Below are 72,089 nucleotides of genomic sequence, written 5' to 3'. Positions count from 1 at the left end.
CACTTTTAATAACACCTTGTCGCCTACTTCAAATTTTAGAGGCTTTCGCCTCATATCAGCATAGCTTTTCTGCCTATCGCTGGCAGCTTTTAGGCGATCTCGAATTTGGACAATCTTGTCCGTAGTCTCAAGGACTATATCAGGTCCAGATATCTGAGCTTCTCCCACTTCTGCCCAACAGACAGGCGTTCTACATTTCCGACCATATAGTGCCTCAAAAGGCGCAGCCTGAATGCTGGTATGATAACTATTGTTATAGGAGAACTCAATCAATGGCAGGTGGTCATCCCAGCTACCACCTAAATCAATAACACATGCACGAAGCATGTCTTCCAGAGTTTGAATAGTACGCTCACTCTGACCATCAGTCTGAGGATGGTAAGCAGTACTAAAATTCAAACGGGTGCCCAAAGATTGTTGGAAACTTTTCCAAAAGTGAGAGGTGTATCTAGTATCTCTATCCGAGATAATAGCCACCGGTACTCCATGAAGAGCTACAATCTTATCGACATATAACTGGGCTAACTTATCAGAGCTATGAGTCTCCTTGATGGGTAAGAAATGAGCTGACTTCGTCAGTCTATCGACTATAACCCATATAGTGTCATTTCCGTGCCTTGTTTTTGGTAACTTGGTTATAAAATCCATGGTTACCATTTCCCATTTCCAGGTGGGAAGTTCCGGCTGTTGTAGAAGGCCTGATGGCTTTTGATATTCAGCTTTAATCTGAGCACATGTCAGGCACTTAGCTACATGGGTGGCAATAGATTTCTTCAAACCTATCCACCAATAATTGGCCTTTAAGTCTTGATACATCTTGTCACCTCCCGGGTGAACTGAATACTTAGAATTGTGGGCTTCCTGAAGGATCACATCCCGAAGTCCTCCTTGAATGGGAACCCAAATTCTGCCGTTCATTCTAAGTATTCCATCTCTTCCAGGTGTTAACTGTTCCGCAGTTACACCTAACTTTTCATTTGGAAGATTATCTTCCAATACAGCGTCTTTTTGTGCCGCCAACAGCCTTTCATTCAAATTATTCTTTAACTCAATACTCTTTGCATTGATCCTAATCGGCTTAACTCTTTCTTTTCGGCTTAGAGCATCTGCGACCACATTCGCCTTACCGGGATGGTAGCAAATCTCGCAATCATAATCATTTAATGTTTCCATCCAACGACGTTGTCTCATATTGAGCTCTTTTTGATTGAACAAATGTTGGAGACTTTTGTGATCTGAATAGATCACACATTTAGTTCCATACAAATAGTGTCTCCACAGTTTTAGTGCGAATACCACAGCACCCAATTCCAAATCGTGAGTGGTGTAGTTCTTTTCATGCACCTTTAGCTGTCGCGATGCATAGGCAATTACATTACCCCTCTGCATAAGTACACACCCCATGCCAGTGTGTGAAGCATCGCAATAAACAACAAAGTCTTCAACTCCTTCTGGTAGTGACAGAATCGGAGCGTTGCTCAATCTTTGCTTTAAAGTCTTGAAGGATTCCTGCTGCTTGGGACCTCAGATGAATTTCACATTCTTACGGGTCAAGGAAGTCAATGGTGCAGCCATTCTTGAGAAGTTCTCAATGAATCTCCTATAATATCCTGCTAAACCTAGAAAGCTGCGAATTTCTGTAGGTGTCTTAGGCGCTTCCCAATTCATTACAGCCTCTACTTTGGCAGGATCTACTTGAATACCGTGTTCACTAACCACATGTCCAAGGAACTAAACTTCGCGAAGCCAAAACTCACACTTAGAGAATTTGGCATACAACTTCTCCTGTCGAAGCAGTTCTAAAATACATCGAAGGTGCTTTTCATGCTCCACTTGGCTACGCGAGTAGATAAGTATGTCATCTATAAAAACAATGACAAACTTATCTAAATATGGTTTGCAGACTCTATTCATGAGGTCCATGAATGCTGCAGGCGCATTAGTGAGCCCAAAAGGCATCACTAAGAACTCAAAGTGTCCATATCTTGTTCTGAATGCCGTCTTCGGAACGTCTTCGGTTCGAACCTTAAGTTGATGATACCCAGATCTCAAATCTATCTTTGAGAAGTAACTCGCTCCTTGGAGTTGATCGAACAAGTCATCGATCCTGGGTAAAGGATAACGATTCTTGATCGTTACCTTATTCAGTTCACGGTAATCAATGCATAAGCGCATTGATCCATCCTTCTTTTTCACAAACAGAATTGGAGCTCCCCAAGGCGAAGAGCTGGGTTGAATGAAACCTTTTTCCAATAACTCATCCAATTGAGTTCTGAGCTCTTTCATTTCTGTAGGCGCTAGGCGATACGGAGCTCGTGCGATAGGTGCAGATCCAGGGAGAATGTCGATCCTGAATTCTACCTGCCTCTCAGGAGGTAATCCAGGTAATTCGTCAGGAAAGACATCAGGATACTCTGAAATAATTGGGATGTCTTCAATCTTCGGTTTTGGATTATTCACCGACACTTGTGCCATGTAAATGACACGTCCACCCTTCAAACACTGTGATACTTTAAGAATAGACACGTTGCTTGGCAACCCGTATTGTGTGTCTCCTTGGATAGTGACGGACTCACCGGAAGGGGTTTTGATAATGATAAGCTTTTTATCATAGGCAATTTGGGCTTGGTTATGCGACAACCAATCCATGCCTAAAACTATATCAAAACCAGCCAATTTCATTGGTAGGAGAGACAGCGGGATAGAATGATTCTTGATGGATATTGAACATCCATCAAGAAGAGTTGAGGCGGATTCTAAGGTACCATCAGCGAGTTCTACCTCATATTTTATGTCTAGAGTCTTAATAGGCAAATTCAATAACTTACAGAACTTATGATCTACAAAGGACTTATCAGCACCGGAATCAAATAAGACTCTAGCATAAATATTATTGATGAGGAAGGTACCTGTTATGACGTTATCATCAGTCACCGCTTCCCTTGCCTGCATTTGGAACACTCGGGCATTGTTCTTCTTAGCCTCTTCAGGCTTCTTCGCATTCTTGGGGAAATTGGTCTTAATATGCCCCTTTTCATTGCAACCATAACAGGTTGCATCCTTGATGTTTCGGCACTCAACAGACTTGTGCCCTTTCTTCTTGCAAATCCCACATGGTTTGGCCTGTGGGTCCCGATTGCACTTGCCAAAGTGTCTCTTATGGCAAGTCTTGCATCTGGGCTTGTCATCAGTTTGCCCCTTCTTGGAACCAGAGTTCCCCTTTCCTTTCTTATTCGATTGAGAGGACTGATCATCCTCTCTCTTCCTCTTTCCCTCTTCAGAATTTTTCTTCGCCCTGCTCCTCACTACATCCAATGTGAGGGATAGTGATAGATCCACAACAGATCTATAGGTGGTTGGCTTAGAAGCCTTCACATTTCCCTTAATCTCAGGGGCCAAACCACCAATAAAACGCGCGATGCGCTTCGGCTCAGGGGTGACTAAATATGGTACCAACCTGGACATGGAATTGAAACTTGTCACATAGGATCTACAATCTAGATCCTTCATTACGAGAGTGAGAAAATCAGTCTCCACATGCTCTACTTCGTGTTGAGGACAATAAGTGTCCTTAACCAAATCGACAAACTTCTCCCAGGAAAGATTATACAAATGGACTTTCCCGGTGGACTGTACAAGTGCTTTCCACCACGTAAGGGCATCGCCCTTAAAAGATTGGGAGACGAACATAACTACATCTTCCTTAGCGCAGCCGCTAATGTCTATCACCGTCTCCATCTCATCTAACCACTTCATACAATCTATCGCCCCTTTTTCTCCTGTAAAATCCCTCGGCTTACAGGAAACAAAATACTTGTAGGTACAACCCTTGGTGTACCTAGGGGTCGGCTCAAGATCTATCTGTCTTTTGGGTATACTACCCTGGTTAGACGAATGCACTGACTCACTCTTCTTATGAGTGTGAGATTTAGAATGAGTTTTAGAGTGAGTTTGTGACCGAACGATACTTGGCTCCTTAAACTTAGCATCAACCGCTTGAGAGACTGCAGCGGTGATCATAGCTTGTAATTCTGCACCAGTAATGTTAATTCTGGTATTGCCCTGTGTTGGATGACTGTTTACTTCGTCGGAGCCAGCCATTTCTGAATGCTATAATATAGACAATAATAGTAATTTAAATTACATATAAGTTCATCGCATTGATGATTCATTGGTCATGGTATTATTAAACCATTTAGACCATTTCAAAACATAACTAAATGTTTACATAATGCGTTATTCTACACATTACTAGACAGGAGAAAGATAGAAATTTCACAACTGTCAATGTCATAGAAGACATTTTATCTATCATTAAACTCGTTTCAAAGGACATTAAAATAGCTTAAAAGCTTGTCACAAGAACGAGTTAAGATTCTAATTAATGATCTCAAAAATCAGTGATCTTTTAAGGTCTGAACCAAGTTCATTTCTTTTTTGACATGAAGTTTATGAATCGTACTTTCATTGTCATTTTACACCTTTGCTTAAAGCATGCATCTCAAATGGATGTCTTGGTGTATTCATCACACTGAAATTTTCTAGCCAGGATTCGTATTGATCATTTTGGCTTTATGTGACTTGGAAGGGTCCAAGTACCTTTTGGAAGCTTGTGTGGTTCCTCGCACCGCACAGCTAGGAATGTTAACATATTTTTCAGATGTTAACTGAGATTTGCTATCTTAAAAAGGTTGTACCATCATAGCCAATTAATACTTTGGCTAGGTTATACCTCTAAGAGTTTCTTTGGCAGATCAATTATAAATTGAAAGGAAATAACATGGTGTAATAAAATACACAATTAAAACCAAACTTCATTACGAAGAAAACGAATACAACCGCCCTAAACGGGACTTAAGAAAAGTCAAACTACCCGCGCAGGGGTATACAGGAATGAAAATAAGTCCACGCAGGGACTTGATACAGAAATCAAACAAATGTCCACGCAGGGACATTATTACAATAAACAAGAAACAAAACAACCCTCTATTTCTTCTTCCCCTTGATAAGGTTGGCGAGGCCTTTCATGAAGCTAATATGCCTCTCCTTGTTCTTCTTGGTCTTCTGCTCAACCTTATCCAACCTCTCCAAGATTTCCTGATTTTGTTGCTGTAGTTGCTGGGAAGGAGGTGGCTGATACGGAGGATACTGATAACCCTGAATTGGGTAGTCAGTTGGAGGCATATGAGGGTAAGTAGAAGGATAAAGGTGGTGATACTGCGCAGCCGTAAGATATGGGTCATGAGTTCCATAGCCCAATGGATATCCCGACGGGTCTCCATAAGGATTGTACCCGGAAGAACCTGGGTACGTCAGAATTGGGTTATCAAATCCCACAGGCGGCATAGGTGGTGCATAAGAAGCTTGCAGAGGATCAGCCTCCGGTGCCGCATTTGAGGGCCCACCCATCTGAGGGTCCTCTGGAATAGGGGGATAGGAACTCGACCCTCGAGGAGAACTAAAACGGGGTCCTCCTCTAACGGACATGCGAGCGTTCCTCCTTCGCCTCGGAGGCTCGGGAGGTGGTTGTGGTGGCTGCTGCGGTGGCTCCTCTACCGGGAGTGGTGGTGGTGAGACAGCTTGAAGTTGAGGATCATCTAAAGGTGGTTGAGCCGGAGAGCTATGATAAGATGGAGTAAAGAACCAGTCATAGGTAGCCATCCTCTCTTGGAAGGAGTCGGGTCCACGATAAGGAGATCCCTAGAACGGAGACCCACTAGATATGCTGATAGGGTGGCCCGGGGTTCCTGTTTGCATCTCCGGGTTGGGGTCATCATCCATCTCCATTTCCTGAGAGAAATGGTCCTCAGGGCCCAATGGGTTATAGCCAAGGAAGTCTTTCACATAGTCAGCTGGGTTGAATTGTCTTGGAGAGTAGGGGGATTCAGAATGATGAAATGAATGAGATTGCAAAGAGTTATGCGGTGGGTATGATTCATGCGAATGGTGAGATTGGTCCGAATGGTGAGAGTGTTCGGGCTCATTTGGAGCAAATGGTCCGCAAGACGGATGAAAAGATGGCGAAGAGCTGAGCGAGACTGAGTATCTTGCCGGCTCGAAGGGTTGACCCCACATATCGCGGGAGTCGGAGGTGGAAAAAGACGCCGATGGAGTGCGTCTGTGAGATGGTCCCGCAGATGACGATCCTCCACGCATGGGACCCTTGCCACGTCCTCTTAGTCTTGGAGGCATGATGGTAAGCTTCCTGTTGAAACAAGAACACAAAATAAAACAAAACAGAATAATAGCAAAGGAAAGATAAGGATGCACCCTAGGCCTTTTGCCTAGACTCGAGAGTCTAAGGAATGTGCTTATTGTGTCATTGAGATTAAACACAAAAGGTTAGTGTTTAATTCGCTCAATGTTGGCTCTGATACCAACCTGTCACACCCCAATAATTCCACGTATTACCGTTGGGCCCGGTAGGGAGTATCGTGACGTAGTTGATATCATCATTGTCAACATACACAAATATATAGCACAGCGGAAGGCTGGGTAAATAAACTATTACAAACCATACTGTCTGTCGATGTTCGAGTACAAGAATAATACAGACTGGAATGTAATAAGATCCACAGGCGGATCATAAAGTACAAAGAAACAAAAACTACAGACTCCGGGTATCTATGGGATTTGCAAGATCCTCTACAACACCCTATAGCTCCAGCCTATTTCGTTAAGTACCTGTCAATTCAATCTTTAGGAAAATACGTCAGTATACACTGGTAAATACAGTTTAACTGACTCGTTTTGAAAGCATTTAAGAAAATTGGTTTAGATGCACAAGGCACAAATCCTTTATAACTTGGGACAATCTTATTAAAATCTTGTATACAGTTTTACATGCTTGTCATACATGTGGGGCCGGTTTATAAGCCGGACATGATTAACTGACTCACCACATATAGAACCCACAGAGGAGTTATCCCCAACTTGTGGGTAAATTAATATTTAGCATTTGCATCTGTCAGGTGCATGCCTGCACCCCGTGCATAGGTCGTGGCCATTAATAACTTAAATGAGCCAAGGATATCCAGGACACGGTCGTTAACCCCCAAATGTTTATGTTATCAAACAATACAGATTAAAACAGGTTATGCGGATTTATTAAATCACAATCCGACATAATAATCCCATACCCGACCAAGCGGTATTAATATACCGTATCCCAAGCCCGTATAGGGAAAATAAGTTAAAAGTATTTACCTGATGTAGCAGTAAATTCCTAAAGTTCTTGAAAGATACTTTTTACCGGAAGCTATAAATCTGTATAGAAGGTTTAATTATCTATTAGGATGCTAACGGGTCTTTACTTAAGTCAAAGACTTAGACCGACTAGCTAGAAAGAAACCTTACGGACCTAACCGGTAGATTAAACGGAAACCGGGATAGAATGTGATTTAGACCCGAAAAGCTTGAATACTTGTATAATATGGGTAAACTAAACACATTCTGGAAAATGGGGTTTTAATGACAAGGTTAAGCCCGTTTCGGCTATTTTACGTAAACTAGTCACGTAAACCGATCCGAACGCGTACATGCGTAACGGGTAACCGGACAAGCTATAAACAGGTATTAATCATTATTATGCTCAAAATATGTTAATATAACAGTAGTATATCAACATTTATGCCCAAAAGCAAATTAGACCAAAATAAGTCCCATAAGGGCATTTTGGTAATTTTACATAGACTTTTAAAAGCTAAAAATTAGGTTCCTGAGTTTAAAACTTTAACTTACAGTAATATTATGTAAATTAACTTAAAACATCAGTAAGTTATGGGTTTTAAATGATAAATATAGTTTTGACCCATACTAGGTGCTAAAAACGCTAATTATGTGATTTAAAGGGCTATTATGGTAAAAATAAGAAATCTGATATTTTGGTCAGTTTATAAGGTTCAAAATAATACATTTATCATTTAGGATCAGTGGCAAAAAGTTTGGCTTCCAAAATATTATGTAAAACTCAATTTATGCATGAAAAGGGCAAAATCGGTAATTACCGGAATTAGGCTATAATCTTATGTTAAGTTCAGTTTAAAAATAAATAAAAATCTTCAAAAATCCCAAAATAATATTTAACATCAGTAGGTAAAAAGATTGGTGTCAAAAATTGGGTCTAGATGGACCTAATGCTAAATACGCTTTTTAATTACTAAGTAGTTCTTTAATTACGATATTTAGCATAACTCTCACTCTAGACCTCAAACTGATGTCAAACTTTCGGGGCATGTCTAAATATCAGTAGCAAAGGTTTTAGTTCATTCATATTGCTAAAAATCTCGGTTTTATGCAAAAAGGGCGTTTTAGGCAATAATGAGCATAATTACGATCAAGAGCATAAACTACAAACGATTAGGCACCATGCAATATAACTTCAGAGAGTTATACTACAATGTATTATGGTCCTAATGGAAGCTTAAAACATGGAAGAAATAAGCTTGAATGGGTCAGAATTGAAAGTCATAGCAAAAGTCAAGCTTTTGCGACTTTCGGTTATAATCTGCCCTTAGACGATTAATTGTCGGATTAGGACTGAGAAAACATGTTTATATAGTCATTACCGAGTCATTAGAATGTTATAATATAATTTAGAACCTCAGGTTTATTAATTTGAATCATTTTTGTCAATTCTGTCCAGTTTGACTTTTTGTCAAACTACTTTGACCCGTCAATTAATCAGTCAAACGAGATAATTAGGAGACACCCTTTCAGGGGTTAATCACCTATACTAATGTGGTTTCCTAACCACTTTCAATTTGATCAGTGGTTAAGCCACATGCAATTAAAATGAAAGTCAAACTGAAACTACTAAAAGTTTGACTTTAAGGCAATTAATCTAAATTAAACAACTAAATAAGTAATTAGAAGCTTACTTAAGGTCCTAGCAGTCTTTTCTACCCTTAAAAGTCTTCTGCAAGTCCTTGTGAGCTCCAGAGATCAGTTATTTTTGATTGTTGCAAATGTGAGTTTTTGAAACTCAACTTCAAGGCCTATTTATACTAGATCATGAACTCTTGGATCATGCCCAGCTGTTATGGAAGGCCCTAGGATCACCCCAGGTGTCCTAGTGGTTTATTTTTACCGTTCAACAATCCATGGTTTCGAAACAAGTCATTTGGAGTCGGTTAATCAGCTTAACATACATATGTCCAAAATTTCTGCCCAGCGACGATCTTACGGACCGTAAGCTGAAAGTCTTGCGGTCCGTATCCAGCTCTTACGGACCGTAAGTCAAAACGTATGTGGTCCGTAACCGAACTTAATTTACAACGCCCAGTTACCACCTTACGGACCGTAAGCCTAGGGCCATATGGTCCGTAACCGTTGACCAGAGGACAAAAAATTTTATAAGTTTTATACACTTCACCATGCATTTCTATTGTCTGAATTTTGACCCATAATTCAGTACAATAGTCCATATAACCAGTTCTGAATGCCCAATAATAATGCCATGCAATTGTGTTTCCTTGTACTTAAAGAAGTTGTCCAAACATGAAGGTTTGTCGGCTTTTCGTATGAACTTCAAATTCTTGAATTGAATTATGAACTATTATTAGTAGCCGAGGTTTAACCTCCCTAATAGCCATTTATCAACGTGTCAATATAATTTATAAAGCTTTCGGGAATTATTCATAAAGGTCATTCAGAGGTAAACTTAACATGTTGACATGTTTAATTCCCGTAGCCTTATTTTTCATATGTATACACGAAATGGCTTCTTGTATTCAATTAACCTTTCGATTAAGAACAAATCTCCCACGAAGTGTCAATCAGAGGCTCAGGTTTGGGCATGTTGACCTTTTAAGTCCTTCACGAGAATACACTCGTTTAAAGTTCGGGACACGTGTCTATATATAACTGGACACGTTTTTACGTGCTGTTACAAGAATACGGATTTTGGTCACATGCCATTCAGGTTCTACAATTATTGGTTGGAGTTACCAGGTTTTATTCCTTTTGTCAATTCTATTTTTGATCATTTTGTGTTTTCGGGGCCGCCTGACAAAGCGTTAGCTGCTAAGCTTAAGTGGCTCAAGGGGCGGATTCGTTTATGGGTGGAGGCGGAAAAAAAGAAATAAAGTGAAAGACTTGTGCAGAGTAAAAAGACTGTTCAGGAGCTGGATAATATTGCTGAATTACGAAGTTTGTCGGATACTGAGGTGGAAAATAGAGTAAATGCGAGAAAGGTTATGTTTGAAGAGGAGAGACTGAAGGCGTTGGAATTAAAACAAAAATCGCGTGTCAAATGGGCTGTAGACGGGGACGAGAATTCCAGGTATTTTCATAGTATCATTAAACTTAATTCGGCAAGTAGTCGGATCCATGGGGTGACAATTGATGGGGTATGGGTCTCTAATTCGATTCAAGTAAAGGACGTGGTGGCGAATTTTTTTGAAGACAAATTCAGTATTAAAAATATGTTGCGATCTTCTTTTAATTTCCCGGACTTGTATAGATTAACTGATGAAGAGGTGGCTGATCTGGAAGCTCCGTTTTCTATGGATGAAAATACGAAAGCTGTTTGGGATTGTGATGGGGATAAAGCGCCAGGACCCGATGGTTTTAACCTTACATTTATTAAAAAGTTTTGGGCTTTTCTGAAGCATGATTTTCTTAGTGTTTTTTCGGATTTCCATGAGAAGGGGTACATATCTGATGGGTGTTTTTCGGCTTTTATAGCCTTAATACCCAAAGGCCGGACTCAAGAATCGTTAGCGGAGTACCGGCCTACTAGTCTTGTGGGGATTTTGAATAAAGTGGTCTCCAAAGTGCTAGTTTTTAGACTAAAGAATGTTATGTCTAAACTAGTGTCGGAAGAGCAATCCGCATTTTTGAGTGATCGGAATATTCTCGACGGGCCACTAATTTTAAATGAAACAATATCTTGGCTGAAGAGGGCGAAATTGAAAGGTCTGTTCTTAAAAGTTGACATTCAAAAGGCGTATGACACCTTGAGTTGGGGTTACTTAGAGAGTATTATGTCCCAAATGAATTTTTCTCCGAAATGGCGAGGTTAGGTAATGTCGATTATTAGGAATGCGCGAGCGTCGGTTTTGGTAAATGGCTCACCGACTCGGGAATTTGCTTGTGAACGGGGTTTGCGCCAAGGTGATCCACTATCGCCATTTCTTTTTATTATTGCAATGGAGGGTCTCACTTGTTTTATGAGACGCGCGTGTTCTTTGGGGGCTTTTCGTGGTATACGAGTGGGGGGATCAGGACCAATTTTATCTCATTTTATGTTCGCGGATGACGTAGTCTTTTGTAGGGAGTGGTCGACTATGAATGAGATGAACTTACGGAGGATATTACGAGGTTTTTATTTAGTTTCTGGACTGAAGATTAGTTCAAAAAAAGTAGGCTTTATGGAGTGGGAGTGGAGGATTTTGAAGCGGCTGATATGGCCATCTCAATAAATGTTACAGCGGGTCGGTTTCCGTTTGTGCATCTAGGGGTACCTGTTGCTTCTAATATGAATTTAGTCCGGAGTTAGGACCCTGTAATTGAAAAGTTCCAGAAGCGTTTATCATCATGGAAGGCAAAAACGTTATCATACGGAGGGCGTGTTACTCTTTTGAAATCGGTCTTAAATGCTCTTCCACTTTATTATTTTTCGCTCTTCCGAGCCCCAATTCAAGTTGTTAACACATTGGAGAAAATTAGACGCACGTTCTTTTGGGGGGGGGGGTACAGATGCGGTTGACAAGACTCAGTCTTAAATGCTCTTCCATTTTGAGTTTACTTTCCAAATGGTGGTGGAGATTTAGAGTAAACCAAGACTCGTTGTGGCGTAAAGTCATATGGTCGATTCATGCTAATGGTCGCGGATGGAATCTGATTCCAGTTAAAGTTTCTATCAGTGGCACATGGAAGCAGGTGGCGAGCGTCCCGGGCATATTAGATCGTATGGGTATTGGTATGTCACTGTTAATAAAAGCAAACCTGCGAAATGGAAGAGGTATATTTTTCTGGCAGGATTGGTGGATCTCGGACGACATCTTATTAAAAAAATTTCCACTCCTGTTTGCACTGGAAAGGAAAAAGCAATCGCTGGTGGCTGATCGGGTGGGTTCGAGTCTGCAGACAGGTCAGTTCTCTTGGGAATGGCGTCGGGTTGTGTTCACAACTGAAGAGCAAACTGAGTTTGCAGCGTTGTTGCAGCTTCTGCAGGGAGCTGTCTGTGTCCTCGGCACTGATTCATGGACATGGGCAGCAGGTAGTGATGCTGAATTTTCTGTAAAGAGTATGAAACGGAGTATTTTCCAGGCGACTAATGTGCTACCGGAGTCGCAATTCGAATGGTGCAGCTGGCTTCCAAAAAAAATGGGTATCGTGGCGTGGAGGGCGTATTTGGATCGGCTACCAACAGCGGAAGCGCTGTCTAAACGGCAAATTCAGTTGGAAACGCAGCAGTGTAGACTATGCGACAGTGCAGTGGAATCTACTGAGCATTTGTTTACGGGGTGTCCAGTGTTCCTTGGTGTGTGGCAGGCGGTTTTTCGGTGGTGTAATGTACCAAACGCCTTCGCTTTTCATGTCCTGGATCTCCTAAATATGCACCGATTAGCCAAGACGGGTAAAAGACCACAGAAGGTTTTATGTGGTGTGATACAAATGACTTTTTGCAGTATGTGGCGTGCAAGGAACGATCTCATTTTTAACCAGAAACCGGTATCGGGGCGGAGTCTTTTGGAAGAAATCAAGGTAATGAGCTTCCTGTGGATTGTTAATCGTGGGAAATTATCGGACATGACGTGGGATTCTTGGTGTTTTTTTGATACGGCAAAGATGGGATAATCGTTGTTAGTGTGTTTTGTTTCGGATTGTTTGTTTTTCGGACTTTGTATCCCGGATTTCTTGCTAGCCTCTTGCTAGCCTTCTAATAAAGTTTATTTTGCCGTTCAAAAAAAAAATCAAAGATATTACCAAACAACCTCTAAGTATGTTTAGTTTATTAAAAGAATAATTTAAGTTTCAATATTGTTGGTGAAGTTTTTCGTAAATGGTTACTAAATGTGTTTTCAAAGTTTTCCTTAAATGGTTATTAAATAGTACCTAACTTACTATTGAAAATGATGATTAAATAGTACGTTTTTTAACTTTTATAATTGTTTTATTTAAGTATTTTAGAATTTTCACAACAATTAAAAGATTCAGAAAAAATCAAGTGTTTTTTATAGTTAAATTACACATCTTAATACTAAAACTTAGCATTTCTTCATTTTATCTTCTAAAAATTTATGTAAATGCAAGACGATTCACAATAAGAAGACCTAAAGATTAAAAAAAACATACTTAATTAGCTACCGCATCATACAAACACTCATTCTTCAAAACAATCAAGACTTAGCCAATAAGAAAACCTAAAACTACCAACAAACAATGACAAATCATCTCCACACTTTTATAACACTCATTTTTCCCTATATAATATATAGGGTAAATTACTTTTTGAGTCCCTGTGTTTTATGATTTTAACTAGTTGAGTCCAAAAGCAAAAAGTTTAACGACCTGAATCCCTATAAGCATTTTCTTTAACCATTTGAAATTCTTTAACCATTTGAAACACTGGAATTCTCTAAAAAAATTAACTTAATTTTTAAACACTACAATCATCATCGAGTGATCATAACAAATTTCACAACTTTTCACATCACAACATTCAAACATAACAAACAAGTATATAAAAACTTTCATATTCTAACAATTTTCGCCGCTTTAACCATTGGATTATCCTTCGCAATCGCTTCACGACCAGCGGTTTTATAATCATAACTACAATCATGCCGGTCAGAGTACCGGTGCTCCGAACAGAACAAATCACCACACCGGCATCGGAATCTGGTCAAACCGACTCTCTTCCGGCAACCAGAGCACCGATTAACCACCTTCTTCAATTCACCACCGTAACTTCGTTCCACTTCGAATCCTTCAATTGTTTATCTACAACAACAATCGATTCATCTAACACCAGATCTACGGTACGTGATGATGACGTCACGGAATTAGATCTGGTACGGTTGCGTTGCGACGTCGTTGTGGTGGCGTTGAAGCAGTTTTGACACATGTTGTTCGTGGCCGGAGCTCCGACGACGCCGCAGTTGTTGACGCAGAGAGTTAGGGTTTCCGGTAGCGATTTGAATTTGGTTTCTTCTTTTTCTGTTCTCTGAGCCATTTTTCCGATCAAAAAGAAGAAATAGAATGGTTTTTATTTTTTAATTATAAGGGTATTTTGGTTATTTAACAATACTTAACCAAAAAATTCTAACATTATTAGAAATTTGGACTCAAATGGTTAAAGAAAATGCTTATGAGGACTTAGGTCGTTAAACTTTTTGCTTTTGGACTCAACTAATTAAAACCCATAAAAATAGGGACTCAAAAAGTAATTTACCCTAATATATATTGATTAAAAAGGACAATGTCCCCACCCAGTCCGTTTTTCCTGTTCTAGGCCAAGAACTACGACGTAGCCAAAACGAGTTCCGTAATAGTAAAACCCGACGATGTCACGTTTTTAAAGGCTAAAAGCAAAAGGAAAAGAAAATCCTATTATGGATAGTTTTTCAATTAAAAGTTAACAAACCTATGTTAAAACTACTTATTAATATTTTTTATTACTAAAGACCTATATTATATTATAAAAAATACAATACATCTCTTAAAGTGGATTGATTTATAGTATAATAATAAAACTACATTTAAACTAGATATACATAAAATTCTATTTTCATACAACAACTATTAGGGTTATCATACAACAATTACGAGTTCAAAAACTAGCCATTGACCCGAAGGTCCACATGCGGTCTTGCCCATGCCGCTTTCCATCACGATCCATGCTTTAATTCCCACCATGTGGTACCGCCAGCCCCACCCTTTTCACATCTTCCGGGCCCACAACCTTACAACCGTCCGATCTCATCATGGTCAAACCTCAAGTCAAATACATTTTTCTTAATTTTTTTGAGTAAACTGCGAAAATGGTCACAGAGGTTTTATCACTTTTTTCATTTTAGTTCAAAACTCAAAACTTTTGAATTTGGTCTCTGTGGTTTTTTGTTGTCATTTTTATCCAAAATCAAAATCTGGTCAGATTTGTCAGTCAACATCCTGTGTTTTTGTTCTTTTCCACCCTTTTAATGAACGGCAAAATAGTCTTTTAACGTTTTATTTTAACAAATTAAAAAATCTAACCATTTTGCTCTCGTTAAAAGGGAAGAAAAAGACAAAAAAAAATATATGTTAGGTGAAAAATCCGACCAGATTTTGTTTTTTGATGAAAATGACAATAAAAATTGAAACCACATGGACCCACATTCATAAGGTTTGAGTTTTGGGATAAAGTAACAAAAATGATCAAACCTCAAGAACGATTTTGGCAATTTACTCTTTAATTGTTTACACCTAATAACCACACCTTTGTATATTTGAACCCGGGTCATTTTCAGCAATTATCATACCACTAGACCACTAGATCATGTGTCAAGTTAGATACACTTGACACTGTATAACGGTTCCACCCACCTTAAACCCTGGAACGACCGTAAAACCCACTTCCGGCGACGCATTCCCCGCCTCATCATTCACACTCTCCATAAACACTTCCGTAAACCGACTCCCTTCCCTCACCTGAAAAACCGACGGCACATTCGAATCAAACGCGTTCGCTAGACAATGCAGGAGCCAAACCCGCCTCGCCACGTCCGCAAACGCCGAAAAAAAGTTCGTTTCCGGAAACTTTCCATCGGACACAAGATTTCTTTGATTTAAATTGCCAAAAAGAGAGAATTCCATAACGGGATGAACAAGTTTCAAATACTTCAACCAACAAAATCTCGCAAACGTCGAATTCGGTTTCCACGTAATGTAGTCTTGAGCTTTTAGCGATTTCAATTCGATAAAACTATCGTAGAAAAACCGAGGAGACCATGAACCTGAACCGGACTCAAACCCATTGTTTGTGATCGAAAAACCCGAATCATTAAACCCGTCGAACATCACTCGACAAACAAACGACTCGAATGCGAAAAACTGTTGAGACACATCCCCAAAACACACATCCGGTTGGATCGAACTCACGGCCGCATTTAAATCCCAGTTGGCATCTTCCATTGCATCCATCAAAAACTTCACAAAACTCTTAACCGATTTAACTGTTTGGTGAAGTGCCAATAAGAAACTGTTTACAGTTATTGACGAGAAACTGATCTTCATCTTCTCGTTAAATGAGTTTGAGTTTAATCTCCGTTGGATCATCTTGTTATCTTTGTTTGTGTCGTTTAGTTTCTCCTTCAAGAAGATGATTTCAGAGTCTTTTAACTTGTTCTGGCTGTTAAGATTCTTGAGGGTTATGTCATACATTTGTACAAGATTCTTTTGCTCTTGAATTTCTGCTAACAGTTGAGTGGTTTCAGGGGAGTTGACGTCATCATCATCAAGATGGTTTTTGAGGAACAGTTGTTTGTATTCCGACAGTCTTTTGAGTTCAGAGACCAAGATCTGGTCAGCATGTTGTATTGCCTCAGGGTTGTACGGAGATTGAGCAACTTGTAGTTGTGCATATGCAGCTTTCACTGATGAAATAGTGGCAAACAGTTTGGCAATAAAAGCATCCATTGTTGGTTGATTGTTGTTGTTGTTGTTGTTGTTAAGATTATGAAGCTTTTGATCATGTTGGTGAATATGGGGTTTGACTTTTTGAGTTGACTTTGGTTTTTGAATGTGCAACACTTTGGCAAATGTTGTTGAGAATTTGGTTTTGGTTGGGGTGAGAGTGTGTTGAGTGAGTGAATCCATCTGAGATGAAAATAGAAATGGTTAAGTGTTATTGTTGAGAGAATAGAGATAGTGATGGGAAGTTAGATTGGCTTTGGCAATGGGAGTGTAATGATTTGTGTGATATGAATAACGTTTTAAAGAGAAAAAGGGGAAAATGGAGGTGTTGATAAAGACTACAACAATGATGATAAAGCCATAAAGGGGTCGAGGGTATTTAAGGAATTTGTTTTATATATAAAAAACAATTGTCATGAATTAAAAAGCAAATAAAAAAGTGATATGAATGCATAGAAAATTAAATAAAGTGATCGTATACTTGTTTTTTTTAAAGAAATTAAAGAAAAAGAGAGAATAAGAAGATAATCGATGTTTAAAATGTGTAGTTTAACATCATATATCATAACTAGGGGTGCAAATGAGCCGAGCGGCTCGCGAGCTACTCGAGATTGGCTCGAGTAAAAGCTCGAAACAAGCCGAGCCTTATCGAGCTTGAGCCTAAAATAAAGCTCGTTTGTTTATCGAGCCCAAGCTTATTTAAACTTGTTTACAAGCTGGCCTCGAACCTAAAAATAAGCTTATTTAGTAAACGAGCCCGAGCCCGAGCTTCACTTATCCAGCTCGCGAACCTAAAAGGTCTATTATTTATATTATTTTTATTTAATATATTAATTAATTGATAATAAACGAGCCGAGCTCGAGCTTGAGAAAATACCAACGAGCTCGAGCTTTGAAAACAAAGCTCGAATCGAGTCGAGCTCTCATAAGTTAATCGAGCTCGAGCTCGAGCCTGGTCAAGCTCGGGCTCAGCTCGGCTCGTTTACATCCCTAATCATAACTCTCATAGAAAATCGCGATTCCAAAAAAACCGATATCATTAGTTATACCCATTAGTGTTTTGTTTCCTGATAGAATTTTAGAAGATCACATGTTCTTGGATTCTCTATCAAACAATATACAGAACTGCTTTATACAAAAAGTTTTTTTTTACTGGTTTGTATAAAAAGTTTTTAGATGAAAGTGAGATATAGATATTTAAAATTATATAATAAGACCCTTTAGCGGGGCGTGAAAGACACACCACCTTATCGTTTTCAGGCCCTCCACACCACCATCGCCAAACCGGGGCGCCATACACCCTTTCGCCAACAAAGTAACAGTAGTGAGGAGTGTGAGATGCAGTCCAAACCCAATCAACCAATAACATATTTTTTTAATATAATTTTTAATTAAAATCACTACACCCTTGTAAAAATGTGACTTAACGTCTACACGACACCGATGTACTGTATCAATTTTAAAAATCATTTTAGTTAAAATCAGTATACATAATCCAATAAATATTACTCATGGTTGAATTACCACAATGAGTATTGAGCACCACTTAAATGCACTTAAAAAATAACCATTTTATTATTTTGATCATGGCATTGTAGTAAAAACAAATTCAGTCAAAACAACCAGAGGTTAAAAGAAAGGTAAAAACAGAAAGAAGACAAACGTGGTAGAGCCCACATGCGAATACAGTAATATTCATGATTCATGGCCCAGATTATACATGAACGGGGCCCTTTATTATCATGGATCCAGAAGGAGCCCCTCACTGCACTATCAATAAGTCCAAATTACAAAAAGGTAACAGTATAAAAAAACAGTCAGGTATGTCAGGCACGGATCACGTGACGAGTCATGACTCACTATTCACCATTTATTTTTTTATTTCTTTTAAGGCTGAACGGTATGGTGACGGAGGGATGGACGGCGACTGGGGTGGCGGGATGGGGTGACGGAGCGGCGCCGAGAAGAAAGAGGGGGGCCCACATGTTTTAGTCCGTCCTGGACGTCGAGAATCAGACGGAGAGGACGGGATGAAGACGCGGGGGGGGGGGGGGGGGGGGGGGGGGGGGCGGGATGGGGTGACGGCCGGCGCCGGGGCTGAGGACGGCCATACTGTCCAGCCTAAAAGATGTGAATTATTCGTGAATGTGTTTAGCATACGCTGTCTTAACCGGGTCCATACTAAAGAGTCCCCTCGCATAATATATCCCTAATTTATCACCCAGGCTCAAACTTAAGAGCCAGAGAAAAAAACACACCCCTACCCACCATAAATAAAACTTAAATACTTGTGAGCATTAGTGATGGTTACTATTCCTAACATGTGGTCACTTTGGCAAGCATAATAAACACGCACACCGACTTATTCAGAGTATTTAAGGTAGAAACCAGAATCGTCTACTTGCAGGTGCACATTAATTATATATGTTGTATAAATTTGTCTCCTCTATTGATAACCTAAATTCCGTCAATTGTAAAAATAAACAAACATTAGCTAAACAATTCCAGTTAAAACACCTTTTTGTGTGTAATTGTGAAATTGCTATATTGAATGTGATTATCGTTTTCTAACGAGGGCCGGAAACAAACCAAACGTTTGGTGAATAGTTCGTGAACTTTTTGACGGGAAGTTCGTTTGTATTCGTTCGTTTATTAAACAAACGAACACAAACAGGAAATTCCGTTCGTTTAGTTAAAGAAACAAACATGAACATAGGTCGTGTTCGTTCATTTATGTCTGTGAATATTCGGTGACGTGTTTATTTGTGTTTGATAGTTGATTAGTGTTTTTAGATTTTATATTTTATTTAAACATTTCAAAACTTCGACAAATAAAATATTTAATAAGTGATGGTGTATCATATATTCTGTTCATGAACACTTATTTGTGTTCATTTGTTTACTTTTGTGTTCATGAATAATAGTTTGTGCTCTTTTGTATTCATCAACATTTGTTTTCGTTCGTTCCAAAAAATTAACAAACTAACACGAACAAGTTCATTTTCTTAACAAACGAACACAAACATAAAATATTGTTCAGTAAGTGTTCATTAACAGTTTGTGAACACATGTATTTCTTAACAAACAAACATGAACAATGTCTTGTTCGTGTTCGTTCGGTTCATTATAGCCCTAATATTAACTATATTTACGCAATACTAACGCTAACTATATTTACCTAGTAGAGTTAAATGTCATTTTAGTCCCTGTGATTTGGGTCATTTTGGCAGTTTAGTTCAAATGTTTCATTTTTCGCCTGTGGATCCAAAAAAGTTTCACCGTTGCCATTTTAGTCCACCGGGTGACTTCATCCATTTTTTGTGATAATGAGAAGGGCTATTCAATCATTTTATATGGCCGAATTGCCCCTCTAGTTAACAAAATTACATATAAAATGACCAAATTGCCCTTCTCGTTAACAGAAAAAAATGGATGAAGTTAACCCAGTGCACTAAAATGGCAACGGTGAAACCTTTTTGGACCCACAGACAAAAAATAAAACCTTTAAACTAAACTGACAAAATAACACAAACCACACAGACTAAAATAGCATTTAACTCTACCTCATATCATCTCTAACTAACCATAATTTATTAATACATTGTGTCTAATAGTTGTTAAGTGAATACAGTATAATTAATTAGGTATGGAAGAATATAGTGTCTAAATTAAGTGAATAAACTATTAATAAGATTGGAGAGAAATCGACATGAAAAATCCGTATGAATCGAATATATACTTACCGAATCAGTAGAAGGAAGCTTCGAGCGTGTGTGAATGTTAGAGAGTTGATACCTAATTCAACATTTGTCTGATCTTCATGTTTACAGAGAGTTTCGAGGTCATTAATGGCGGAAAAATAGGAGGTAAATGGTAAAATATTGGGGTTTAGAAGACGAGTTGCTCAAAAAAGCGGAGACATTAGGTTTAGTGTGTGTTCTTTTTTATTTTACTGTTTTGCCCTTATTGGATATTGATTTTTTTTTTTGGGTAGTAAAATATTTTGTGTGGTAATTTACCAGCTTTTGCGCCAAAATATCAGGATATTGTGATTCGAAGTATGATAAGAAAAGTGTGTGAATTAGCCGGTAAACAAGAATATGTAAGTATGCCATTTATGATATTAACAGTAGATATTTTTGTATAAAAGGTTAAAAGCATGGTTAATGTGGTGCTACTCAATAATTATAAATCACATAGAGTGGATCCAATAAACCCACAAAGATTCTTTATGGATAAGAACATATTTTAAGCTTTATGCAACAATCCATTTAGTTAGACTCTTCACTCCCATGCCCCCTTCGTTAAACATACAACATCCCATGAGACATTTGCTTTACATGTTTCATTTCGCTTTGACACCTAAGATCACACTTGTAATCTTTTCAATATCTTGCTATAGAAGTTGGAATGACAATATTTAATCCAATAGACATGCACACAAGAGATGTCGTTCTTTGACCGGCGCAGCTTGTTGCCCGTTTACCAACTATCTCGATGTAATTTCGTCTTATATATTGAGTCGTTTACACTTTCCAAAAGTTTATTAGGATCTTTGTGGTTAACGATTTCAAATGTGTTGTCATCAATATGAGCCAACGGTTTCGAATGAGTCCACCATGGATGATATAACCATAAAAATCAAAGAAAAAAACTAAAACAATAATTGTTTTTGCTATATTGCACATCTATGGTCGTGAAATATTCAAACAAAACTCGTTTTATGCTTTAGTTATCATATTCACTTGGAACTTACAACATTTGAGATATTTTTGGGTATCGAGTTTATATTTCTTGTAAAAGTATTTGTATTATGGATTCTAAAACATTTTTTATTACACCTAAGAAAATAAAAACCCAAAATAATTTGGTGTTTGTCATAGCTTTTTTTAAAGGCTAACTTCATAAAAAAAACCAAGCCCAAAACCGGGCAAAAACAGAAGGGAGAATTGCGTATATCCCCTCCTGAAACATGCTTAATTGCATATTTACCCAAGCTAAAAGTAAAATTGCATATATCCCCTCCATTATATTAAGAGTAAATTACGTTTTTGGCCCCTGTGGTTATATCAGTTTTACTATATTGGCCCAAAATAAGAATTTTTAACAGATCTACTCCCATGGTTTCTATAACTAACTGTTTTGGCCCCTAAATCTAACCAAACCCCAACACAAGTTAATTTCTTGGTCACATGGGTAGCACATGATGTCTAAATTAGTCATTTCACCTATATATTGTAGGAAATGGGTCACAGTTTTTTATTAATAAAACTAATAAAAAATGAAGATACTCTCTTTAAACATTTGGGAAATTGTAGCACATGAACCGTGTACAAATTCAAATGAAAATAAATATGAACTACAACATATTTAATAAAACAATCGATTCAAACCAATATCTTCAAAAGATAAAGTCTTCAACTTGATCTTTAACCGCGTCTATTTGTATGGTTCGTTGTGTTTTCAGTCCGTTGTGTATGATTCAACGAGGTCTTGAACCACGTCTTCATGTACAATAATTTCCTACAAAAAGAACAAATAAATGTTGACGATTATGGCTGAGGCACGTGTTCAACACGCTTCCCTTAAAACAGATTTTGCGCCTCTACTAAAGACGACGCGTCTGTCTCCCAGGGTACAACAGCCAAAGCAGTCTGTACTGCCGGAAATGACCACGCGCCCGAGGTTACACCGAATAGAATTATAGTGTTTGAACTTGTGGAAAAATAATGATACGAAGGTGATGGAATCGAGTAGAGAAAACTCATCTCTCTATAATTCCCAACATATGGATGTTCAAGTCTTCACCACTTCTCCAAGAATTCTTCATACATATTATCTTTCTCTTGTAGTTTTATCATGATTCCAATGAGTCACATAGCCTACCATTTACTACAAGAATTGTCTATAGTGAAGAGTTTCTTGGTGATTTTATTAGAGACATAAAACTCTAATAAAAGTTTCACTTAATTAGTGATTTAATTAGAGACATAAAACTCTAATAAAAGCTAATCAAGTGACATAAAACTCTACTCAAGAGTTTCACATATGGAGTTTAATTAGTAATTATAATTTCATTCAATTATAAATTAACTAAATATCCATTCACTAATTTTCCCAACAATCCCCCACATGAATGGAGATTGTTCAAAACACTTAAAATTTCCAATGTAACCTCGACAGTTGAGTTTTGCATACGATAGGTAGGTGTTACCCTTTGAACCTTCGCTCATGAAATGCACTTAGCCCACTAGCTCTGAGTAGATCTCGATGTCTTTGAACTCGTCTGCCGTTTGTGTAGACGACAATACACTTCACACAAGACTCTCCCTAGCCGGGTCATCTCCTCATAGTCGTGTCCAATAATGGTCGTGGAACACTTTCCTGGTTCTGCGAGAGCTCTAGGAATTGTGCCCCCAATTCCATTTGAAGCGACCCCAATTCTCTCTAACATGGGTGATTCTCCTTAGATCATTAAAAGCATTGTGGTTATCGTGATCTATCCAAATCATTTACCACATATTATGCTTAGCCTCACACTTGTCACTTTTAGGAATGGAGTAGGAAGTTTATTAATCTTTATAATAAACTACCTTATTAAATGCGTAGGGTTATTCCCCCACAGTGACCTCACTTATTCATACAATTAGGTTTTCCTATTGAACTCAATTCTTGGGATCTCCAGTCTACTGACTTAGGTTTCCATCATATGAACTTCATTTTTCAAGGGCTTCAGTCCCATTCCACAACTTGATCTCTAATAAACCCTCAGGTTGTTGGATCCATAACATTAGCAAATAACTTTGCGTATTTGAGATCAGTTGTCATGATGTGTTCTTAACTCATAAGTTAATTTTGCCTATTGTCAACTTCTAAGATTATAACCTCAGTGGCCATCTGAATCTGGTTATAACATATGTCTTCGTAAGATACGCGTATCATTTAAGGCAAACACATCTCCATTATGCACTACGACCTTTGTGTCCTCCACTTAGTCGTCTATTTGCAATGTTAGATTGGATTACAAAATCCTTATTGCTAAAAACAAATGCAAGACACCCCCCACATTTAAGTGTTATTGGATAACATTTAGATGTGTTAATGAGAACCATTTGTACATACCCTTATAGGGTTGTTTCTTAAATGGTTCCTCCCCCATATTTCTTGCCATTTGATTAACATTTCCGTAACACCACTTATGGCGACATTTATACACATATGATTGAACAAGACCAACCTTATTGTATCAGTGAATTCAACTCATATTGCATTAGCTTACACAAGCTTCCGAGCTGACCAAAGCAACACATGCCATTGTCATAAGTTTGTCACCAACTTAGAATAATTCTAATTTAACATCTAGAATAAGCTTAGACAATGAGTTCTCCTCATTAGCTTTTCGAACAAACTTTTAAAAGTTACATGTCATTTCCTTATAATGAATGAAAATTCTCTCTCAACTTTGTCCATACACAAATTCTTTTTGTGTTCATACACATTTAAATGTTTAGAGTTAATTAGTCTCCGTCAAGACCCATAATTAACCAAGTACTAGTCTAGCATGCTTTAGACTATAATACTTTAGCATGTGAACAGAAGATGCATCATTCTGATTCTTCACAGCCCTTAGGATATCATAATATCACTTTGCAACATTCATCCCTTGTTAAGACAAAATAATGAGACTTATTCATAATCCTAAAACATCAATATTTAGGAAGGTCTCACAAATTATTGTATATAGCACAAAGCTAAATTTCATCATTCATTTAAGGAACATAACTTGATTACCTTTGATCTCCAACAATCTACCATTGACTCATAAGTACTTAAACATAAGTCTTAATCCAAGTCACTTGGTGGACATATTCATCACCAACAAGATGAATGTTTCTTGTCTACAATCACTATTATGTGTGAGATAGAGTCAACTAGATCGACACTCAACAACATGGTATTCATAATTTTGCCATAAGTGATTTGCACACATCTATTGTTATTCATTAGGAGATATGTATATTTAGGATGCTCTCCCAAATGAATGTAAAATCTCCATATAGATCTAACAATAATCAAGTGGTAGACGCATCTACTTATAAATCTCGCAAGATTTATTAAAGGTATACAATAACATATAGTACTTTTACTTTCATATGTTAGAATTCACACTTGTGAATTTTTTCAATGACTTCTAATGAAGTATGCGACATGAATGCCGTTAGTGTATTTCATCTCAATACACTCACTAAGTTCTTTCATTACTCATTCATGATTTGGTTATACATTTGATGTTTCATCTTTGACTTTTAGTCAATGTAACAACTCTCAAGTTGTTTATGTCCAAGTATTTTCATGTACTATCCGTTTAAAACCATATTCTTTTAAACAATGTATAACCGACGTTATAATTATTTTCCACAAAAATAATTTATACGTCACAACCATTAGTGATTTATTTCTTTGTAAAAAATTGCATGTGTTATCCGAAGATATTGAACACAAAACAATAAAATACATTGGAAACTAAATCATAAGTGCCAATCACTTTTGAAATTTAAACGAAAGCATAGACAATATGTAGACATCAAATAGCAAAGTGCTTTTATCTTCAACACTTTATAATCTGATCGAAATCTTCTCAACAATATCGTCCCATGGCATGTCTTGAGGTACTCCCTCAATAAGACTCCATTCACTTGTAAGTACAAGTTCCCCATTTCGTGTTTAAACTTTAAACTTGGACAATTGTGCTCAAAACAACACCAAGTTGTTACAAATACTACATTTAAGTAGTAAACTTGAACAATTAAATTTGTTTACAACAACACCAAGTTGTTTTTCACCAAATAACATTTTCTAACACGCATGTTAAAAAAAAACGTTATAACAAGCACATTATAGAATCGAACGTTTACATAAAACGTTTTCCAAATATATAGTCTATAAAATAAACCATTTCTCATCATCTTTAATGCTCACATAGGCAATAAAATTTTTACATAAAACATTTCTGTTCATTATGAACAATCTCTAACCTCGTATTCGTGATACACATTTTCTAACACACGTGTTAGAAAATTTAAGTCATTTTATATATACAAAACATGACCAAATTAGAGCATTAAATGTCATCATTAAAACTCATCAAATGTCATTATTAAAACTCTACTCTAGAGTTTCACCAAATGAAGGGTTAGAGTTTCAATAATTATATATTTAAACTCTAATAAAACTCATCAAATGTCATCATTAAAACTCTACTAAAGAGTTTCACCATATGAAGAGTTAAAAGTCTCAATAATTATAGACTTAAACTCTAATAAAACTCATCAATTGTCATCATTAAAACTCTACTCAAGAGTTTCACCATCTTAGAGATTTTATTAGAGATATAAACTCTAATAAAAACTAATAAATTGACATAAAAACTCTACTAAAAGTCTCACTTTATTAGAGATTTTATTAGAGAAATAAACTCTAATAAAAACTAATAAATTGACATGAAACTCTCCTTAAGAGTTTATCTTCCATATGAAAAGTCTAGTAAATGATTTTAATTTCATTAAATTCATATAAATACCACATCATCACTTTATGGTGATTTAATTCCTTGAAGCCAATCACACATCAACTTCAATGTATGACATTTTATTTGTAAATCATACAAAGCATTAAAAACAATGCTACAACAAATTGCTTATATAAAATATCAACATAAAACATTTCAAAGCATTTGTATTTTAACCATTTTTTAACAATCATGTTAAAATGAAAGAAATTCTAACGCGCACGTTAGAAATATTAAGATTTCTACAAAATGTTAATTCGACTTGCTAAAAACACATATATGGTTCAAATAAATAAGTCATTTCTAATACACACGTTAGAAACTGAACAATTAAAAAAAATTGCTTCCAAACTAACGCGTTTCATGAACGTTTCTAACACACATGTTAGAAGACAAATGATTACAAAAATCATTATAAGACTTATTTGTTCATATCAATCTATGGGTGGATGAAGAGTCTACTTTAAATAGAGACTTATAATTAGAGACATAGAACTCTAATCAAGTAACATAAAACTCTTATTTAAAGACATAAAAGACTCTACTTAAGAGAATTTAACGTTTACAAAAAAACGTATGGTTTACACCAATAATTCCGGTCTAACACACATGCTAGAAAATTTAACGTTTACAAAAAACGTATGGTTTATACTAATAAACCCGATCTAACACAAAAGTTAGAAAAATTAACGATTCCCAAAATCATTTCAAAAACCAAACGGTTGAAACAAAACTATTCGTTTTGTACCATGGTATATGATTTAAGATTGTATCTCAATCTCAAGAAATCCAAACACAACAAGTTGTACCACATACATATTTCCCAAAAGAAAATATTTATAAGATCATAGCCTCTAAAAATATTTTTTTATTCTATTATAAATCCTTTCGTAAACCCAAAATCCTTATAAATAAGGTTTTTAAGATTGTACCAACAATCTCACGAAATCTGTTTTAAGTTTGTAGGAAATGGATCACATTTTTTATTAATAAAACTAATAAAAAATGAAGATACTTTCTTTAAACATTTGGGAAATTGTAGCACATGAACCGTGTACAAATTCAAACGAAAATAAATATGAACTACAACATATTTAATAAAACAATCGATTCAAACCAATATCTTCAAAAGATAAAGTCTTCAACTTGATCTTTAACCGTGTCTATTTGTATGGTTCGTTGTGTTTTCAGTCCGTTGTGTAGGATTCAACGAGGACTTGAACCACGTCTTCATGTACAATAATTTCCTACAAAAAGAACAAACAAATGTTGACGATTATGGCTGAGGCACGTGTTCAACACGCTTCCCTTAAAACAGATTTCTCGCCTCTACTAAAGACGACGCGTCTGTCTCCCAGGGTACAACAGCCAAAGCAGTCTGTACTGCCGGAAATGGCCACGTGCCCGAGGTTACACCGAATAGAATTATAGTGTTTGAACGTGTGGAAAAATAATGATACGAAGGTGATGGAATCGAGTAGAGAAAACTCATCTCTTTATAATTCCCAACATATGGATGTTCAAGTCTTCACCACTTCTCCAAGAATTATTCATACATATTATCTTTCTCTTGTAGTTTTCTCATGATTCCAATGAGTTATATAGCCTACCATTTACTACAAGAATTGTCTATAGTGAAGAGTTTCTTGGTGATTTTATTAGAGACATAAAACTCTAATAAAAGTTTCACTTAATTAGTGATTTAGTTAGAGACATAAAACTCTAATAAAAGCTAATCAAGTGACATAAAACTCTACTCAAGAGTCTCACATATGGAGTTTAATTAGTAATTATAATTTCATTCAATTATAAATTAACTAAATATCCATTCACTAATTTTCCCAACATATATTCCCCCATCATACTTTGCCCTACTCGCCCACCCTTCTATCTCTCCCATTTTCCCCAAATCTCTACGTCACAACAAGGTACCTTCCATTCTACCCCTTGATTGATTCTCTGCGCTTTATCTTTTGCTCATAACTCTTGTCGAATCAGTCAGTTCTGTGCGATTTCATTTTAAGTCTCTCATGAATCACACTATTCTGATTGCAGTTAACTTGACTTTGATGTGTGCGATTTGAATTTACTCGGAATGTTGTTGATCTGCAGATGCTTGAATTTGTACACATTTTGCTGCTTTGAGAGTGATATGTACATTTTAGCTCTAGATCTTGCTCTTAACTTGATTCTGTTGTATGCATTATGATTTGAAGTTTTTCGTGAATCACACTGATCAGATTGTTGATGCTCTGCAAATGCCTATTTTTTCTGTTATGTTGTTTTTTAGATAGATCGGTACGTTTTAGTGATTAGTTATTGTTGGTGCATTATTTGAATCATGATCAAAACTATAAGAGTGGTGATTTCATGTTATCTAGGTTAGATTTGTCCTCAGTTAACGGCTATTTAAGTAATTTTACTTGAAATGTACAATGTGAGTGACTTTAGCATTAGTAGGTGCATTGTGAGTAATGTGATTCATGAGAAACTTAAAATCAAATTGCACACAACGGAATCAACTTCCATTTTAAGATGTGGACCTACTGCCAACCCAACCACTTCTTTCCTTACCATCTTCTTCATTAATGTTGTTAAGGTAACCCACATCTACATATCACCATCTTTGTCTGCTCTGAAATTAGGGTTTTGAATGAAAGCTCGAAGAAAAGATGATTCAATGAAGAAGATGGAGTGAAAAAATAAGGATTTAGGGTTTTATTTATACAGACATTTTAGGGGGAGGTAAAATGACCAATTTAGACATCATGTGCTACCCATGTGACCAAGAAATTAACCTAAGTTGGGGTTTGGTTAGATTTAGGGGCCAAAACGGTTAGTTATAGAGACCATAGGGGCAGATCTGTTAAAAATTCTTATTTTGGGCCAATATAGTAAAACTGATATAACCACAGGGGCCAAAAACGTAATTTACTCATTATTTTAATTTCATATAATGCCAATATTGCCCTTTCAAATTAAAAACCCTATTAGAAATGAATGGTCTATCAGTTCTCTTTCCCCTCTTTCTCTCTCAAGTCTCAACGATGGTTATTCCATGTTCATGTTAATCAGAGGTAATTCCATCGGTTTATTTGTTTGGTTTTGAAGAGAACGATTCATGGTTAGTATTCATGTTCGGTTTAGCGATTATGATAAGCATATCTGGTTTGTCGTTTTTGGTGTTCGAATCCAACATAACAGTCTTGTGATCGATTTTGCAATTTTGATAATCATAATGATCGACTGCAGGTTCAATTCGTATGGTGCTGCGATTTTTGTCCATAAATGTTTAAAATTAGGTTTGAAATTAGATGTCCAGTTTTTTTAAGCAACAAACTAGCGATGGATTCCATAGATTCCAAGTTTGAATATGCATATTCGTTATTTCGAGATGAGAACCTGTCTAATTTGTTTAGTAATTATTTAAATGTTTATTAAACTTTCACTTTTGTTCATTAACTATCTCAGAATCGGACAAGGATGGTGAACTGATGATTATTGTTGGCGATTGTCATTATTTGAAGAATTTAAAGCTTCGTCATTGGAGGAACTAAAGATTTTAGAGATTAAAATGGGATATTTATGTTTATTACTATGTGTGATGTGTGATGTGATGTTGGATTAAAAATGCAAACTTTTATTCTCAGTCGTTTGTGTTTGTTTGTTTGTTTGATTATATTCTTTTTTATTTGTTTGTGTGTGCGTTTTTTGTTTGCAAACCGTTCTTTTGTTCGAAAAAAGTTGAAAGAACGAACGTGAACAAAGTCTTTTTCAAATCGGTTTGTTTACCATCCTAGAGAAATATAAAACAAGAAAACAAAAAAAAAGGTAAAAAAACTAAGAAGAACTAGTTAAAAAATGGGTGTATATGACAATTTGAATAATTTTATAGTTTTAGTAAAAATAAGGGTAAGATGGTCATTCTGTAATTTATATTTAATAAAATAAATCATAATGGGTAAATATGCAATTGTTTTTATTAAGTGAGGGGATATATGCAATTTTATTTTAAGGTTGGGTAACTATGCAATTAAGAAGATTTAGAGGGGGATATATGCAATTGACCCAAAACAGAACAAGAGACTTACATCAACATATAAATTTACATCTGATATGCTTAGATTTATACATGTTTCAGTTATCAAATTCCCTATAATATGTTAGTTATCAAATTCCCTATATTTTTAGCTCGTATATGATTTTTCCGGGTTTTCGATACTGATTTGGTTAATATGTGAATTTGCAGGAATCAGTGAAAAACCAGTCATGTTTATGGAGAAAATGGAAAAACTGGAAGAAGATACGAGACCAGGAAGTAAAGCATCAAGAAAACCAAGGAAAAAAACAAAATTCTGATTTTCCTGGACGCCTTACGGACCGTAGGGGGGAGTGGATACGGTCCGTAAGGGACCCCAGATCTTTATTTTAAATATAATAACCTTACGGATCGTAAGGCATTAGTGGATACGGTCCGTAAGTGAGTCGTTTGCGAAAAAAAACATAAAAAGCCTACAGCCGTAGGGTTTGAAGATAACTAGCAACTTAGACGACTTCGGGAAACTTTGCGACGATTTTGGGAGCACTTGAAGTAGAATTGAAGGCAAGGAAACATCGGGATCGAGTTTGGAGCGCCTTGGGTTTGATTACACCTTGTTCTTTCGTATCTTTCACTTTACAAACATGTTTTGCTTTGAACTCAAATATGATTATGTTATGTTTATGATAATTATGAGTAGCTAAATGTTAAAACTACTTAGGTTGAGACGATCTAGACATTTTGTGATGATGTTTTGACTCGGGTTTGATTTATTTATGCGATTTACATGATTTTTCTTCGTTGTTGATCTTGATATTGCATGTGAATGTTAGTTGTGTTGATTATTGATTTCATCGGTTTAGGCATATAGAAATATTACATGGATCTAAAAGTTAGTTTAAATCGTTAATTCTAGGGTTTCCGGTTTAGATCTTATTTAAGAAATAATTCAATTTACTCAAGAAGTTAAAATCAACTAATTGACACGTGCATTCTAACCTAATAATTTGAGAGGAGAGTTAGGTTTGCTAGGTTATTAGGTAGCTGTTGTTGGGTAGATTGGGTGACTGATAGCTTGGATCCGTCTATTTCTTTGCGTCTAAGGTTTCCTAGAATTTCATCTATGGAAGTCTTATCTGCTTCATAAATTGAGGATCTTGACACCTAGTTGTCACATATCTGATATTTATGGGATTTAGTATCGATAGGTCGAGTCGGTCCATCTTAGCACTTCGCATTTGCCCACTTTCTTGCATGGTTAATCATCTCTAGCGGGAGGTTTATTGGGTAGATTAGGGTATTCAATCTATAACCACGATCATGATATCATTGCTTGAGTCTAGGGATTCGACACCTAGGTAGTTCATTCTCATCATATTTGATCTTAGATTTACATTTTCGAGTCTGTTTGCTTGCCTGAGTTCAGTCTGCTGTTCTGAGTTGTTTGCTTGAAATCACATTTTTCCACTTTCATAGTTAATCTATTTAATTAGGTTTAGTAGAAATTTACAAAACTCATCATTAAAATTAACTAGGTTTTTTATAGAGGTTCTGTCACACCCCAACCAATGGCGGAATCATCGGAGTGGGACGAAGAAAGATTGCTCATCACACATAACGCTAATTGTGATAATAATTAAATCAAAACCGTTTTCATTTCATCATTCAAATGAGTTACGATACATGGAAACACAAGTACAACATGTTCAATACAAGAAAACAACATAATAACAAGGACAAAATTGAAACGCAAGATGAAACGCAATAGGCTCTTAACATAACCCAACGTTCACAGGCGGTGTGTTAATACTATAGCGCTATATATGTCAAGGAGTGGCTCGTACGAAGTTAATGATAAGTCTAACACAAAACATATAACCTCAAGTTTAAAGTATCAAGTACAAGTATGTATGCATGTATAAGGAATGTTTGTGCATTTTAGAAATAAGTATAAGTGTAGTTTTCGTAGTTTAACATGTTACACCCAAAAAGGTGGTAAACGAAAAGGGGGGTTTCAAGTATACTCACGGTTTTGCAAGCTTCCACTTGTTAATCGGCGAGGAGTTGTTGATTGTTGGAGGAGGAAACACCAAGTCCTTCTACACGAGGAAGCAAGGTGTATGAGTAATCGGATGATAACGGGGGATTAGGGATTTGGAATGGAAAGTATATGGAAAGCAAACATATGAGAAAATAACCATCTAGTTCATAATACCCGTTTTTGACACTATGAAACCCATAGGGTTTTGAATGTTTTCATGGGTTAAAGTACCCATTAGAATCGTAACGAGTAATAAGTTCTTAGATGGTGTAACTTAATATTTTGACAAATAACCATTAGGTTATCATCAAAGGTTCGGTTACTATGAGTATTATATTCTATATATTATATAACATAAGCTTTAGTCCATCAAGTGTATCAAGAATATCATAGAAGTCATGCATGAGGTAGGAAGATAAATCTTCCATTTTGGAACCTCTTTTGTATTCACCAATGCACAAGTTGTAATAAGACAACAAGGATGGTCATGAAGGTTACATTAAGGAAATGAAATACATACTAGCTAACAAGGAAAATATCAAGTGATGTGTGGATTTGTAGGTAGGATAGCCCAAGCTATCCAAATAATCACACTTTCACAAGTTCAAGACTTGTTCATCACTTGTGGGTTAAATCCCTTTTAAAACAGAAAGTTTTTGAGGATTAAACCTCTGGATTTACATGTCACAACCTTGTTTTTAAGCTCACATAATAATGGTCTTGATTAGTGGCATAAGGACATAGGAATGTGTTGAGAAATCTCAAGTTAAAGTATGTTTAACAAGTGTTTATGCAAAAACAGAAACTTTCTTGCATTTTTAACCTTATTTGATTGATGTTCCAGTCTTGGTTTTCCACGAAAAACTTGTGGAAACATACCTAAGGTTGTTCCAAGTGCTAAGAAGAAAGAATCAATGAAGAAGATGAAGTAGAAGTGAAGTTATGCTCACTTTTGTAACTTGAAACGAATCTGATTTGCTACTGATTTCCAGCTGAGTTTTTGAGTGTTTGAGAGTGAAAGTGGAGTGTTGGCAAAGTGGAAAATGTGTGGAGAAGTGTTGGGTTTTATAGGGAGTGATTTAGGGTTGATTAGGTGAGTATTTAATGAAGAAAACACAAGAAACGAGCACAAAACGGACCAATCTCGAAGCTGGAAACAAGATGCTGCTGGATTGGCAGCCTCGCAGGGCGCGAGCCAACTGGGGGGGGGGGGGTCGCGGCCGGTGAGCGAGTGGGGGTTGGGGAAATAAGTTTTAATTGTTGGCAAGTTTGGTCCTTGTTGTTTATTATTGAAAGTTTAATGTATTTTAAGGGTATGTTATGAAACATAAACATAATATAAGGGATGTTAAGTGTTAATAATATATAAACAAATATGAGGAAGCATGATTTAGTATACGTATGTCGTATGTCGTATGTCGTAAATAAGTATTGTATGCATCCAAAAGACGTATGATTCACGCATATCACGAATTTGCAAGTATAACACATATTTTCAAGAATTTCGAATAATGTATCAATTGTTTCACAATTTCAAATGTATGAACATGCATGAAGGATGTATAACACGAATTTAAAGAAAAACGAATTTTATTTATGATCCAAGTCTCGGATTTTACAACGAAAGGGCGATTACAAGAATACAAGGCTTCCAAAAATAGAAATACAAGCAACGCTTTCTACTTATGTCAAGTGGCAGCCGGTGGTATGGTTTCTCGGGGGAACGCCCACGCCTAGGGTTGTAAACGAACCGAACGAACACGAACAAGGCCTTGTTCGTGTTCGTTTGTTAAGGAAATAAATGTGTTCACGAACGGTTCATGAACACTTACCGAATGAGATTTTATGTTCGTGTTCGTTCATTAAGGAAATGAGTGTGTTCGCGAACGGCTCACGAACACAAACAAACACAAATAAATTTGGCGAACGCGACAAAGGATAAAGATAGATGGCCCAGAGAGTAGCACTCGAACTTGCATCCCTTATTGTGGAACGGAGGTCGATCGTATTCGCCAATGTAAATAATGAGAAATGAAAGGGAAATGATGCATAAACAAGGTGAAAGTGAGTTTCCTAGTTTAATTGTTAGGGTAATAAAATAAATAAAAGTTTAATAATATAAAAGTACAAATAAAATATAAAAAAAGTACAAAGATCTTCAATTAAAACACAAACATACGAACATAAACGAACGCAAATCAACGAATGTTCATGAACATGTTCACGAACACCTTACCGAACGTTCACGAACGCAATCGAACGAATGAGACCTCTGTTCATGTTCGTTCATTTAACTAATCGAACAAAATTTCTTGTTCATGTTCGTTCATTTATTAAACGAACGAACATAAACGAACTTCCCGCCGAACGGTTAACGAACTGTTCGCTGAACGTTCGGTTCGTTTACAGCCCTACCCACGCCAAACTCTGAAGCCAGCATTACCCCGGCTAAGACAACATAGTCTGGCCGGAGTGGAACAACAGGGTTCTCCAATCCGGGGAGTGCGGTGGCCTAATAGCCATTCCAAAAAAACTCTTGTACAATATTTGGTTTAATTGATTGTAGTTGGTACTCCATGTTTCTGGTTATTTATTTTTGACCGCTTTTTCTCCCGGTTTTGTGGGGTTTCAAATTCATTTGTAGAATGGAATGCAGAGGGAGCACATGTAAAAAACTTAAGCAGAGTACAAAGTTGTCCAAAGTGGAAGTCTTAAAGATTACTTCATAGTTCATGTAAACTTATAAAAGAGATGAATAAGTTCTTGAAGTGTCGGAAAAGACAAAGTGCCCTTTTGTTGATCCATCAAAATCTATGTAAAATAAGTCTGGGTGTTTATGTCATTTCTTGAAGTTTTGAAGACATAAAAGTTGGTTATGTTTTCTCCAACTTTTCGGTCATATTTTGCTAATTAAAAGAAATAAGACTCACTTGGAACCTTTTGTGTTGGTGTTATTAGAAATCTTGAACTACCCTTGAAGAAAAAATGAATATATAAGTGTGTGCACGCGTATATATCCGTGCGTTCATACTTAACCGAATTTAAGTAGAGAAGTGTATAATGCATTTATAAGTAGTGTTTGACATATGTAATAGGAGTTAAGAAGAGAGTGGAATAAGTGGCTACTTAACCACCTTATACATATATCACATTCTTAAAAGAGAAAGTCGATGGCTTTTGCACCGACCAACTTCTCCGTTTTTGTCTCTTTATATATAGAAGGTTATCTAAACCTTTCATAGGTATTGAGGTCTGGCTTGGTGGCCCACCCTCCATCTGATCTACGCGTTGCTCAAGTTCGATTCCTATTACACCCGGTTCATTTGCTTATATTATATGTTCCTTTTTCATCAGCTACATATTTTTTGGGTCAGACCCAAATTTCTACCTTTGTTCTTTTTCGTTCATGTCACATATATGTTACACAGTTATATTTGCAAACACTTTCCTTTTAATTATTATAATTTATATACAAAGATTATCACATGTAACCGGCGCAACGAGCTAGGGGTAAAATTTAACCCTTGATTATGTTTTTTTTATGTTTCTTATGTATGAGTTGTCGTACGCGCTATGATTGTACAATATAAATTCAATTACTTTACATTTTGATCCAACTACAATGCTATTGAGTTAAACTGGATACGTCAAGATGCACATTTTCGTATGGTTAACGCATGACATAACGTTTGGACTAATTCATTCAATGTTTGCAATGTACCCGCACGGCAACACGCGCCAGTCTAAGTACTAGTTAAAGTATAAAGTACAAGTGTTTTTGTGCTTCTTTTATTGATTGTTTATTAGTAACCAAGGTGGTTTGGAAGATGATGAGAAAAATAGTCCAGATATGTTGTCATTATACTTGTTTTGTCTTGTTTTGTATGCCATATCCTTCATGACTACTTCCCAAGTTGCACCATTTGGAGATTCATTTCTGTATGCATTTTACATGATACGGATATCATGTTGTGATAGAATCCTATGCTAGTGGTATACAAAAAGAACATTACATGATTAGAAACTTTTAAATGAATATTATCGTTATCATAGATGTATGGGAAGGAATACCAATGAGAACACATTATAATCAACCAATTGAGATATACATTTTCTCTAGAGGCGACGATAAATTGGCGATTCTAACCCATAAGTGAATGGGTCAATCGAGTTATGTTATATCTCGAACAAGTAAGCTGATAATTTTAGCTACAAAGGAAACAGGTCAAAAGTTTCCAAAAGTGTAATTACACATACAACCTCATTAATTCTTCTATTGAAAAATATTATCTTATAACTGCAATAACTAACATTTGTAATCATATGTAACACATTAATTACTTATTTAACATGGTCAAACCAAACAAACTTAATCCAAGTTTATATTATTATTTTCCATAGAATTCTTTGAAATCATCACAAAAATATCCCTAAAAACTAATCAGAAGCCTGAAAAACTTCAATTAAAAAGTGAACCAGGCTTGAAAAAACTAGTTGAAACAAACTAATATAACAATAAGAGTAAATGCCAAAATGGTCCCTGAGGTTTGGTCACTTTTGCCACTTTAGTCCAAAACTCAAACCTTTTGAATCTGGGTCCCTAAGGTTTCAATTTTGTTGCTATTTTCATCCAAAATCAAAATCTGGTCAGATTTTTAGTTAACATCCAGTTTTTTTGTCTTTTTTCTCCCTTTTAATAATGAAGGGAAAAATAGTATTTTAACGTTTTATTATAACAAACTAAAAAAATCTGACAATTTTGCCCTTCATTAAAAGGGAGGAAAAGCACAAAAAAAAATTGGATGTTAATTGAAAAATCTGACCAGATTTTGCTTTTGGATGAAAATGACAATAAAATTGAAACCATATGGACCCAGATTCAAAAGGTTTGAGTTTTGGACTAAAGTGATAAAAGTGACTAAACCTCATGGACCATTTTGGAAGTTTACTCTAACAATAAACTAGGCTATATAAGCTTTGTGCTTCTTGTTCTTTCAACTTAGCTGTATCAAGTTTGTTGGCTCACTCAATACATATCTTGGTATTTTATATTTGGTACCTGCAAATATTATAAAATATAATGTGAGTGGAGTCTGAAGATAGTGGGGTTGTACAGTACAAACTAATGATGCATATGGTTGATTACCTGTTTCATCATAACAAACTGTCATATCAGGCTTGTGAACAATGACCCCTGCACTGTCCAAAATTGTTTGAGCAAGCTCTATATCAGCTTCTTCAGCTGCTGCATGTATTGCATCCCATATTTCTTTTTGCATAATTCAAATAAACACTTATTAGTAAAAAAGAAAATGCAAATTTGCAATCTGTCTATTTGGATGGACGCGATTCGATTCTTATTACTTGATTATTATAGGGTCGAAATAATCAGTTTAGTTAGTGTAAGTTAGGGTAGGGGGCTCGTTTAACTTACGAGAGCTGAGAACGAGTTTGAGTTTGGACTCGTATATTTAAAAAGCTTTTTTTAGGCTCGTGCTCGTTTAAGCTAGGCGTTATTCAAGTTTTTAGCGAACTGACCTCAAGTGCTCATGAGCGGCTCGGCTCGTTTACGCACTAATGAAGTAAGCAATCCTAAACTTATTTTTATAAACCTTTTTTAACTCTTAAATAATCAAAAGTTGACAAATACCCAAATAGTTATTATTATTATCTACTTATAATAATACAACTTGGAGAACTACCATCTTATGCTGTTCTTTTTTATATAACCTTATCTGAATCTAACCATTTCACATCACGTGATCACTTTCACAATGTAATGTAATGCAATCCAAAACACACGTATTATTATAAAAAAAGAAATTGTGAATAATAAATATACTAATTTTAATATGATTACAAATGTATATTATAACAATAGTAATGTAATTTATATTTGGTCTTAATAAAATGAATAGGTATTATATATTTGAACTTTAAACCCATCTCAGATTACCCGATTTCCTTTTTTTCTCGTAAACTGCCATTTTGGTCCCTGAGGTTTGGCCAGCTTTGCCACTTTAGTCCAAATCTCAAACTTTTTGCATTTAGGGCCCTGTGGTTTCGTTTTTGTTGGCATTTTGGTCCAAATTTCAAATTTGGCCAGATTCCCCAACTTAAACCCCCCTATTTTGTCTTTATCCTCAGGGGTATTTTGATCATTTAGATTTATTATAACTCAAATTTAATAAATAATAATGCCACTGCCAGAACAACACAAGCACCACCACCACCACCCACACCACCGCATCATCCCCACCACCACCATCCCACTGCCGCCAACCCTCCCAAACCCAAAACCCTCAAAAACCCTCACATAACTCAAAGCAGCCACAAAATTCCATCGCCAAAGCAAATTGTCCTAACCCTATGGCTTCAAAATCTCCGACAATCAAATCAGCGACCAAACCTGTTAAATCAGCAGTGAAGAAACCGCGGAGATGAAGGGGTTCCGTCAGATCGACGGCGGAGATGAAGGCGGCGACGTAGCTTAGGTGGTTTTGGAGATGAAGGCGGCGGCGTAGCTGAGGTGGATCTTCAGTGGTGGTGGTGATTGATGGAGGTGATTCATAAGAACAATAAATCCGATTCAGGAGGAGGTGAAGGTGGAGGAGGTGAGGGTGTCGGGGGTGGCGGCGGTGATGGTGGAGGCGGTGAGGGCGACGGTGGTGGTGGTGGATCTTCAGTGTGGTGGTGATTGTTTGAGAAGATGGAGGTTTAATTTGGTGGTGATTGTTTGAGAAGATGGATCTTTAGTGATGGTGGGGTTTATATATTAATGGTGTTAATCAATATTAGGTTATAATAAACCTAAAATGACCAAAATGCCCTTGAGGATAAAGACAAAAAACCAGGTTTTAAGTTGAAAAATCTGGTCAAATTTGAAATTTGGACCAAAATGGCAACAAAACGAAACCACAGGGACCAAAATGACAACAGGTTTGAAATTTGGACTAAAGTGGCAAAACTGGCCAAACCTCAGGGACCAAAATGGCAGTTTACTCTTTAGTAAATTGCCAAGGTTTGGGCATATTTGTCATTTACATCCAAAACAACTTTTTGTACCATATAGTCCTTCACTTTTGGGATTTTTTGTCATTTTCATCCAAACGTCTAATTTGCTTTATTATTTCTATCAAACATTTGGATGAAAATGACAAAAAATCCCAAAAGTGAAGGACTATATGGTACAAAAAAATTATTTTGGATGAAAATGACAAACATGCCCAAATCTCAGGGACGATTTTGGCAATTTACTCTTTTTTTTTTTTTGGCTCTATATGTTTTCTTTTAACCCGATTTACTTTTTTTTTGGCTTCTATATGTTTTCTTTTAGTTGAATCTTCACCTAATTAACCTTATAAAACAATAACATAACAAGAATCAACCCATTCAAAACAAATTTATCAGAATTACCGCATCTAAGTACATTAATCGTCGAAAGATAAATCCAAAGAAAGCCTCGTTTTTACAATCTTACCTTTCTTGCCACCATGGTGAGGAGCCGAATCCCAAAACTCATCACGCATCTGAACCAACTGACTCCACGTAACGGGCCGTGGGAACTCCCATGGCTTCGGCTTTCTTAACTTCTTCGTAGTTCCTATCACCAAAAAAAAATAAACAAATGTTACATCCTACTTTGGGACGTAACTTATGCTTCTAACAATACTAACAATACGACCATGACACAACTAAACACATGATGAACCGTGAATCAAGAAAAAGATCGTAAACTTACGGTCTCGCTTATTTAGTGACGAACCGGAGCAACCCATTTTTGGTATCTTCAATCAGCTCAGGTAGAAGTCGAAATGGTATCATATGATTATATTCAAATCAAATAAAATAATTTCCAGAAAGATTTAAATAAGAGTGGTTGGGGCAGATTCACTACTCTTTTCTCGTGATCAAAAGTTTCACTTTTAACCATTCAGATTCACGTGATTATCAACAACTAGTTTACCAACCACAGCCAGGCAATCCAAGGTACAAGTTTTAAATGCATCGGTTAGTCAACTGTACAAACACTCAAAGCCACAAGTCAACAACCCATATGAAACAAATATCTCAATACTTATGTTAACACCTTGTTTGATAATGTTTTGATAATGTATTACAAATAATACAAAAGCTTCTTTTACAACTTTTAAGTGTAACGATACGAATCGCCAAACTTGTTTCTCATATAGCTAAACTTAGGGTCGTCGTAGTTGACCGGTTTTAAGTCAACGGGCTTTTGCTCTCCATGCACCGCTTCGCTTCGTTTCTCCTTAACCCGATGTTTCGTTCTTTCTTTTTGGCTTTTGGACCGAACATGAGTAACCTCACCATTAGCTCCATAAAACTCAGCGTACTCTTCTCGTTTAGAAACTCTATGCTTGTTTGGATCTTTTACGCTAGACGATCTGAGCTTAACGGGCTTTGTTGTTTCAGCGTATTTTTCATTCGGGTTGTGGGCGTGACGGGTTTCGGAAAGTGGCGTTGGAGTTCTGTGTTTTTGGGCTAATGCGGGCTGAGGAACGGGCTCGTCTTCAGGCATTACGAGACGGTCTTTTAACGGAGTGAGGCCTTGTTTTTTGAACGGGTTGAAAGAAACAAAAATGTTACCGAATCCTTCGAGAACGAGTTTCGATAAATCCAAAACAAGCTGACTAAAAGATGGCCATCCTGCTTCTTGTTCTTCTTTAACGGTTTCGACAGTTTGACTTTTAGTCAACGTTTCCTTGTTTGGTCTTTTAGTATCACTCTCCACCTTATCCTGCCATTATAATTAAAATAATTTCAAGATTTATATTGTTTAATAATCGCGAAAATAGCATTGGCAAATAATACCGTAGCTTAGGGATGGGATCGGTACAGTACCCGTACCCATACCCCTACCGAAAATATTGGTACCGAATTTGAACAAAACTGGGTAACGAATATTTTGGTACAGTACGGGTACTCGTTTTGGTACCACTTTGTTTTTATTTTACTTTTTGAGCACTCATACGGGTAACAAATAGGTAAAATCGTTATGAGTACCAATACCAACAGGTACCAAATATGTAAAATCAATACGAGTACCGTAAAAACTATATTACGAACTAAATCATAATATAAAAAATCTCTTTAAATTCTATATAAAATTCGTGCCAGTACCATTTTTTACCCGTACCCGTACACGTACCAATACCGAAAGTACGGAATACCGAAATCAATAAAACTGGGTACGGATACATGTACCGACTACCGAATACCCAAAATCGGTACAGATACGGGTATTTGGGAAAAAATTCTCGTCCCTACCGTAGCTGGGTCAAAAGAGGCTTACCGGTTTCGTGAAATATGATGAACCGTATCCTTGTTGAAGCACGCATACGAGGTATCCTATCAAGATGGCACCGATTACCAAAACGAGATCTGGCAAGCGCGTAAAATGTAAGTTTAGATAGTCCAAAAGGCGAAAAATCATGATTAAGTCACTATAACAAGTATCATCTTTAAGGTTAAATTATACTTTAGTCACACTGAACGGTGTTCAAACCTATGGAAGAAACAGCGCTATCATGAAAATCGCAATCTTCCTGATTGAGAGATATTTGTCTAAGAGCAGCGTTTCCTCGATCAACAACTAGTAACGAACATGTCGGTCTCACATAAATCACATCAAAATCAGACGAAAACTGTGCATCCTCACTCGGGCCATCCCTGTACCCCGCTACACTTGATTTTCCTCCCGCAATTGTCGTCACACCTGCACATTAACTCGTTCTTCATTATCTTTTTATTCGTTTGAACATATATGTTGTTTCAAGAGAAAAACCTGATTCACCGATCTTTCTGATGGCAAGATTTGTGGTGTCGGCGACATAAACGTTTCCTTTATCATCCATAGTAACCCCTTTTGGATGATCGAAACGAGCGTCGTTCGGTTTTCCATCTACGTGCCCCGTGTAACCCTGGAATGATCCTGCAATTAATCTTGCCCTACTGTCTGTATTGACAATAAATCGAGACAAAATTATAAATATGTAGGTTTCGTATTTCAAATTCCTGAATAGCTTTTTGAATCGTGTTTAGTTTCACTATCAGATTAAAGTAATTCGTGTGTATATGGAGTCAATAATCGGATACGACATAAAGTCTTCAACAAGATGTTTATATCTTTGGAAGTCAAAAGAAGCTTACATTGAGACAACGGTGGAGTGATCCGAACAATGTTGCTATTAACAGAATCAACAGCAAATAGCTCACCATCCTGCGACACTCGAATGGAATAGGGTATAACCCCTAACTGATTCCCTTCCACAACTGTTTCCACTAAATAACCATCTTCAAACTGAAGAATATTCCCACCATCTGTTTCACCAAATTAAATATATCAAATCTATGACAAGGTTTAAAAGAACGGAAACGAGTTTCTAGGCGTTTTCCCTTCGCCTCACGAGGCGTAAGCCTCGAGGCAAACCGAGGCAGTATTAATAAATAAATATAAAAATTATATATATTATCTTGGTTTTAAAATGCGTGCAGCGATCCGATGCGTTTTGGTCCCAAAATCCGATGCGTGATGCTCAGTGCATGAAGCGCACGCATCACGTATATGAGGTGTTCCTTATTCAAAAATGTTAAAAAAAATATATATATATATATACATATATAGGGTAAGGATAGTGTAAAAAGGGCCTAAAGTGTGAGAAGTGTGAGAAGTGTATTATAACACTATATATAATACTATATAACACCATATAAACACCGTATAACAATATGTAACACCATATAATACCATATAACACTATGTAACACTATATAACATTATATAACAAATATAACACTATACATCTATCATAGACATGCTATCAGACAAATTATAGTGTTATATTTGTTATATAATGATATATAGTGTTACATAGTGTTATATGGTATTATATGGTGTTACATATTGTTATACGGTGTTTATATGGTGTTATATAGTATTATATATAGTGTTATAATACACTTCTCACACTTCTCACACTTTGAGCACTTTTTACAGGATCCTCTACCTACATATATATATACATATATATACATATATATACATATATATATACATATATATACATATATATATACATATATATACATATATATATATATAGCTAAGATTTTAACTTGTGAACCTTTTAAACACTAAAATATAATATATTCCCATTATCTATAGTCAGATTTGTTCAATTAAAGATCTAAATTATTCAAATACCGGTCAACTACATAAGGCGCCACATTAAACCACATCATGTGATGCGCGCATCATGGAACCGCAACACACGATGCGATCTCATCATTGCATCATGTGATGCGCGCATTATGCGCTCCTGATGCGTGCATTTTAAAACCAAGTATATTATAAAAATAATAATATAACTAATTTCATCATCAGATTCATCACAATCATCAAAAACACACATAAAAAAGACATGAAATGCTTAAAATTGACCCAAAATGTCAAAAACAACTATAAAAATCCCCTGAGGCGCAGCCTTTCGTAGCGCCTCAGCCCCTCTGAGGCGCATATACAATAAAAACCCCACGAGGCGTGTCTCAGACTCGTTTTTTGGCCGTTTCGCCTCGAGAACGCGCCTTGAGGCAAGCGTTTTTTTAAAACCTTGATCTATGAATATAGTTTTTAAAACAAACAGTTTTACTATTAAAAAAGGGCTCGCTTGTTGCCCGTTTGTCTTCTATCTCGATGTATTAGACTTCTATTGATGATCAAAGAAAATAAATAAATAATAGGAGCAAAGCAATGGTATATCTTTTCACTACTATACCTAAATCATCAAAAACTTAACTTACTTTTATTAAAATAAATCAATTAAAACAAACATTCGGAAAATCTAGGGTTCTTAACCAGCAATTTAGCAGAGCATAAACAGTAGAATAAAGAAAACCTAGATATGATAGGTACCTGATAATGATGATTTTGAGGAAGATCTAGCTGTCCACTTGAGAATTGAAGATAATTGCTTAATCACCGGAGCTGATTAAACACGATTAAATCATTAATAAACGTAACGCATAAGTGTGTGTGTATACATACATATATATATATATATAGAGAGAGAGAGAGAGTGTGTGTGTACCGGCAGGGGCGGCATGAGCTTGAAAATGGAAGATGTAAAGGGAGATGAGGGTTGAGAAGATGAGATAAAGGAGTGGAGCACTCATATTCCGGCAATGGAGGATGATTGTTGAGGTTGAAGCCCCAAATCGAGTTGAGCTCTGTTCAGTGTTACGAGTAACTTTACACTTCTCGAGGCTATGGACTACTTTCACTCTTAACTTTTACTTTTTTTTTTTCGTTTTTTGACTTTTTTTTTCACAACCTTTTATTGGAGTGTATTAAAAGAAGCTAAAAAAAAATAAAAAGATGCATTTATTTTTCTTTTTGGTGGATATTTATTATATATATATACTTACATTATATAAGGGAAGGATGTATAGAAAACCCACTTTAATTTAGAAAACCTGGAAAACTCAAAGCTTCCGATGTTTTTTTTTGAAAAAAATTACACATGTTATATACATGTTTTTAAGGGTTTTGGGCAAAAAAAATCAAAAAAGCGCCGAGTAGATATTTTAAAAAAAAATAAACAAGTTTTGGTCTAACATATGTTACATTCATCTGACATATTTGTAACATGTGTTACACCAAAACTTGTTTATTTTTTTTAAAAATATCTACTCGGCGTTTTTTTGATTTTTTTTTTTTTTTTGCCCAAAACACTTAAAAACATGTATATAACCTGTGTAAATTTTTTCAAAAAAAAAAAAAAACATCGGAAGCTTTGAGTTTCCCGGGTTTTCTAAATTAAAGTGGGTTTTCTATAGATACTTACATTATATATATATGGTAAGGTTAATGCGAGAACCACATTTATCGCGAGAACTGCGAGAACCAATGTGAACACAACCTAAAATAGCTAAAAAAAACCTAAAATAACCTAACCCCCCCCCCCAAAAAAAAAAAACCTAACCCCCCCCCCCAAGCTAAATGCTAAAAACTAAAACCCCCAAAAAACCTAAAAAAAACCTACCCCACCCCCCAAAAACCTAACCCCCCCCCCCAAGCTAAAATGCTAAAAACTAAACCCCCAAAAAAACCTAAAAAAATCTAAAAAAAAAATTTAATATTTTTTATGTTAAAATCGCTACTTTTAGTAGCCAAAAAAATTTATTAAAAAAAATTGTGTGTTTTTTAGCTATTTTTAGGCATTTTTGGTTGTGTTCACATTGTTTCTCGCGGTTCTCGCAATAAAGGGTGGTTCCTAACGGATCTTTGTCCTATATATATATATATATAGGGCTACGATCATTTCAGAACCATAAATATTTACAGAAATCGCAGAACTCCTAATAAACAATCTTTTTATTTATATATTTTTATGTTTAGGATAATTTTATAATTTATTATGTGTATTTTTACAATTACATACATGTTAAGATTAATTTTATCATTTTTATATGAAATTTTATAATTACACATATGTAAACTAGTTTTTTACATATATGTAATTAGTTATGACACATATATATAATTTTGGCAATTAAACATATGTAAACTACTTTTAACATTTATGTAATCAAAGAAATACATATAATAGATGATAAAAAGATCATAAATACAAAAACTTATATATAAAATGATTGTTTATTAGGAGTTCTGAAAGTTATATATATATATATATATATATATATATATATATATAGGGGACCGCTAAAATGAGAACCACCTCCAGTTGTAAGAACTGAGAGAACCACTTTCTAGCCTTTAGATCAAGGAGATCAATGGATGAGATTTAAAGTAACTAAAATTAATATTAAATAGATTTTGTCTTATTATGTCTTTAATATTATAATACAAAAGGGTAGTATAGTAAAATTACACTATTTTGTCTTTATATATATATTATATTTAATTGTCTATTTGTCTTATTCATTAATTACTTTATATTAAAAAAAAAAGAATTTTATGTTAAACAATATTTTTAAATTCAGATTTGTATAATAATTTTTTATTAAAATCATTTTTTTAATTCAGATTTTGTGATATTTTTTTATTAAAAAAATATTTTTATTAAGATCTTTTTTTAAATTAACATTTTTTTAACAAACCGAATTTTTTTGCGCGCTGGTTTTTGGCGTCCCGTTTTACCGTGACGTTTTTTACGTCCCGTTTTTTTGCGCGCGTTTTTTACGCGCCGTTTTTCCACGCCGTTTTTTAAAGGCGCCGTTTTTTCTCAATCGGCGTTTTTTTAACGCGCCGTTTTTTCCGATGTTTTTTCACGTAAAACTTTTTACGTTTTACTAAAAAAACTTTATGTTTTACGTTTTACGTTTTACGTAATACTTTTTACGGTTTACGTAAAACTTTTTACGTTTTACATAAAACTTTTTACGTTTTACGAAAAAAAATTTACATTTTACGTAAAACTTTTTAAGTTTTACGTTTTACGTAAAACTTACGAAAAAAATTACGTTTACGGTATAACTTACGAAAAAAATTACGTTTTGCGTTAAAAAGTTTACGGTATAACTTTTTTTTTACAAAAACGTTTTAAGTTTAACGTAAAACTTTTTACGTTTTACTAAAAAAAATTTACGAATTACGTTTTACCTAAAACTTTTTACGCTTTACGAAAAACTTTTTACGTTTTCCGTTTTACGTAAAAAATTTAAGTTTTACGTTTTACGTTTTACGTAAAAGTTTACGGTTTAACTTTTTTTTTTACAAAACCGTTTTTACGCAAAACCGAACGCACCCAGAAAATCGCACACTCGGTGAAGCGTCTCAGATATATTGTTATCATCATCGACGCTTAAAAAATAAAAAAATATTACGTAACGTTATTTACGTTTTACACAAAACCGTTTTTACGCAAAACCGGTTTTTTACGCAAAACCGGTTTTTTACGTTAACGTTTTTTTACGTTTTACGCGCCGGTTTTTTTTACGTTAACGTTATTTACGTTTTACACGCTGTTTTTTTGCGTTTTACGTCCCGGTTTTTTACGTCAACGTTTTTTTACGTTTTACGAACCGGTTTTTTACGTCAACGTTTTTTACGTTTTTACGTTTAACACGGCGGTTTTTTACGTTAACGTTTTTTACATTAACATTTTTTACGTTTTACGCGCCGGTTTTTTACGTTAACATTTTTTACGTTTTTACGTTTAACACGCCGTTTTTTACATGCCTTTTTACGTTAAACTTTTTATGTTTTTAAATGTTAAGTTTTATGTAAAACTTTTTACGTTTTAAGTTTTACGTTTTACTTTTTAAAGTTTTACGGTAAGCTTTTTACGTTTTACTTTTTTAAGTTTTACGTTTTACTTTTTTAAGTTTTACGTTTTAAGTTTTATGTTTTACTTTTTACGTTAACGTTTTTTTCGTTTTAGTAAAAAAAATTTACATTTTTACGTTTTACCTAAAATTTTTACGTTAAAAAGTTTACGGTTGACGTAAAAAAGTTTACGGTTTAATTTTTCTTCACAAAAATTTTTTTACGCAAAAACGAACGGACCCAGAAATCGCAAACTTAATGAAGCGTCTCAGATATATTGTTATCATCATCAACGCCTGAAAAATAAAAAAATAAAAACCCAACAAACAAAACTCAAAAGAACGAGTGGATTCTAGAAAAAAAAAACGAAGTTTTGGCTCAGATTTTCCGATAATCAACGGCTGCAAAATGGGGTTGCAGGTTCAAAAACCTACCCTCCGCCGTCCTTGCCGCGCCATTGTCATCTAAATTTACGTTTTTTTTTCATCATCGCCGCCCAAAAATCGACCATATCAGAACCCACATAATCAAAAGATAACCATGCCTTGATTTCGATATCTGTTCAAACAAAACCCAGTAAAAGGTAACATGTTCAAACATTCAAAAAATTCACAAAATCACCAAAAATCACTATCTAAAAATCACTATCCAAACATTCAAAATTACTGTTGTGATTCGAAATCACTATCAAAATTACTGTTGTGATTCGAAATCATTATCCACTAAACACAATCAAGATGAAGATACCACCAATCGAACCATTTCATAAAGAAAACCCACCAAAAAAAAACCCATCAAACCCATTTCATAAAGATTACCCAGCAAAACCGTCACACAGTAAACACATCAACCCATTTCATAAACAAAACCCAGCAAGAAAACAAACAATCAAAAATTTAGAACTCACCGGCACCACCGACATCATCTGGCACCACCCGGCACCACCAAGATAAAAGAGAAGAAGGGAAGGGAAGGCAAAGGGTTTACCGGCACCACCGGCGGAACAACAACACCACCGACATCCACTTCTCACCAACACACCCACCACTCGCCACTCCTTTTCTCCTCTGATTTCACCGACCTAGGGGTCCGCCACCAAACCCAACGCAACCACCACCAAACACCGGTCGCAAAAAGGGGCGGCGGAGAGGAAAGGGAAGCAACCAACACCGTCACCCCCGGCCACCACCCACCATTCACCGTCGCTCCTCACCACCGCCGGAACCGCCCCCTCCTTCCCTTCATCAGATCTTGAAGATGAGGTGGTGAAAGATTTCTTAAGAGAGAAATGAAAGTCCCCTCCTCCCTTGAACAGATCTTGAAGATGATGTTGGTGATAAAATTCAAGAGAGAGAATAAGAGATGTGTTTCAATTTTCGAGTACATGTAAAAATGAGAAAGTCTTCTGACTTTTAAAAGAGCCAGAGGAGAGAGGTGATGGATTTGACATGGTGAGCAAATGACCAAAACACCCTTTAGAATATAAAATGAAAGTGCATAAGTGGCAAGATCTGATTGGTGAGGAGTGGTTCTCGCGGTTCTTACAACTGGAGGTGGTTCTTATTTTAGCGGCTCCCTATATATATATATATATGTGTGTGTGTGTGTGTGTGTGTGTGTGTGTGTGGATGTGGATAAGACGCATGTATTTTAGGATAAGTTTGGAGTAACTTTTGTAATCACATCCATACATGAGAACAAGTAAAACTAGATGTGTAGTGGGTAGGGTGGATGAAGAGGTATGGTTCTAAATTCTGGGGAAGGCTTTATAAACTATTCGCACAGAGGACCATACCCGAACTGAAATAACAACACTTAGCTACTTCCACAGTTATGTGCACGTTATCTGAGCGCACGCAACAGTGATAGCTAGCACAAATACAGATAGTACAGATGGCAGGAGCCTGCAGCCAATCGGCGTGCGCCAGGCTCTATCCATACAATTCTCATGATGGTCAATCGTGTAGAGGACAAGAAGTACGTAAGGATAGGGACGTATAGCTAATTAGCTTGCGTCATTCACTGCTCCATGATCTCCACTCACAGTTGATGACAGACTCGATAACAAGTACACTGTGAAGGCCACGTAACACCAATCATCGTGCGTCAAACGTCCCTCTACCATTGCACACACTATATGTCGTGTCAGAGGGGACTAAGCGGATATTCCTTGTTGGCGACGTCTGGCCCAACACTCATTAGCCCATCTCCTTCTCCATATTCTTCGGCTATGAATACCAGCCTTCAACCAAAGGTCAAGGATCGATTCTCTGACTCTCTCACAATAACACACACTCGTTTACTCTCTTTAAACGAATACTTATTCTCACATCGGATGATGGTTAAAAGGAGAACCTCCCCACCTCTCCTCCTTGTAACGAGCTTCACGGTGTTCTTGTTTTGCAGGTCTATTCTCGTAACAAGTCCAGTCACTGATCAAGAAAAGATTAAAGGTTAACCATCTTGTCAAGGCCATTCTACCCATAAGACTAAACCCTACCGTTTAGTCTTAGTGTTTCTTCAATGGAGGTAACTAAGATGATGATACTAAGGTAGATGTGCAGACATATTAGGTTGGACGAGATAGAAAATGAAAAAAGATTATGGACAAATAGTATAACAGATAAGATAGGGGAGGGGAGGTTGAAATGGTTTGGGCATGTCATGAGGAGACAAATGACAAACATGGTTATAAGCATGGAGACTCTTACTATGAAGGGGAACTTACGCTAGAAGAACATAGTACAGATAATCAAAATGTGGCCTTGACCGAAATACACGAGAGAGAAATCGTGTTGGTTAAATCACGCGAAGAAAGAACTCCATCTTATATCACGGTTAATCATGATGAAAAATCAAAAGGGATTATAAAAGATGAGGTTCAACAAACCAATGAGGTTCATGTAACGATCAGTTGATCCACAGGAAAGAGCTGAGATTGAGAGGGACATGCATCAAGCATATAAAGAGAGTGTCGTTGGAAAAGTAAATAAATGGAAAGGGGTCGGTAGTAGATCATTTGAAGCCAGGTGCTGATAATTTGTGAAACCAAGCGCGTGGAGCTTTCTTTAGTCCATACAGGAACTTATGGAGGAGGCAAAGATGATGCGATTTATGGGGATCAATGAAACCCATGGGGGTTGAGTTAAGTACATGGTTTCATGCAAATCAACATGTAAAACAGCGTTTTGCACATCAAAATGACGAAAAGTCCATTTTCGTATGACAAGTGATTAATAATTACCATAATTTGCTGATGGTTTTCTTAGTCGAATAGTCGCGAGGTCATGGTTTAAACATTGTGATGGAATATGTCCTATGCCACATCTATTGCATGTAGGGGTGTGAATTTCTGACACGACACGAACTTAACATGATATCACGAGTTTAGGTTTTGTCTAATCGGGTAAGGGTTAATTTCAAGTTGAACACGCGAACCCGTTCAGCTAAAGGGGTCAGATTCGTGTCGAACCTGGCAAGCTGACCAGTTTAACCCATTGTCCATAACTATTAATTCATAACATGAGAAGCAATAGTTTATATTCCTTTGTTTTTATTTTTACCACTACATTTTGCTTTCTTGAAAGAGGGGACCTAGCTTTCTTCAAAGCCTCTATTAGACTGTCTTTATTTCTTTTCAATGGTTCTTATGACTAAGGAAAATGGATCAGCCACCACAATGACATCAATAGTGTTTTCGCTAATAAAATATTTTGTTTTAAGAATGTTTTTCTTTCTACATTATAGTTTCTTCATCATTCAGTTCTCTAATAATTTACGATTATTAACTATTATGGAAAATATGGATACATAATTGTGTTTAATTTTTTACTCGACAATCCAGCATATATTTTGTGTGAACCGGTAGCATGATGAAATGAATTGATTCCGATCGAACAACATATGTACCGGTATTAGTATTAACAAAAATGGCACACTATTCGATTTTATGGTTTCTGATCAGTGTGAAATATGTGTGGATGTCCATTAGGCATACCATGACTTTGTTCTTTTTGGATTTCTCTTTCGGTTGCTATAACAAGTGTTGGTACTGTAAAAACATCAAACCAATATTGGTCGTGTTCTCACCGCGTTGGGCGGAGGAATCACACTAGTTTATATTATATTTTAATTTTTCAAAATGTGAGTTTTATGTCATAAGTTAAATTGGTCGTGTATTTTATGTAATAATTATTATAACTTAAAAGAGAATTTGACATAAGATTTTATAATTAAAATGTGATTGTTTTATAATTATTAAAGTATGAGGTGCATATGCACGTTTGACGTGTGTCGAGTGTAGTATAATTTTTAGTATATTTTTAGCACTTTTTACTCGTTATCAAGCTTTAAATTTATAGAACACGATACAATACAATTACTCTCTACAACATGTTAGGGCAAGTGCACCTATCGTTGGCGTAGTATAGTGATGGTAAGATACCGAGGTCGTCTAAGGACACAAGAGCTTTTAATACAATCGTCGACGTCTAATCTAACAAAAAATTTGAGAAAATTTATTAGTAAGTTTAAAAAGATGAAAGAGAAATAAAAATAAAATAAAATGTTAGTGAAAACAATAGACAAGATAGAATCACTTGGTTCTGACTCCTCCTTTACGTATCCTTTGATGATTTCCGCACTTTGGGCTTTTTAAGAGATTATTTTAGTTATTGTGGCATGTCCCTCTTTTGGAGACAACGTTACCCTCATCCATATTGGTCTTGTTGAAAGTGGTTATAACATCTGATGGTCCCCATCCACTGTTAGTATACTACAATTGCTGTCCACTAAAGCACTGCTCGTGTACGACAACTGCTGAAGAACAAAGTGTTGCTCCTTAATCTACTGCCTCAAGTCAAGTACTGCTGAAGACCAAAGCCCTGCCTAGAATGAAGCAGTGGAATGAAGAAACAGTTGTTTACTTTGTCTATTGTAATTAGCATCAGTGTTTAGCTGAGCAGTAGCTATATGTATCAGTGGTTTCAGGTTGTTAGGTTGTTAGATGTCACTTTCATGGTGACATCAGCTGAGATGCTTCAGTGGTTTGATATGCCTATAAATGGAACAGTACCCTGTACTATTACATTTGATGGACTGAGTGAGTTCTTCTCCTCTGATCCAATCCTTTCATCTTGTGCAATCAACCTTGGAGCATCAGGCTGAGGGGGAGTTTAGTTTGTAAGCATGCTCTGTAATATTTTGATTTGCATTGTAATCATTCGACTTAATGAAAAGCATGTATTTATCAAAACTATATTCTTCCTGAATTGTGTTTATAAAGTTTGTGTTCATTTTCGCTGCACTTAATCTCGATTCATTTTTATTAAGAGTTCAGATTTCACAAACAAATACAATTATGATAGCCTCAGATCCTAACAATTGGTATCAGAGCTTGGACAGTCAAATTCGATCTAACAGTTAATTTGACATAACAGTTCAGCTCAAAATTCATTGATACTAAGGTTGATTGTATTTAGTTGAAAAACAGAGTAACGAGAAATCATGCTCAAAATGATTATTCAAAAACTCTGTAAAACAACCAAGATGTCATAAGACACATAAACTTCTCATAACAAGTGATATCATACACAAAACACCTATAGTTTTCAGATCTGAAAAATGGCTGATGACTATGGTATAATTAGTTCCTTTACAAAATTGATTTCAAGTGTTGATATGAAGTTTGTGCTATTTCAATCATGTTTGATACTAAGGTATGAACCTCTGGTTAACAAAAACCTATTTTTGTAAAAACATTAGTGTTTTTGTTAACATAAAAGGAGGGAAATCATAATTTTAGTTATTAGATCTTATGTGTTAAAAAACAGGTTGAGTATCCTGTTGAAAAGGGTCAAAATCAACTTTGTTAAGAACACATTAAGAAAATCATATGAAAAATAGACTAAATCATATGTAATGTGAGATTTGACATAAGCATATGCAAAAATGTCCAAAGTCTCTCCAAACATTGCTGTAAAATGATTTGGGTCTAGGTATTTCTTCAATAAACACCTCCCAGTAAGTATTTTAGTACTTATGAATGGGAAGGGTAAAAAGGGAAAAAGAAAAATCACAGAACTCATAAGTGTGTTTATCTCAAAACTTTTGAAGTCAAAAGAAAAGAGTATAAATGAAAAACACTTAAGAGTTCAAAATTGGGTAAACAATGGTTATCAAGCAGATGTGTGCATTTATTGATTCAGGGAAGTTCAGGTAACAATAGTGTCACCAGTGATTCAATTCAAAAGAGGACTAGGCAAGTTTTTCAGGGTCATCACATGGTAACAAAGTCTATGACAGGACTTTCAAAACTTATGTGTACATGTCTCCTCATTTTTGCAATTAATTAACAAGGAAGAGATCTCAAACAGTTATCATCATTGACTACTTTCTTAAAACTTGAAGAATGATGTGACCATGTGTCTTTATTGAATATATACCAGATTCTTTTTGATGTTGTTTTCAGAATAACCTTCAATTATTTTTCTTGAAAAGGTTCTTCTAAATAAAACAGGATATATTATTCTTTTTTTTTTAGAATGATATATTTTGTACTTTTATCTATTTTTGATGATAAAAGTTTCAATCCCCTGTCAGGATGTATATTTTTTTCCAGATACTATCCTTAAAAACAGATCAAAAGGTAATGGTACAAGCGTCAAGGTCATGTTAAATTCAAGTTTTATTTTAACACAGATCAAAAATTGACTGCTAACAGACCTTAAAATATTTGGATACTCATGTCATAATTAAGGATTTTGACTCAAAATGAGTAACCATTGTAAAAGAGTTTTTATCATCTGGGGTACTAAACCACTGTCAGGAATTTATAAAAGTTACAAATCTGGAAATAGACATGTGGCAAAACCTTGAATACCAATTCCTGTAAAATCTGCTGACATATTAAACCTGACAATGTGCATCTGAAATGTATGTTGTTAAGCATAGCATTCATGCAGACACTTCACAAATCACTATCAACAGATGTTGGACATGATATTGTGGTAACACAAGACAAAATCATTCTCTTCATCTGAGCAGCAGATGCTAAAATCTTTTGTCAAAAGCTATACCTCTGTTTCTTAACTACTGTTCTATTCAAACATTTGTTTCCTAAACACTGTCCACTGCTGAAAGTCAACCTCTGTCCTCTCATATACTTGATAAGCCCTGTTGTTCAAAATTAGTGTCTTATCCACTAATGTACTATCCACTGATAGTGAAAATCACCCACTGTTTCATTTGTTACCGTTGTAACCACTGATGTTTATTTCATCAGTGGCTCTCAAAACAACTGTCCTCCATTATTCATCCTTTTATCAGAGGTTGACACGTGTTCAGTTTCTAGCTATCAGATCATAATAACCGCTGCCACATCAGTATTCACTTTTTCCCTAAATAAAACCCTGACCAAAACCCCAAACAGGTTTCTACACTGTCGAATTGAATTCCAAAGTTCTCTTCTCAAAGCAGTTTCTAACCTTCCATCTCAAATCATCCTTCGTTCTTTTTCATCAAAATGACAAAATCAAAATCAAAATCATCCTCATCTTCCAAAGAGGTCACTCAAATGGCCGCTGAACCCATTGAAATCCCATACAAATCCCCTCACAATTACTTGGGTCTACTCACAAAACCCACTACCACCAACACTTTCGATACCATCATCGACATCATGTCTGCATCAAAGTACAAAACTTTGTTAACAGCAATTGCTCCAATCTATCAACAAACCCAGAGAGGGTTTTGGAAAAATGCTACCCTTGACAAACAAGGCGAGAATGTCATAGCCATCAACTCTTCAATACAGGGTAAAACAATTCAAATTACTCCGCAATCCATCTCAGAAGTCTTTAAACTCGATGATCAGCAAGGTAAAACTTCTTTTTCTAATAGCGAGTTGAAAACTGATTTTCTGGGAAGGGGGTATGCAGAACAACAAAAAAGAGATACCTTACAAAAAGGTTTCTCCCCTTCTGCACCTAGGTTTTTATTTCACACTCTTTTGATGTGTGTTTCAAATAAAACAACTGCTTTTAATGAAATACCATTAAAGATCCAATGTCTGGGTTATGCCATTTTACATAATGAAAATTATAACTATTCCCAGGAGATCTTTGATGATTTAGTGAAAAATGTTGATAGCAAAGCATTTCTGCTTTTTCCAAGGTTTCTAAGCTACTATTTCAAACAAAAATTTGGAAAGGGAAATGAAAATTTGCTCAAACAAGGTGTTTATTTTCAAATAAACGGTTTAATACCTGAAACATTCTCTAGAATGTTAACACCTTCAAAAGCAAAAGTAGAGGTGCCTGAGCAGAATTTAGCAGCTACCACTGCTCCTCAGGTATCAGCTGCTGAGCCCACTGCTCAAGGTGATTATAGCAGCACAACCACTACTTTGAAACCCACACCTGCCATCACTAAAAAGACCAAAAAGAAAACATCCAGAAAGCCCCCTAAACCCAAAACAAAGGCAACTCTGGAAGATGAGATCCCAGAGCCACTGCCAGTGACAACACAAATGTCACTCACAACCAATGCTGCTACTTCCTCACAGTAGATGGAAGAAAGATCTCCACCTTTGCCTCAAACTCCTCCTACATCCTCACAAAAGGATCAGGTTGTAAACACCGGGACCCCACAATATGAAGCTCTGGACCCAATCGGATCCATCTTCCTCAGTCCTGATCCCAAGGACATGTCTCTTTCAAACCCTTATCTTCACCTCTCACACTACCACAATCCATAATACATTTGTTGCAATAATACATTTGTTGCATGCAGTTGATATAGCTCAGACACAAACCAGTTCCTCTCAATCACCTATTACTGAGAGTATACTCCCACAAGTGACTGGGTCTGATACTTGTACCTCTGCTATCCCAACAACATTTGAGGAGGTTACACTACAGGAATTACAAGTAATTCCTGACAGTAGTTCAAGTGGAGCAGCCACTACAAGTGTCGAACCCACTGGATTACACTTGGACAGTGGTTACATTAATAAGACTCCCTTGAAGGCAATTCCTTCTATAGCACCTCTGAGAACCACCAGTGAGTTTGTTAGGACCACTGGTACCTTCAAAAAGGCTATCAAGTGCTGAAGGAAGAAGACCCCAGTACCGAGAACAAGGGGCATCAATGAATGATTTTTGGAACTCAGTTCCTAAGTCACACATTGGTACAACCACTACTGGTGGGGAATCAGATGATCCTATTAAATTGAGTGATGATTTACAATATCAGGAATTAACGGGGAGAATTGACAACCTTGAAACATTTGTTGCTGAAATAAAGGATATGGTGCAACAGCTGTTAAAAGCTCAAAATGCACAATCCACTGTTGTTCCAGCTCAAGCACCTGCACAACCTGCACCTGCTGCAAATGAGCTATGGAATTTATTTCAACCCCTGCTCAAAAAACAAAGACAAATGGCAGATCAGCAACATGCAATATATGTGCAAGAATTGAGAAACATGATTGAGTCAAGGTTTAGAAACACACAAGCAGACATCAAGGCTATAAAAGGCCAAATGTTTAAAGCTACTGCCACTGCTCATTCAAATGTTCTTTTAATTGATCAATTTTCTCCAGATAATGCCAAAAAGGGGGAGAAAATTAAGGAATTAAAGAAAAAGGGAATAGATGATGGCCTCTATGTTGAAGGTGAAAAAGAAAAGCAGGCTTCTAAACCCTCTACCCAAACAGTTGTTGGAACTCCTGCTGTCTCAACAACTGTTGATACTTCAGTGGTTTCAGCAGCTGTTAAAACCATCATTCCAACACACACCACTCCAACACACACCACAACCACTGCTCTACCTTCCCCTAAAATCATCTCATCACCAAAAGCCATCATTTCAACTACATCACCACCCATCAAATCACCACCTGCTCAAAAGAAGAAGACATCAGATGTTACAACATCTGTTGTAGATGTTACAACATCTGTTGTAATGACAACAGTGGTTGAAACACCAGTTGTTTCAACAGCTGTTAGTCAATCACCTATCACATCAAAAGCCATGGTTCCTTTTGTGCCACAAACTGATTCAAAAACACCTTCTCCTAAAAGGGTGTATTCTAGAAAAAGGAAATCTCAAAAACATGCTGATGATATACCAGCACCTACTCCAATATCCTCCACTAGAATTGAATCTGTTCCTGAAAGATATCCACTAGAATTGGAAGCTGTAAAGGATGAAATGAAACAATTTTATACGATAGATGATCCATGGGAAAGAAGATTTCCTTCTCTTATTGGCTTCAGGAATCCATTAAACATGAGTGAGTATCTAAAACTCAAAGCCAGGCAAGCAGATATAAGGGCTAGAATTGAATGCAAAGATCAAGGTGATAAAGCCATTTCTGAGATAATGGAGTTTTTACTCACTAAGGTCAAACAAATGGAAGATTATGCAAAAGACCTGAGCAAAGACATGTCAAATATGCCACCTGATGCTGCCCTACAAAAGGTAATGAGAAAGGAGTTTCTTGAATTCATCATGAAAGAAAAGTTCTATTCAGCTAAAGAGGAACAATTCAGTGAATGGCCACTCATTGCACTAAAGCATGAGGTAAACAAGATCAAGAGAATCAAGAATGATCCTAGTAAGAAAAGAACAGCTCCAAACTGGAGCAAATACAAGCAGGCCAATGATAAACTTACTTCAGAATACAAAAGAAAGAAGGAGGAGTTGGTGGATGCAAAGGTAGATACTGCTAAAGCCATAGCAAAATGGACAAAGCAGTATACAGATGAGGCTTATGAAAGGCTAAAAAGAAGGAAAATGACAGATCCTAATTTACCAAAGAAGCCTGAACACAAAGAGCCAAAACAGGTCATTGATCCTAAACCACTGTTCACATCAGCAGATACCCCTATCATTGTGATAAACCAAGAAGAAGGGAAACTGTTGACTAATGAAGAAGAAAAGGAAAAGGAAGCTGAGTACTTTACAGAAGCCATCAAGAAAATGGATTTAAAAGAAGATAGCTCAGCAAAACTTCAAAACCTTGTCAAAAAGGTATTGAACCAACCTGAATCACCAAACACTTCAGTAGACATGACAGCCATTGAGCTAGATCAAAAGAAGAGACAAGAGCTGATTGAAAAAGAGACTGCAGAAGATATAGCTGCAGCAAATGATGTCATAAAAATGGCTTTCAAACAAATGTCTGCTGAAAATTCACAAGTCTTCACAAGGCCAGTATCTCCTAACTCATCTGTAAACCTCTCCCAAGAAACCCATTGAGTTCAACAATACTAAAATGGATGTCTGATCAAAAGACCCATGTTGACCCTGATCAGATCCAATGGAGAAGTTAAGCATATATCAAGGGATCAAGCACTAGGCCTGGGTGTTGAAGATCTACAAGATCTTCTTGAGCTTACACTGTGTAGGGATGAGGGTGATACAAGTTCTCTGGATTTTGAACAAGAATTTAAAAGTCAAGTTAGAGAAATTCTGATGAGAAAATAAAGATCCAAAATAATGAAGTGTTTTGGCATTATCTGTTCCAAGGGGAGATTGTTGGGATTGAACCCTACTAGAGGAACAGATAATGAAAGCCAAAACTGGTTCACATCAGTGGATTCATCATAAGTAGCTGTTTGCATTAGACTTTCCCCTTGAAAGTGGTTATAACATCTGATGGTCCTCATCCACTTTAGTATACTACAACTGCTGTCCACTAAAGCACTGCTCGTGTACAACTGCTGAAGAACAAAGTCCTGCTTAATCTACTACCTCAAGTCAAGTACTGCTGAAGACCAAAGCCCTGCCTGGAATGAAGCAGTGGAATGAAGAAACAGTTGTTTACTTTGTCTATTGTAATTAGCATCAGTGTTTAGCTGAGCAGTAGTTATATGTATCAGTGGTTACAGGTTGTTAGATGTCACTTTCATGGTGACGTCAGCTGAGATGCTTTAGTGGTTTGATATGCCTATAAATGGAACAATACCATGTACTGTTACATTTGATGGACTGAGTGAGTTCTTCTCCTTTGATCCAATCCTTTCATCTTGTGCAGTCAACCTTGGAGCATCAGGCTGAGGGGGAGTTTAGTTTGTAAGCATGCTCTGTAATCTTTTGATTTGTATGGTAATTATTCGACTTAATGAAAAGCATGTATTTATCAAAACTATTTTCTTCCTGAATTGTGTTTATAAAGTTTGTGTTCATTTCCGCTGCACTTAATCTCGATTCATTTTTATTAAGAGTTCAAGTTTCACAAACAAACACAATTATGAGAGCCTCGGATCCTAACAGGTCTGAGTCAGCAGGGATACAGTCCCGCAAGACCGGATTATTGAAAGATAATTAAGTAAGTTATTAATGCAAAATCTGGCATGCCCCTCTTTTGTAGGCAACGCTACCCTCGACCATATTGTTCTTAGTCGGCACGGATCCAGTCCCACAAGGCCGGGTTAAAGTTTTGATAGTATTTTATTATAAGGGATTCAAGTCGTTCTTACTTCCCCCGATTTGATGTTATCTACCTCAAGAGAAGTCCTCATAAGCTTGAATCAAGTCCTCGCAGGATCGATACACTGAACGAGGCAAGAACTTTACCCAAACCACCCTTCTAACCCCCTTCCAGGCAGTTAACATGCTTTATATAGACCGTAAAAACACGAATGATCAGCTTCTCCTTGGGTCCTTCAGTTGCCTTAGCTTTGTTGGTTGTTGCTAGAGCTAGTTTCGGACAGTTCGGTTTGATATAACCAACTTCTCCACAATTGTAGCATATTCTGGCACTAGCCTTCATCCTACAATCTTCTTCTTTATGTCCTGGGTACTTGCAAAAGTTGCAGGACACAACACACTTTCCTGAATGCTTCTTTTTACAAAACTTGAAGTAGGGTGCAGAAGAAGAACCTGTCCCTTTTCCATGGTAGAATTACCAGAACAAAATTCTTGGGTAAGCCTTTGAGCTAGGTTCTTTATCTGGTTTTCCTCTTGTGTACGTACCAATTCATCAGTCAGAGTGTTGGCCAATTCTACTGCTTCTTCTATGGTTTATGGCCTAGCTGCCTTGACTACGTGTCTGATCTCACTAATTAATCCCCAGATGTAACGGGAGATTAACACTAGCTCTGGTGAGGCCAAGGTTGGTACTATCCTAGCATATTCAAAGAATATGGTAGTGTACTCCCTGCAGTCTATTCCAGTCATTTTAAGATTTAGGAACTTATTGGCAATTTCTTCCTTTTCATGAGGAGGACATAATTTCCTTTCAACTATCTCTTTAAAGTTAGTACATTCCATATTTTAAACTCTGTCACTTCCTCTAGACTGGAGAATGGTATTCCACCACTCTAAGGCTACATTCTTAAAAAGATTAGAAGCAATCATAATCTTATCTTCATCTGCGCATTTACTTATTTTTAAGACTGCTTCTGTCTTTTCTATCCAGCGCAAGGCTGAAATGGCTCCTTCGTTGCCTGAGAATTCTATTGGTTTGCAAGCCAAGAATTTTTTATAAGAACAACCATATGAGATGGTTCTTCTTCTTTTTGGAATTGGAGCTTGGATCAATGGTCTGTGAGTTTCGTTCACACTGTGACTTGGTTCAGCAATTTGACGTTTACTTCCAATTACAGAATTATTATTTTCTTCTTCTTTAACAGTTTTGATAATATATGGCATAACATCTATAATTCCTTGTGTTACAATATGTTCGAAGGCACTTTTATTCACTTGGTTCTCGTTATTATTGTTATTCTGGTTTTCCTGATTTACTTCGTTCGACATCTGAATTGGAAACATTTATCAGGTATTAACATTATAGAATAAGATTTAATATGAACAATCACACAAGCAGATTGATCAAAAACATCGAGCATTGCGACTTACTCTTTATATATATATATATATATATATATATATATATATATATATATATATATATATATGCATCGATTACAAATTACAACTGAAAATTAAACACAGAAATAATTATGCATCGATAGGTATTTTCGTCTATCTATTTTAGTTGATATTTTACTATTATTTTTTTATCTTTATCAAAGTAAACAAATTACACACATATATATAGTATACTAGGTGTTGCCTTGTCTAGTACTGCATCTCACGCTCGTCATACTTCCAGACGAGTTTCTCTCCTATCTGACGGATCATGTTTCCCTCTTCAACTAACTCTTCGCCATACTGGCGAAGTTCCTGCACATTTTCGGGGGTCATCAGTGGCATAGGGGCTGGCACTAGGTCAAGGTAACGTGGTATGGTTTCTTCGTAAGGGTATGGGTTGTTTAATAGTTCCTGAAATGACCTGTTGTCATCCCACCACGGGTCATAGTTTAAAGGGATTGGTGCGGGAATTCTAGGGATCTCATTGGGGTCGAATGCTGGGATGGGGAATTGGTTCTCCTAGTTCCATTTGTTGGTTGGGGAATAAGGGTAGAAGTTCTGGTTCAGCTACTTGGTTCAGATTTAGGTTTGCTGTTGTATCCGCTAACATATGAAAATCAGCTAACTGCCTATCAAGCTCCTCCTCCCATAATGGTCTATTAGTTTCCTGGGTTTGGGCATTCATTTCTCTATTGGCTTTTGCTATCGCTCGCTTTTGTTCGAGTCTTTTCATTCTTTTCCTTCTTTCATGCGCTCCTCTACCAAACTATCCTCTCTTTTTTGGGGGGAATGGTTCCTCAGACTGGGACTTAAAGATAAAGATTCCTTCCTCATAATCAGCTGAGTAGCCTGAGGTAGGCTGGGATGAGGTTCCTTCATTCTTTGGGGAATTAGGCAATTAACGGTAAGCGTCAGATGTACCTTGCTCACTCATAATGTAAACTAACAAATTGTCAAATAACACAAAATAATATATATATATATATATATACACACATAATCACATAAGTTATTTCCTAACACAATTGGTTAAAATTTAGGTATTAACAGAACACCTAATCGGCTTAAACCAGTGCCTTTGGCTCTGATACCACCTTCTGTCGCAGCCCCCGACCCCTACCCCGGGAGCGAAAGCCGCGAACCAGTCAAGTGGTATCGGTGTTTATTAATTTGACAGCAGAATTTAAACATCAGGACCGTAGTTAGGAAATAGTTTCAGAGTTTCAAGACACCAAACTTTTATAATAAATAAATGGGATAAAACCCAAGTTTCATTCACAATGCAATTATAGGGATAAACCCTAATTATTGAAAACATAAACTCCTTTTTATTTAGGTAACTTTTATAGCCACTTCTTTAAACTTTCAGTGCTTTATAGCTGGCTTCTTATAGCTTCACATTAAGTTACCTGAAACGCGTTTTAAAAAGGTTTTATCAGCAAGAAATACTGGCGAGTGCATCCCAGTTTAATCAAAATAAGCTTTTATAACTTTACAGTATTGAGAGCGATTACAATGTTTATATCTACCAATATGCTCATTCAGTACTTGCCACTTGACCGGATCTGTGGCTATAGTCATATCACACATTGGCTAACCCATTGTCCAATTGTGAAGGTGACGTAATGTATGCAAAACCCCATAATACCGGCAGCAATTGTAGAATACAAAGACTCAATCACTGTTAAGTATAATTAAAATATTTGAGGTTTTGTAAAACAGTTTGGTAGAAAAAGAGAATGATTCACATTGTAGACTTAGGTAAATATATAGCTTCCTATTGGTGTTCCTGATTATAATCTATTAAAAATAAACAATGCACACGTGTTAGTAAGATAGCCCAAATCACATTAGGCGTACAACACAAGACAGAACTCCAACGAACTGAGTCAGGAAGAGCCTTGACATTCGTTACGGAGCCCTAGATCAATCTCGTCAACAATATATATATATATATATATATATATATATATATATATATATATATATTATAATACAATATTTTCCTCAAAACTTTTAGGGAGGAATACGAATTGATTTTTGCAATCTGATTTTTAGTTTATAAATTAATATCATTATACTTGATAAAACATACGATTAAAATATAGTATTTACAATTACAACCCCTTAACTTTCTAAAAACTTTGTAATCCAGTTTTCATATATATTTTATATACGTGTTGATATAAATTCAAATTGATTTACGTTTAGACATAAATTTTTCTACGTAATAAATTGGGTCAAATATAATATGTTCTTATTCTTAAGATTATTAACGTTTTGATGTAAATTTTATTTTTTCCATAAATAAGTTGGGTCCAATATAACACGTTTTTATAAATTCAAGCCACTTTACATTTCGACACCACTGCAACGCCATAACTATTTTCTTACGTTCTTATTTTTATGAACGGGCCGGTATAAATTCAAGTTTGTTTACGATTCGACGCAAATTTTCTTCGAAAATATGTCGGGCCAAATATAATCCATTTTCTTACTTATTTTATGTATGTTTTCAGTTGGTCTACGTTTTGAAGTAAATTACAATAAGCAAATTGTGTGAATAGTGCTTTCATCATATTGGCTATTTTTTGTTTCTTTCTTGATTTTTTTTCTGGACTTTATTATTTTTATTTATTTTACTTTTTTATGTTTAGTGTTTTAGTTTTAGGTTTCCTTTTTCATTAAAGTTATACTTATGATAACGTTTACGTTTTCATTTACAATTAATTTAAAATCAGTCTGTCCTGCTATCCAATTCCAATTTATTTTTATGGTTTTTGCTTGATGTAAAACATGTGTCGATATCTTTTAAACATATTTATTTTGATTGTTGTACTGAACCAAAATAGATATCGACTGAAAACCCACAGCGTAGTGGGGTTAATCTTACTAATTTAATATACTAAACAGGAATAATGGATTTTAATAATCCCAACTATTCCCCATTGGCCGGCATCGGTCCCAACTTCAAAAATTCCAACTGGCGGTCCCATCTTATTGGCCTTCAATGGAGCCTGACTAATAGAACGCTAACGCCATTAGTCTCTGGTCGCCGGAAAAACGTTTTTAGCCGGAAAACTCCATTTTGATCGGAAAACTCAACCTTTTCGTCTCAAACCTCTTTGTAACCTTATTACGCACCTTTATAAACATTTCTAATAAAAAGTCCCAATTATTAAGGTCGCCGAAAAACTCCTTTTTCGCCGGAAAACCTTTTTTGGCCGGAAAACTCAACTTTTTAGCCGAAAAACTCAAATTTTTCATCCCAAACCTGTTTGTAACCATAGATCGGACCTTTAGGATCCTTTTTTTCGACCAAAAAAACGTTTTCCTGGCGACCAAAGACTAACTGCGTCAGGGTTCTGTTAGTCAGGGTCCATTGAAGACCAATATGTGAAAAGAAAGGACGCTAGTGGGAATTTTTAAAGTTGGGACCGTTGCCGGCCACGGACAATAGTTTGGATTATTAAAATCCATTATTCCTACTAAAAATTTCACAAATATATATCATCCCACCAATACATATATTTTTTTTATTCTAACAAACACAACATGGATGTGGGTAGAGACCCACACGTAAATCTTTACAAACATATGTGTGTTACGCTTTGAAATATTGACTATAAATAGAGCTATATCTCCACTAAGGCATTATATTTTTATCATTTCATTGACTGGTGATACAATGGCAAATGTTAAAGAATCTCATGTTATCATATTATTTATCAGTTTTCTTGTGCTTTTGATGTCTTTTCAGTGTAAGTTCTGTTGTTTCAACCATTCTATTATGTCCCAATTCAGAAAAAAAAACATCTTTATCAATATTTAATTTTTGAAGTTTCAGGTGCAAAAAATGAACATACTGATGTGAGTCCCTTAGCAGAATATTCAATAAAGGACTGTGAGAAAGCAGGTTGTGATTACGATGACATTGATAATCATTTTTGTTGGTGTGGTATTACCCAGTTTCTCGAATCTAAAACCTTTAAACTTTCAAATGACCTAAGGGTGGTATTTATAGGTCCACCACCTTCATTTGGAAATTCAAACCTACAGTGGTCAAACACTTGCAAACGCACAAAGTCAAACGAAAAACCCTTTCATTTTACCACTTCAAACGTAAATTATTAAAGAAGTATCAAATTAATCGATAAATTAATATATGTTCAAAAAAGAAAACAAAAAACAATTATTTAAAAAAGGTAACGGAAATATATGTTTAAAAAAAAGAAAAACATGTTATTAAAGTAAATATAATAATAAACTATTATAATATATTAGATAATAAAAAACTATATATTATTTTAAAAATAAAATTACTATTCACCATCCATCGTCAACAATATATATATATATATATATATATATAGAGAGAGAGAGAGAGAGAGAGTTAGGTTCATTTATGAACACTTCCCTATTTGTGAACAAAACGAACAAATCCTGGCCACAGATCTTCTTAAATATAAGGGTAGGATTGTCATTTGACATTTATAGTTTTAATATAATTTTCTTTTTTATTAATCATATTCAGTTATCCTATAATTCTAACCACCCCTATAATCTTGCTACCACGAGATCCTGTATTCGAATTCAATTCAACAAGAAAAACAATTGCATCCGTTTTTTATCAAATCATTCTTCATCTTATTCCAGATCATCAATCTGCATACCATAATCATCTTCGAATCATTCTTTTTTATATTACTAAAGTTTTTAAAATTATGACAGACATAAACGAACAGCCTGTAGTTTCAGCCAATTTGGTTATTCCTCGTAGCCCCGAACGAGCAGGAGAAGACCTTGTGTATGTAACATCCATTTATCAGCAAGGTATATTTTTAAAACATCTTTGTATATACGCTTACTAGATGTGTATCCGGTTACGCTGGTTTATGAATAATCAGCTGTATGATTTTTTCTAGCTTTTATACTCGTGAAAGCTACATTGTGTTTGTAGGTTTTGTTGTATAGTATAAACTGATATATCAAATGGTAATGTTTTTCAAATACACATACGTATATTGCTATGCATTTGCTGAGAGGTATTTTTGTTTTCCTATGTACTATGTAGGGCTGTCCAAACTGCTCGACGATCGAAGATTGCTCAAGGATCGCTCGAAAAATGCTCGAAAAATGCTCGTTCGATTCCCGCTCGGTTTGTAAATGAGCCGATCGGATCGGTTCGATTCAAATTCAATCCGAGCATGAGCAAAGCTCTGCTCGCTCGTCGATCGCTCGGTTTCGCTTGAATTATTTTTATTAATAATTAATATATATATATATATATATATTATAGATTTTATAGATTAAAAACCCCAAAAAATATAATAGCCCAAAAAAACTTAAAAGCCCAAATAATATTAGCCCAACTTAATATTTAATATGGAAATCTAACCCTAAATCTTATTCCTAAAACAATTTTACTTATATCATATTCATATCGCCGCAGTCACACTTTATTTTATGCTTCTTGATATTGTTAAAAACATTTTTAGAATCATGATTTGAGTTATGTATTGCTTTTGTTAGTAAAGTGTTGGACATCTTTTAATTAAGTTAAAATTTGTTTTTGTTGAAAGAAGCCTTATCATTCAATCGAGCAAAACCGAGCGAAAACGATCCGCTCGATTTTTTTTAGGATTTGATAAAAACCGAGCGAAACCGAGCCGATCGATTCAAATTCAATCCGAGCATGAGCATCACTTTTGCGCTCGGTTTTGCAAATTTGATCCGCTCGGATCGGATCGGTTGTAATTCAATCCGAGCATGAGCAGACCCTCGATCGGATCGGATCGGCTCATGAACACCCCTAGTACTATGTGACTTTTCAATGATACCAATGGTTGTTTAACGACTGAATAGGTCTCAGTGTATAGTAAAAATTGATTTTTGGAATGTTTTGGTTTGTGAAATACTAATGTATATACAAATATGTACATTAGCCGTTGTGTGTAAATTGATCTGATTTTTGTGTGTTTGTATCTTACAGACCCATGTAGCTGTAAAGTACTCGAGGAGAGTTTACATAAGATTCTTGTGAAGTATGTTGAAACACGGTGGCGTAGAGATGCTCTTCTATACAGCGTTCATAGCATGGACAACAAATTGTTGTTATTAGAGATTTTATTGTGCAATAGACGAGGATGACCAAGAAGAAACTGATGTAGAAAGTGACGAATAGGTCATTGTTATTATTACCAACTTCCAGTTATTATTATTGAAACTTATATTGTGCACTAGTTTGTCACTGAGTTCATGCTAGACTTTGTGTTTACTTTTAAATGTACATATTTTTTTAATTGGTTTCAGGTTAAGTTACATTAATTGTTCGTGAACTTACATTCAGTTGATGTGTTGGATGTTTTTTTACATTTACCTTTTATATCGAAGGCCATGGCATACTTAGTTGTTCAATGGTACAACATGTTAACCATTAACCATGTATGTACAATGGCATACTTAGCTGCAAACCTGTTTGAATCTAGAGGAGGCTGGTTAACAGCAGCCTGCTTAGCCACTACAGGAGGTTTTATATGTTGAATACCAGCAGCCTTTGGTTGGCCCAACCCCTGGACAGCTCGATTAAAATTAAAACCTGTACTACTCTTTTTCGACAAGGTTTTGGGTCTTTGGGCAGCCAATCCCATAGGGTTTAAAGGCTGTTTTGGGGTGCGAATCACATGGTTGGGAGCAACCCTTTTTTTCTTGTTTACCACAGTTTCAAATCCTTCGTTATCAATAGTTTTACTATGCGATTGTCGGTTTAGATCTTGTTTTGTTTGTAAGAAAGAAAACTTTGCACACTATGGGAGCCATGCTTACCCTTGGGAACACTGGCTGAGTTAGAAACAGGAGTTGAATCCGGAGCCACAACATTCAGTTCTTCATCAGATCTAGGCCGATGTTTGCACCCTTTTAATGAGTGGCTGAAGACTTTGCAATAAGAGTTGCCAAAAGTATAACCAAAGTTAATACACTGCACATCTGTACATAACTTGAACCAGTGTATTATACACATATGTACTTTTGTATAAACAACTTAATAAAACAGTACATATATGTACATATAGTCAACTGTCAAGTATAACCTAGAAATAATAAGGTGCTACAAACAGTAAATAGTCTAAGATTTTTCATACATATTTGAATAATATAAATTAAAATAGAATCACAAAATATGGTCCAGAAAAGTTAGTTTGGATTTTTTTTCTTCGGTTCTGTTGGAACCCAACGTCATCTCTCTTCTGTAATCCCCCATCCACGTTTCCATATGGTGCATCGCGAGTATACCATAGTCGACAAAATTGCCAATAGTCTCCCGCGCAATGTCCATCTTGAATACCTTCAAGCTCCAAACGTCTTGGGTGCCCAACTCTCCTCAAGTAGGTTACAATTACATCTGTGTGTAAGAAACAAACACAAAAGAATTAGACCAATTTACAGACAACTAATATACATATATGTATATTTACAAAAATCACATAACTGAATATACATATGTGTACCCTTCACAAAATCCGAACAAATCAACTGCTATATAAACAATTAATTTCTACACACAAGGTGTTTATGTACATAAGAACAGCAAAACAATATACATATGTGTATAATTGAATAAACCCTAAAAAAACAGAGTATTCATACGTGTATTGTCGAATCAACAACATTCCAACGACAAAATCCAGACATATAAGGAACATCAGATGAGATTATACATATTTTTATAACCAAACATAACTCCAATACAATACAAAACACCAAAACTATTGTATAACAGTTCATACACATGTGTATCCGTGAGTTTTATAACATAATTATACACCTGTGTATAGTGACAACTTATCCATTATAAATCATTACAACAAAGTAGCAGCTAATGAACAATCTCTTCAAAACAAGCATACGTAGGTGTAAAACACAGTATTAATTTGTTTATGAACCCTATCAAACATAAACCACAAATCAAAGAACAAAATCGGATGAACCCTATAATAAAGAACAAAATTGACAAAATCAGAACAAAACTATCACAAATCAAATGTAAATCAAGTAGCTTGAACCAAACCTAATTGAATAAAAAAGCTTCTTATATGCACAATCATCTAAAACCTTAGCTTTTACAGGAGCAAATGTTGAACTATACACTATCGGATGAAACAGCGAACTACAAAAACCAAAATACACTTAAAATTGGTACCTTGATATATCGCCTGAATATGTAATCACTGGGAAAGATGGAGGTGTAGAACAATTCACCGGAAGAAAAAAAGGGTCGTCGGTTTTAACTTCTAGAGAGAGAAGAAGATGGGGGTTTAATTTGAATTGTGATTTTATCTCCTAATAACTGAAAGAATGGGATTACGATTGTGCCCTCGCGCAATTATTGTAAATCAGTTTTTTTATTAATTAAAAAATCATTTAAATTCTAAAATCAAGATCTCCTCATCCAATGACCAGGATCTGTTCATTTTTGTTCACAAAATTAACATTGTTCACTCTTGATCCCTACCCTATATATTGTTGACGATGGATGGTGAATAGTAATTTTATTTTTATAATAATATATAGTTTTTTATTATTTTATTATTTAATATATTATAATAGTTTATTATTATATTTACTTTAATAACATGTTTTCTTTTTTTTTTAAATATATTTCCGTTACCTTTTTTAATAATTGTTTTCTCTTTTCTTTTTTGAACATATATTAATTTATCGATTAATTTGATACTTTACGTTTGAAGTGGTAAAACGAAAGGGTTTTTCGTTTGACTTTGTGCGTTTGCAAGTGACTGACCACTGTAGGTTGGAATTTCCAAATGAAGGTGGTGGATCTATAAATACCACCCTTAGGTCATTTGCAACTTTAAAGCTTTTAGATTCGAGAAACTGGGTAATACCGCACCAACAAAAATGATTATTAACGTCATCGTAATCACAACCTGCTTTCTCACAGTCCTTTATTGAATATTCTGCTAAGGGACTCACATCAGTATGTTCATTTTTTGCACCTGAAACTTCAAAAATTAAATATTGATAAAGATGTTTTTTTTATGAATTGGGACATAATAGAATGGTTGAAACAACAGAACTTACACTGAAAAGACATCAAAAGCACAAGAAAACTGATAAATAATATGATAACATGAGATTCTTTAACATTTTCTATTGTATCACGAGTCATTGAAATGATAAAAATATAATACCTTAGTGGAGATATAGCTCTATTTATAGTCAATATTTCATAGCATAACACACATATGTTTGTAAAGATTTACGTGTGGGTCTCTACCCACATCCATGTTGTGTTTGTTAGAATAAAAAAATATATGTATTGGTAGGATGATATATATCTGTGTAATTTTTAGTAGGAATCATTTGCGTAAAATTATAAAAGGAAAGGACAATTCAAGTAAATAATAAAATAATAAAAACTATATATTGTTATAAAAATAAAGTTACTATTCATCATATCTCATCAACAATATAATATAATATAATATAATATAATATAATATAATATAATATAATATAATATAATATAATATAATATAATATAATATAATATAATATAATATAATATAATATAATATAATATAATATAATATAATATAATACAATATAATATAATACAATATAATTGAACGTTCTCTTTTTCATTCTTCTCCTGAAAACGCATGTAAAGCAAATTCATACATTTTTTTGCTATACATAATACTCTACAAATACTAATGAAGTTACAAATATTGTTTAGGTTAAATGGTTAATTTGAATTGTTTGTTGTTGGGTCGAAAATCACAAACTCCAGTTCAATTCAAAAGGCGAATCTGTAATTTTGTTCGGATACTAACCAGATTCGAAATTCAAAAACCTATTTTCAAATTCGGTTTAAATTGAATTTCATATTTTTTTCTAGTTCAAATCAGTAGTGAACAACCTACACCAAAACTGTAACACCCACATCCCAGGATAAGTTCTAGGGAGTGTTACGCATCGGATATACAGAACACATAGTAACCAGAGAATTCACAGCGGAAATTTCGAACTTTTATTTAAACATTAAAGAGTATTATGCATATCTCATATTACACAATCAGCTTAACTATAATAGCGATCTAAATCTTCAACAACCCTCTAAACCTCTATCTCTTTAAATCTCATCATCCTCGATTCCTGCAATCACATGGCACCTAGGATGTGTGCCCGAAAAATATTTGTGACTCAGTATAAACTGGTGAGTTCATGAACATAAATGATTTTATTCAAAACATATATTTATCGACTATAACATCAATCAGATATAATCGTGGAAAACAGATAAGAACAGAGTAAGCACAGTATGTTCACATAACCAGCCTACGTATACAAACTCTACTGGCTAAATTAGATACATACAATCATCCCTCAATCATCCTATCAATCATTGCCAAATACACAGATGTTATACGTAGTCGATTCCATAGTTATTACCAATGAGACAGAACATCACATCCCGTTTTAGAAACGATTCAGATGAACTAACCTTACTATCTTACAGTTCTTGAGCCTTCAGATAATTAAGCTTCTTGTAAGTCTATAGTCCTGGTTCTAAGCTTTCTAAGCATCTAATTTAACAGAGTACACT

General features: G+C 35.7%; 3 protein-coding genes and 1 pseudogene across 3 annotated transcripts; all 4 read right to left on the bottom strand.

Annotated features, from left to right (window-relative positions):
- Window positions 1-13,574: 13,574 nt before the first annotated feature.
- LOC118483901 lies at window positions 13,575-14,196 on the bottom strand (annotated as a pseudogene).
- A 466-nt stretch (window positions 14,197-14,662) lies between these two features.
- LOC118483900 (protein GRAVITROPIC IN THE LIGHT 1-like) lies at window positions 14,663-20,514 on the bottom strand. Its single transcript, XM_035979642.1, has 2 exons — window positions 20,367-20,514; window positions 14,663-16,806 (listed from the first exon to the last, which is right to left on the bottom strand). The coding sequence occupies exon 2, from the start codon at window positions 16,804-16,806 to the stop codon at window positions 15,493-15,495; it is 1,314 nt and encodes a 437-aa protein (XP_035835535.1). The 5' UTR covers window positions 20,367-20,514; the 3' UTR covers window positions 14,663-15,492.
- A 16,113-nt stretch (window positions 20,515-36,627) lies between these two features.
- On the bottom strand, window positions 36,628-40,172 carry LOC110936562 (ubiquitin domain-containing protein 1). The gene is made up of 4 exons (XM_022178974.2): window positions 40,013-40,172; window positions 39,752-39,874; window positions 37,418-37,540; window positions 36,628-37,330 (listed from the first exon to the last, which is right to left on the bottom strand). The coding sequence occupies exons 1-4, from the start codon at window positions 40,047-40,049 to the stop codon at window positions 37,266-37,268; spliced, it is 348 nt and encodes a 115-aa protein (XP_022034666.1). The 5' UTR covers window positions 40,050-40,172; the 3' UTR covers window positions 36,628-37,265.
- Window positions 40,173-40,326: 154 nt separating this feature from the next.
- On the bottom strand, window positions 40,327-44,594 carry LOC110936561. The gene is made up of 7 exons (XM_022178973.2): window positions 44,382-44,594; window positions 44,207-44,278; window positions 42,445-42,615; window positions 42,080-42,250; window positions 41,801-42,010; window positions 41,588-41,676; window positions 40,327-41,032 (listed from the first exon to the last, which is right to left on the bottom strand). Exons 1-7 carry the CDS (start codon window positions 44,464-44,466, stop codon window positions 40,421-40,423), a joined length of 1,410 nt encoding a protein of 469 aa, XP_022034665.1. The 5' UTR covers window positions 44,467-44,594; the 3' UTR covers window positions 40,327-40,420.
- Window positions 44,595-72,089: the final 27,495 nt, after the last annotated feature.

This window comes from Helianthus annuus, chromosome 11, assembly GCF_002127325.2.
Source record: "Helianthus annuus cultivar XRQ/B chromosome 11, HanXRQr2.0-SUNRISE, whole genome shotgun sequence".
Taxonomy (NCBI): Eukaryota; Viridiplantae; Streptophyta; class Magnoliopsida; order Asterales; family Asteraceae; genus Helianthus; species Helianthus annuus.
Note: the sequence above shows the minus strand (reverse complement) of the source record. Positions and strands in the feature narration are given on the sequence as shown.

What these genes read in the sequence shown, in the direction of transcription:
- LOC118483900 (XM_035979642.1), bottom strand. Translation starts at nt 16,806, where the DNA reads ATGGATTCACTCACTCAACACACTCTCACCCCAACCAAAACCAAATTC.
- LOC110936562 (XM_022178974.2), bottom strand. Translation starts at nt 40,049, where the DNA reads ATGGGTTGCTCCGGTTCGTCACTAAATAAGCGAGACC. An exon ending in GTCACTAAATAAGCGAGACC is followed by an intron (nt 39,875 to 40,012) that starts GTAAGTTTACGA and finishes TTTTGGTGATAG; the next exon opens with GAACTACGAAGAAGTTAAGA. An exon ending in AGTTTGTTATGATGAAACAG is followed by an intron (nt 37,331 to 37,417) that starts GTAATCAACCAT and finishes TAATATTTGCAG; the next exon opens with GTACCAAATATAAAATACCA.
- LOC110936561 (XM_022178973.2), bottom strand. Translation starts at nt 44,466, where the DNA reads ATGAGTGCTCCACTCCTTTATCTCATCTTCTCAACCCTCATCTCCCTT. An exon ending in CTCAAAATCATCATTATCAG is followed by an intron (nt 42,616 to 44,206) that starts GTACCTATCATA and finishes TTGGTGAAACAG; the next exon opens with ATGGTGGGAATATTCTTCAG. An exon ending in TAGCGCTGTTTCTTCCATAG is followed by an intron (nt 41,677 to 41,800) that starts GTTTGAACACCG and finishes CGCGCTTGCCAG; the next exon opens with ATCTCGTTTTGGTAATCGGT.